The following is a 72,089-nucleotide window of genomic DNA, read 5'->3' as shown; positions in this document are numbered from 1 at the left end:
TGTGGTGGCATTCACATTAAATATTTTATTATCACTACTACTATCTACTGAACTCAAAAATAAAATTTAATATTACATGGATACTCCACCCCAAAATTAACTTTTTGTTATTAATCACTTACCCTCATGTCGTTCCAAACCCGTAACATCTTTGCTCTCTTCGGAACACAATTTAAGATATTTTGGAGGCTTGTGACTGTCCCATAGACTGCCAAGTAAAATACACTGTCAAGATCCAGAAAATATTAAAGGGTTAGTTCACCAGAGAATCTTCTTCTACTCACCCTTGAAGCATCTTACTTGTATGACTTTCTTCTTTCAGAATAATCCAGTCTGAGTAATATTAAATATTGTCCTTGCTCTTCCAAGCCTTTCAATGGGGTTGAGCTGTCAACAGGTTTGTTGTCAACAGTTCAGAAAATGTGAAATAAAGAAATAACTTCCCTCACACGGCTCCGGGGGGTGAATAAAGTCCCCCTGTAGCTAATCCATGCATTTTTGTAAGATATATCCAGATTTCAAATGTAATAAACACTTTTTTTCTCAATTCTGCTGACTGTGGGGAACCGGAAGACGTGCAGGCGGACATCGTAGCTCGTCAGTGCTGGGTGGTTAGTGATGAGCGCAGTGAGAGAACAAATCAAATGCAGGTCACAAATTAAAAGCACAAAATGAGGATTTGTAAAGAAAAATGTTGGAGGATTTCGAAATAAGCCAAGAGGCTTTCTTTTGCTCCTACATTTCCCAGAGGCACATGCATGATGCATACGTCTTCCATCTTATTCACCCCCTGGAGCCGTGTGATGGACGTTTCATTACAGATACACGCACTTTATTCCACGTCTTCTGAACTGTGTACAACGAACACCCCCTTACCCCATTGAAATGCTTGGAAGAGCAAGGAAATTTTTTATATAACTCCGATTGGATTATTCTGAAAGAAGAAAGTCACATGAATCAAGTACGCTTTGACGGTGAGTAGAAGATGGACGAATATTCATTCTCAAGTAAACTAACCCTTTAAAAGCATCGTCAGAATGGTGCATCTGCCATCAGTGGATCAACCTGTTTTCTTTCAAATCAAAGCTTATATACACAAAGAAAACATCCTTGTGGCATGGCTGACATAGAAGGGGGGTTCCCCTCATTAGAAATGTGATGAAAGATTTTCATCTGTTTTATACAGCAGTTCAGTTCAGTTTCAGTTTATTGTCCCCTAAGGGAAACTTAGAGCCAGGTAAACACACAGGTAGCACAACAGGTAAACACCACATACACATACGAATAACAATACAAACTACTAATTAAAAACACTGTTTCACTACTACTCATCTAAATCAAGAATTATGCAAGTTTAGCAACCGAATTGCACTTGGTATAAAAAAGTTCTTTGTCCTATTGGATTTAAAACGAGGGACTCTGAATCCCCTGGTCTAAGGAGAGGACCTCAAAAGAACAATGAAGGGGGTGATTTACACAGTCCAATATGGCATCTGCTTTCCTCATAACCTGCCTCTCATAAATATTTGTCAAGGAAACCTGTGGGCAGCCTATTGACTTACCAGCCACCTTTACAATATAGCTGGGGTTATTTTTCTCCCTCAGGCTGATGCCCCCATACCAGGCAATAAAAGCAAAAGTAAGGACAGATTCAATAAAAGGTTTATAAAATAAAGACTGGATAACCTTATCAACATTAAAAGAGTTAAGCTTCCTTAGGAAGTACAATCGTTGTTGTCCCTTTTTACAGATCATCTCTGCATTTATGTTAAATTTAAGTTTATTGTCTATCACAGTGCCCAGATATGTGTACTGCTCTACCACCTCTATGCTGATTCCTTTTATATAGGTGGGTGGAGGAGAACCAGATTGTTTTCTCCTCAAATCTATGAGCATATCCTTGGTTTTAGAGGTGTTAAGATGGAGAAAAGACCTGTCACACCAACTTACAAACTCATCGACCACTGGCCCATGCTGAGATTCATGTTTCTGCAGTAAACTGACAATAACTGTATCATCCGCATATTTCAGGATGTGTCTATTACTATACTGACTGCTACAATCGTTAGTGTAGAGGATGTATAGTAAAGGTGAAAGTACACAACCCTGCGGGGAGCCAGTGGAAGAGACACGCCTTCCAGAGAGACAACCATTCACCTTAACTTGCTGTGTTCTGTTAGTTAAAAAGTCCATAATTAAGCACACAAGATTACTCTCAATGTTAAATTCTGATAATAATTTACTGACTAAAGCATTTGGCTGGATAGTATTAAAAGCAGAAGAAAAATCCAAAAACAAGAGCCTGGCATGTATACCAGGACCCTCTAAATGTCTATACAGGAGATTTAAAAGTGTAATCTTGGCATCCTCTACCCCTCTGCTAGCCCTATATGCAAATTGCATGGGGTCCAGGGCCCCACCCACCCTGAACAGCAGAAGCCGCTTTACAATCCTTTCAAATGACTTCATGACCAGTGAGGTCAATGCCACTGGTCTGAAGTAATTTAGTGTGCTCACAGAGTTGCCCTTTGCCACTGGAACTATGATAGACTCCTTCCAAGCCATTGGGACCCTTCCCTGTTCCCAGGAAATCTCAAAGATGTCGGCAAACACCCCACAGAGCTGCTCTGAACAGCACTTCAACAATCTCCCAGTAATTCCATCCGGTCCTGGACTCTTATTTACCTTAATTCTCTTTAATACTGACCTAACCTCCTCTTTTGTAATTGAGAAAGGAATAGATTTTACCTGAGCCTGTTCCTCCATTAATTTCTTTAGTTTGTCTGAAAAGTCATGAATATCAAATATGAAAAACAGGTGATCAATGCTTCAGATAACTCACTATCATTTGTATACATTGGCAATTGGACTGATTTTTTTGTGTGTTTTTTGCAACCCTATCATTCTTTTCACCCCATCCCATGCTACCTTCAGGTTGTTACTGCCCAGTCTTTCCTCTATCTTATTTTTATATTGCAATTTAGCCTTCTTGATTTCTGCTCGGACCTCCTTCGTTGCCTCCCTAATTTCATGCTCATCCCCCTTATGAAAAGCACTATGTTTTTCATTAATACTTGTTTCAATGAGCTAGTGACCCATGGCTTATTATTTGCATACACTTTTACATATTTTTTGGGAATAATAGAATCCACACAAAGAAATATAGCAACATACAGCGTCAACAAGCTCATCAATATCTGAAGCAGAGTCAATGAAAACAGACCAATCGGTGTAGTCAAAACAACCTTGTAATTTCAGAACTTACTCTTCGTCCCAGATCTCAATCTCTCTAGTTTAAACTTCCCCCCTTTTGAGTATAGGTCTGTACATCGGGATGAGATTAATAGTACAGTGATCTGAAGATCCTATGGGAGCCAGAGGGGAGGCCTTATAAGCCTCCTTAATTGAACCATAGCATTTGTCCAAAGTCTTATTTTTTCTAGTTGGATATGTGACATATTGATAAAAATTGAGGGATTTACTCGGTTTGCAATTATTAAAATCCCCCATAAGCAGACATGGGGTATCCGGGGAAAGAGATTGAAGTCTTTTAGTCACTTTACGAATAATATCGGCAGCAGTTTGTATGTTTGCTTTGGGTTGAATATATATTACATCACAAATATCTGGGGAAATTCTCTCGGGAGATAGAACGGACGAACGGAGATGAAAAGCAGTTCGATGTTAGGAGTGCATATCTTTTCCCTGACGATGATGTTGCTACACCACCGCTGGTTTATATATACACACACTCCACCACCCTGAGATTTCCCCATGACTTCAGAGTCTCTATCCATCCTAACAGGCGCCCCAAAGCCGCTGATCGATAAGTTTGTGTCGATGTCTTTAGACGACAGCCACGTCTCACTGAAGGCCATAATACAGGCGTTCCTGTATTCCTGTAGATAGTTCGAATTTGCTTGTAGCTCATCAATCTTATTTCTGAGTGACTGAGCATTTACAAATATTATTGAAGGGAGCGGAATATGTCGTATTTTTTGTTGTTTTAACCGGAGTCGTACGCCACCTCTCCTTCCTCGCTTCCTCTCTTTACGAGAGTTTTTGCAACCATTTCCAGGAGACCTGCGCCTAGAGATCTCGGCTAGAATGTCTTCAGATACAAGCGGGTCCCAGTATATATTTCCCATACGCGGATTGTCCCATCGCATCAAACATTCCCGAGAGTATGTCCTTACCGGCTCACATTGCTGGCTGTGTTCGCCTTAGACATAATAAATCCATAAAGTCCATTAGATGACAACGTAGTATATCTCCATGGCGACTGCTTAAATGAACAATTGTGTCTAATCCATTTCCATCAAACAACGATTCAAAACAAGAAACTTATTTAGCACTTCTTGACAAACAAACGCAGACAACAACACACCTGCTGCTGGTCGCTACAACAAGAGTAACTGCTGTTTTACAATTTTGAGCATGCAATAGTTTATTGAAGTTGATTGTAAAGCCATGGCTCATGTTCAAAATGGTAAAACAGCAGACCTTGGAATAAGAATGAAAGATACTAATATTAGTGTAGATGCCATTTTTCTTACAATGTAAAGAGTACATTGGGTGTTATGGGAAGTGTTCCCAGTTCCAGTAGACCTAAATTATGCAGCCTAACAATTCTTTTACAGATTTGAATGATAGAAATGCCATAGTGTATTATGTGTATGCCAAGTTAAAGAGATGGGTGTGCCTCCTGAACAACACCAGGTATTTTTTTCAAGAGTTTAGATGCTAAATAGGAAAAGGATCTGCCGCCCTCAGTTGATTTTGATATTCTCTGTATTATTAAATGGCTAAAGTTTTGGACTATAATGCGATATGATCTTGCTCAAGTATTGAGGAGCTTAACCATTCAGGCTTTATAAATAAAAAGCAAGAGTTTATAACATATTCTTTGTTCGGTAAAGAGCCAGTGCAGAGTTGACAGAAACGGGCTAATATGGTTGTACTTCTTGGCTCTATTAAGAACTCTAGCTGCTGCGTTTTGGAGCAGCTGGAGTTTGTTTATCACGTGCACAGAATAACTAGCCTGACTACGTCAGACTTCGTACTTCCGCTCAATTTCATTTCACTTCTATAATCAGTCTGAGATAGCGACCTATCTCCCAGTTTTCCTCTGGCCTCAAAACATCCGGCAAATCAACAAACAGAGGGTGGGCTGAAAGCCATAACATAGATGCAAAGCGCCGAATGTAAGATCGCAGTTTAGATTAGGGAAATCAAAAATGACAATGGACATGGAGACACGGGATGCTATTCACAGAGTGTTTGTTTTACATTTTGAATGGAGGTGATGTCGTGGCCCTAATCTCGACGGGTTTTGGGAAAAGTTTAATTTATCAACTGTTACCGATCGTCAGCAAGAAACTGGGGAGGCCAAAGTCCAGCAAGGAGATAATTGTGATTGTGTCCACCTTGGTTGTTTTCATGGAGGATCAGGTTAAAGATGCATGCGAAACATGCTCTATGTTTTTTGTTTTTTCTCGCAGCATACCTGTGTTTACTACAGAAGTTCGAGGCGACTGAGCCGGCACATAACACACGTCATAATCAAACGTTATGTGATTGGCTTATGGGTAACCAATGATTTTAAACTTCAAACAAGCTAAATTGAGCAGTTAGTTTAATCAATCAAGTGAGATCACTTACCAGAGAGACTGTATTCAGTCCCAGTCAACATTTGTATGTCGGGCCCCTGTAGGTTTGACATGGGCTGAAAAGGTTGGCCCAAAATGTGATTCTCTGTGGGTTTCATAATGGCCCAATGCCAATTGCTCACATAGATTTCATATGGGATTGTACTTGCCAACAGGTGGGCCCCAACTGGGCAACATGTGCAATACCCATCTTGGCCCCAGCTTTATTTTTTGTGGGTACTACAAGGTTACTACATTGGCTGAAATATGGGTTGTAAGTGAGTTTGTCCACGGGTTCTATGTTGGCCACATGCAGCATAACCATGTGGGTTTCATGTAGGATTTCACTGAGTTTTAGGAGGGCCCAACTAGAGATCAGCAAAACCTATCTGGGTGTTAAGGTAGGCCCAACAAGACAATATGCTTTATGCTCACCTGGGAAAAAAATAATTATAATAAATGAAATGTTTTCACCATCACACAAACAAAAAAACAAAACATTTTGTTTAAAGCACACAGTGAGATTGAAATTTCTTAAAATTTACATTTTATTGAGATAAATCATATTATGCTATATTCTGATACCTAATTTTTAAAATGTATGTAACTGTTAAAATAAACACACATTTTGAACCTGTTTTTGAACCAGTGTTTAATGAAAGCTTTGAACATTTGCACAAGAAAAAAAAACGGGGACAGTTAGAAGCAGCAGCAACAATACATTTTTCAGTACTGCTTACACTGCAGACAGACATTTGTACATTCTTTTGTACCAATTTTGAGAGTTCTTGCCAGTTGATCTTTGACATCACTGCAGTCTTCTGAAGAGCTTCTGCAAAAAAAAAAAATATGTTTATTATTATTATAGATATAAAGCTATATAATATTTATATTTATATAAGACTTTTGTGCTCAGCTGAATCATGGTAATACTAAAAATGATAAAAAATAATGAATTAATTAATTAATTCATTTTTTTTTTACTTTGTCAGTAGCAGTGTTGGGAAGGTTACTTTGGAAATGTAATAGGTTACAGATTACAAGTTACCCTGTTTAAAATGTAATAGTAGTGTAACTTTTTCAATTACTTTATTAAAGTAATGTAACTAATTACTTTTGAGTACTTTTTGATTACTTTTCTAAATTTGTGAAAATTAAAGAATAATAAATAAAAGCATATACATCAACTTAAATACAGTTATCTAATAAGCATGTGACGTATTCTGTGTACTAAACTCCTGAAACATTGGTGTTTTTTTAAATTGCTAGTTTTCTCAAAATAAGTAAAATGCACATGAAGTGACACAGAGCAGTTCTAGAAATTATGTTTATGTGCTCGTGTACTCCTATACTGAGGCGGCAGAGGTTGAAAACACTGCGAGCTTCAGTAGGCCTATGTGTAGTAAATGAAACCATGTCTTTGCCATTCATTTACAGGAGGGGCGGACTGGGAAAAAAAATCAGACTGGAAAATTCAAACTCATACAAACAATTTCATGGACAAAACTATTTTTTGTATGGACCTGACATAAAAAAAGGTTTAAATCTTTAATTTGGGGACATGCAAAATAATTAAAAGTTCTCTACTGAACTGCACCTTCACTTCCATTTTTCTCTTCAGTCTCTTTATTTTGCCCTGTTATCCATCTCTCTCATGACTTTAATACTCAAGATTGAACAAAACTATACTTTACAATACAATACTCTACAATACTACAATATCTTTATAGAAAAATCCTAATACTGTACACGAGTCATGTTTTTCCCTTACAAAAATTAACCATGCTTTTTATTAGCCTATATACAATAAAATAATAAATTATTTTTAAATAAATACATTTGTAAAATAATTTAACATTTGTGGTTACCACAATTAAACAATAGTAACCATTTATAGTAATATATTAAAATGTTAATTTTCGTAAGGGTTGTGTTGTTGTCTGTCGTAGCTCCCCTAAACCTATAAAAAAAAAATCTGTTTTTTTTTTCAGCTAAATTACTACTGTAACATTACAACAGATAATAATGATGTCCTTTATATAGTATTTTGAGTGATGACTGATGAGCAACGTGCTGCTGCTTGATTAAATATATAAAAAAACAAAGACAAAAAAGCATCTTTACAGATGAAACTGACCTGAAACCCTGAACAGTAGTTCTGCTTCTCTGCTCCAGCTGTGCGCTTCCACAGTCCACTCTATTCTCTCTCGCGCGAGTCATGACTAACACTTCATGACTTATTAGAGATTTAATTATCAAATGGCGGATTCGCAAATGATCGCTTTAGTACATTCAGCGTGCAATTATATAATAACAATATTAAAATAGAGGGCCAAATCATCTGCCAGGCCACCGGGAATTGTCCCGGTTCTCCCGGTGTCCTGTCTGCAACTGATTTCCAACACGCAGAATGTGCAAGTCATATATTGCATTTTTGGGGCTTAATATTCACAGACACTAGTCCATGTCATGTTTTGATTCAAGTGTACTGACCTACTTTTGATTTAGTCATCCAAAATGTGGCATATTCCGTCCGCGTTAGGCATCCCGTTTTTATGACTGGATTCTACGAACCAGACTGTGTTTCCGCATACCGGAGATTAGGGCGGTATGTCTCAGAATAGTCAGTGCAGTTTGGGAAAGAAATCAGTTAAATCTGTATGTGGATGTGTGTAAATATTCAAACGTAATCGTTAAATATTTCATAAGTAACTGTAATTTAATTACTCATTTTTTCGTAGTAACTGTAACTAATTACAGTTACAATAATTTTGTAATTAAATTACGTAACGCCGTTACAAATAACTAGTTACTCCCCAACACTGGTCAGGAGGATGATGTAAGAGGATGCTGCCCTCCCTTACAGTAAGGAAAACAACAAAGTAAAAACCAAAGTGTTTACATGCCATTCTGATAGACAGCTTTTCTAGGATGTGTTTAGTAAACATGAAATATTATGTTACTTACACATTAAAATACCATATGAAATAACTTATGCTAAGAAAAAACAACAACAACAACAACTTCAATTGGAATGCGCAATGCATTGGAATATCACTGGAAGGGCTAATTAATTGAGAATTACTGTTTATTACTGTTAGACAATTCTTATTTCAATTTGTAATGAAAAAATCAGCTTATAATGCTGGCATATGCATTTGAGATATTTAGGGCCCGAGCACAGAGGTGCGAGGACCCTCTTGGATCTGCTTTGTTTATTATTATTATTAGGGCCCGAGCACCGATGGTGCGAGGACCCTCTTGGAATTGCTCCATTTATTATTATTATTATTATTATTAGGGCTCAAGCCCGATGGGGCGAAGAGCCCTATTGTTCCCCTAAGGATTATTATTGTTATTATTATTATTATTATTTTTATTTTTTATTAAAGCTTCCGGGGGTTTTTGGGGGCCTTAACATGCTCAAAAACACTTGAAAATAGGCACACACATTGGAATCTGCGGCCATCAGGACGACACAGAGACTGGGACCGGGGCGTGGCACAGGGACTCTACAGCGCCAACTGGAACACAGTCAGAAATCTTGAACCATAGCTCACACACACTTGCATGTATTTATATGTAACTCAGTACACGTATAGATCTCATTGAGCTGAACAACTTTGCACTCTATGTCATAGGCTCCGCCCAACAGGAAGTCAGCTATTCAGGGCTGTTTAAAAAAAGCATGCTCTGGAATTTGATATACTTGTCATAGGTTTTTTACTTGATTGCCACCAAACTCGGTCAACATGATCAAGACATTGGGGGTGTCCAAAAACACATATCAGCATTATTTATAGCTAGACAATGGAAAAAGCTTTTAAAAGGGCGTGGAAGAGGCACTCTATAGCGCCACCTTTTGTCAAAAGTTGGGGGGGGGGTTAGTTTTAGCTACAGACACCAAACTCGGTACGTATATTGTTCTTATCAAGACGGACAACTTTCTAATTCCCAGTCATCAGTTACGACCAACAGGAAATCGGCTATTTTGATTTGAATATGGATTTTTGAAAAAATTGAGCTGTGATTTAATGCATACTCCTCAGAGGAAAGTTCACTATACTCACCAAACTTTGTCTACATGTTGCAAAAACATTGAGGAACTTAAATTGCGAACGGATTTTGGTTAGCTTGAACGGTTTTGTCGTGGTGATTTTTTGAAATGACAGTAAAAAGGGAATCATTAATTGTCTTGTATTTTTAAATTGCAGCTTCCAAACACTTAAAAGCATTTTTTCATACAGAGATCAAATCATTCTGAGGAAATATGCATAGTTTCATGACTTTACAACACTGTATGATTAAAAGAAAATAAAAAAAAGCGTCAGACATATCAACTCACCCTGTCCCTCTGTTTGAGGAATGTGTGCTGACTGAGTGTGTGTGTGTGTGTGTGTGTGTGTGAGTGGGGGATGGGCATGAGCTGAGTGGCAGAGAGACAGAGAGACAGAAAGAGAGAGAGAGAGAGAGAGACTTAAACATCTCTTTAATCCCCAGAAAAAAAACTGTATTTTAATTGTTATTTTTTTAGTTGTTTTCATTACAGCTTAAGAAATCTCTTAGGCCTTTTTTTACATACATACATACAGACAATAAAAGTCTTGTATGTTTAAATTGCAGCTTCCAAACACTTCAAAGCATTTTTTCATACAGAGATCAAATCATTCTGAGGAAATATGCATAGTTTCACGACTTTACAACACTGTATGGCAGGCCCGGCGCCACAAGGGGGCAAAAGGGGGCAATGCCCCCTCAGCTCTGACTTGTGCCCCCTCTATTTAATTTTTGTATTCATGGTTAAAAATAAAATGTTCAACCTTTTGAGTTAAATAATAATTGAACCTTATCCCCATGGGATTTTGAATGTTCAGTGTTGTGATTCGTGACATTACTGCCTGATTCAAACGTCTTTCGCGTTGGTTGGCGCTGAGCCAGATAATGACGAGCTCAACGCTGTCATATATCACAGCTATGCAGTGTTTTCAACCTCATAATGTTTATTTTAGATTTCAAACATTTAAATACACATAAGCACTGCTAAAACAACAGCCTACATTTGGAGTTTGTAAAATACACACTGATATCTGTGGAAGCAAGTGGTAGTGTCGTGTTGGTTGGCGCTGAGCCAGAGACAGACGAGCTCAGCGCTGTCATATCACAACTATGCATGCAGTGTTTTCAACCTCATAATGTTAATTTTAGATTTCAGACATTTAAATAGGCTACACATAAGCACTGGTAAAACAATAGCCTACATTTGGAGTCTGTGGAAGCAGCAATAACAATCTATTCAAATATAATTTGTTGACGTGTGTTTTTCATATCAGACAAACACAGTGGAAGTAGGCTAACTATAAAGTTTACTCTATTGTTAGGGTTTTTAAACGACCAAACACACTCACTTAAACATATTTGAGAATCGGAATATCAGATAGTTGATGACATGGTAAGTAAGTTTGTGTATATTTCGAATAAAAAAGGAAAAACGAAATGAAGGATAGCCTACATCTGTTATACAGTGTTATTATTGTGGCTGCGGTGTTTCACGTGACAAATATGATGCGTTGCCATGGAAACATTAAGGGGGAACGTTCTAAAATAACTGTCGCCTTGAAAAATCTTACTCTCGGGAGTCAGTTATATAGAATATTTTAAACTTGTGTGAAAACAGTGTGAAAGTGTTAATTATTCATAATAAATGACGCTGGCTTATCTTTTGTCAACTGTGTGATTTCCTGAAAATACAGTTGTTACTAAGGAGATTCAGTGCCAAATCAAGGACACTGCAGCTCTTCTAAAAAGGTATAGGACATGATCTATCATCATTACGCTGTTTAAAATTTGCTAGTCTCTGGTTAACTTACCTGCAGTTGCATATGGAGTGTTTTAGGGAGCGCTGTATTTAAAAATCTGTCGTTGCAAGGCGAGATCTCAGTGTGTATTAATCATTGATGGTGTAATAAAGTTAAGCCCCCTTAACAATTTCACATGCCCCCTCAGTCATTTCCTGCAGCCGGGCCTGCTGTATGGATAACAGAAAATTTTAAAACTGTCAGACTTCTCAACTGACATGATCTCACTCTGGCCACTCTGTCTGTGTGAGGGAAGGGAGGGGGAGTGTGAGGGGGTTGGTGACTGTGAATTTTTGGTGACTGACAGTGTGTGTGGATTGTAGGGAGGGGCTGTCTGGCAGAGAGAGAGAGAGACCTAATCATCTCTTGAAATCATCAGAAAATAAAATCAGTATTTTACATTGTTATTGTTTTTGTTGTTGCTAATGGTGGTGTTTTTTTCCTTTCATTACAGGTTAAGAAATCTCTTAGGCCTTATCCTTGTCTGACAGTTTTAGGGATTTAAAAACATCCCAAGAATCCTTATTTGTGCTGCAAATAATAATTTCAAACTCATTTGATACTGACCTATGACATCCTGTGACGTGACATGACATTTATTAATCTCATGGATGTAACAGTAAAACTCTTCAACTGACAGATTAAGCTGCAATGCAAGCAAAACTAGTTCACAAATGCTTATAGGTCATTTAAATCATTACAAAACACTAATAAATTAATAAATGCATTGGTAACACTTTATAATAACTGCACTCATTAGCTAAGCATTAGTAAATAGTCAGTTCGCGGTTATAAAGCCTTTTCCCTTAATAATAGTCATTATTAAGCAGTAATACATCTATAAATAAATTGTTCTTGGTTTAAAAGCACATATATTACAAAGGAGATTAAAGTCTCAGTTGTCTTATAAAATAAATAAATAAACACAACACAGTTTGATGCAGAATTCAGAAATATTTATTTCAAGATGCAATAAAAGGAAACTGTACACTAGAATAGGTTTTGAGAGATTCTTGAAGGACTCGCATCACCTCCTCTTGTACGACGGTTGGAGGAATATATCTTCCAGATAGTACCACCGCTCTATATGCAGAGTATGCAGTCTTCATAGGTCACCAACTCCCAGAGGGGGCACCATCCCAGTTGCTCAAAAAAAAAAGAAACGTGTGCCATTCTCCCATCCGCGCTCGCGACCGCTCGCACCTCATGTTTGCGGCTGAATGTTCGCAATTGATGGATGGACATATATGCCTGGGTAAAGGACATCAGCAATCCAGCACAGATAAAAGAAAACTAAAGAAATTAAAAAAAAAACAGGCATAAAGTTGTCTTGACATTGGACATTTGAGAGTCTCAAATTTAGGGACCGTCTCTAAAGTTACATGTGATATTGTTATACACTTTTCTAACGTCAGTAGCATTTGAAGAGAATGACTAACAATCATAAAAACAACTGTAATTGTTCATCTAGGTGACAGCTATAATGCACAATTAATTTGAATGTTTGATATTTATTACAACAAACTGTAAGTCATATGTAAATTATGCTACTTTTTCACATGGGCTCAAACGCAAATTTGAAGCTCAATAGCATTTGAGAAGAAAGACTTGCAGTCACAAAACAATTGTAATGTGTTCATTTAGGTGTCAGCTACAATACACACCTTATACATGTTTTATATATATTAAAATAAAGTGTTAGTAAAGTTATATATATTGTTCTGTGTATGTGATTTCAAAGTCTAGATTGGTCGGATTAACCCTTTAACTGCCGTATCCCTTAAAACTTGATTGCCAGAGGGTTACTGTAAATGCTTATGCCCGCTGGGCACAGTTTTCCCGATGCCACCGGGGTGGCGTTTGCACTGATGGCTTGAGCCCGCCATCGCTGCTTGCAGCTATATTTATTAGGGGCCAAGCACCGAAGGTGCGTAGGACCCTGTTGTGTTTGTTCCCGTTCTTATTAGGGGCCAAGCACCGAAGGTGCGTAGGCACCTATTGTTTTCGTTGGCGTTATTATTAGGGGCCAAGCACCGAAGGTGCAAGGCACCTATTGTATCTGTTAGCGTCATTTTTTTCTTCCGCCGCAAGTCTATGGCAGCCCATAGAACCGATTGCGGGAAAGTTGTATAATTTGGCACACTGATAGAGGACAGTCCCATCATTAACTACAGCAAATTTGAAGTCCCTAACTCCAACTCTCTAGCGCCACCACTTGTCCACAATTTCAATATTTTTATGCTAATATATTTTGAATCGTGAGCCAGAAAATGGAAATTCTGAAAATGGAAATTTTCCTATGAATCCTTGGCTCATGACAAGTCGAATGAACCCCAAAATTCAAAAATCGCAAGGTTTAGTTTTTTCGCTATTTTCGATTGTTTGAAAAACCTACTTTTTCGAACTCGTCCTAGATGGTTAGTCCGAATTTGACGAAAATTGGCTCAGGCCATCTTCAGACAATGCTGGCTAAAAGTTATGGAATTCAAGTTGATTCGTCAAACAATTCTCAAATAACATGTGAACAAATTTGATGAAAAGAACGCTAATAAGCATTTGAGGCTATATCTCAGCAACGGTTTGGTGTATTGAGACCAAACTTGGTGTGTGTTTTAACAAGCATGTCCTGAGCCTACCTGCAGTGTTCCGACGCAGTGCCACCTAGTGGTCAGGAGATATGAAAAATTCATATTTTTGGTTATAACTTCCGAATGGTTTGGCCAAAAATCACAAAGCTGGTCTCTTTAGATTCGGTGGGTCATGTCGAGTCGAACGATATCCAATTTTCCCGTGTCAGCCATTTTGGGCGTCGGCCATTTTGAATTACGCTTTAAAATGGTGTATTTTTTGAACGCATTACCGTATTGTTACGAAAATAATTACAAAAATGTTCGGCTCCATGCCCTGAAGGTCCTCAAAAAGTTTGGTGGCGGCACCACCTTGTGGTCAAAAGTTATAATGAAATATCACAAAAATGCTAATAACTTTTAAGTAAATTAGACAATTGAAATGAAAATAGTCTCGCCGTATTCTTTGGGTCATGCCAAGAACATAGATACCAATTATGCCAAAATTGGCCATACTTCGTGTCCGCCATTTTGATTAATGTTGAAAACATACTTTTTCGAACTCCTCCTAGACCGTTTTTTCCTCTGAATCCTTGGCTCATGCCAAGTCGAATGAACCCCAAAATTCAAAATCGCAAGGTTTAGTTTTTTCGCTATTTTAATTTTTTTGAAAAACCTACTTTTTCAAAATCGTCCTAGACGGTTAGTTCGATCTTCACGAAAATTGGCTCATATCATCTTCAGACCATGCTGGCAAAAATTTATGGAATTCAAGTTGATTCGTCCAACTGTTGTCGAATGACACGTAAACATATTTGACAAAAGCACGAAAAAATGCATGTGAGGCTATATCTCGGCAACGGTTTGGCATATTGAGACCAAACTTGGTGTGTGTTATAACAAGCATGTCCTGAGCCGACCTGCAGTGTTTCGATGCAGTGCCACCTAGTGGTTAGGAGATATGAAAAATGCATATTTTTGCTTATAACTTCCGAATGGTTTGGCCAAAAATCACAAAACTGGTCTCTTTAGATTCGGTGGGTCATGTCGAGTCGAATGATATCCAATTTTCCCGTGTCAGCCAATTTTAGGCGTCGGCCATTTTGAATTACGCTTTAAAATGCTGTATTTTTTTAACGCATTACCGTATCGTTACGCAAATAATTACAAAAATGTTCGGCTCCATGCCCTGAAGGTACGCAAAAAGTTTGGTGGCGGCGCCACCTTGTGGTCAAAAGTTATAATGAAATATCTAAAAAATGCTAATAACTTGAGTAAATTACACTATTTAAATGAAAATCATCTCTCTATATTCTCTGGGTCATGCCGAGAGCATCGATACCAATTATGCGAAAATTGGCCATACTTCCTGTCCGCCATTTTGATAAATGTTAAAAACCTACTTTTTCGAACTCCTCCTAGACCGCTAGTCCGATCTTCACCAAATTTGACGTGGATCATCTTCAGACCATGCTAGCAAAAAGTTATGGATTTCGTGTCGATATACGAAACGGTTCTTATTTAGCGCATCAACGAATTTACTGGAAGGGTGCCAAAATGCATTTGAGGCTGTATCTCTGCAATGCTTTGATATATTTGCACCAAACTTTGTATCTGTCATTGTCACCTCACACTGACCATGCCACATCAATTTGGTAACAGCGCCATCTATTGGTCAAGAGTAATAAATATTCATTAACCATGAATAATTACACTTTTAAAAATGCTAATAACTTTTTATTGCATTAGCCTATTTGAATGAAACTGGGCTCAAAATATTCCCTGGCTTATGCCGATAACATAGATACCAAATATTCCAGGGCAAGCTGAACTTCCTGCAAAGTTTATGGATTTTGTGTCAATAGACAAAACCGTTTTTGCATACCACAGCGACGAATTTGAAAGACAATGCCAAAATGACACTTGAGGCTGTATCTGTGGAATGCTTTGGCATATTGATATCAAACTTTTTGTGTGTTATTGTCATCTCACACAGAACATTCCAAACTAATTTGGTAACAGCGCCACCTATTGGTTACACGTGATAAGCCAATAAATCCTATTACTAGTTGTTTTGTTTATTGTTTTCAAGCCATTTTGCCTAAAATAATCTTAAAACGGTTTTAATTTCTCATTCCTGCTGTTCGTCTGAAGCTTGCTTCTGTAGTGCTTGGCCCCGTTATTGCTGCTTGCAGCTATATTTATTCTTCTTCTTCTTCTTCTTCTTCCGCCGCAAGTCTATGGCAGCCCATAGAACCGATTGCGGGAAAGTTGTATCATTTGGCACACTGATAGAGGACAGTCCCAACATTAACTATAGCAAATTTGAAGTCCCTAACTCCTACTCTCCAGCGCCACCACTTGTCCAAACTTTCAATGTTTGTATGCTAATAACTTTTGAACCGTAAGCCAGAAAATGGAAATTATTTTTTCCCTCTGAATCCTTGGCTCATGCCAAGTTGAATGAACCCCAAAATTCAAAAATCGCAAGGTTTAGTTTTTTCGCTATTTTCAATTATTTGAAAAACCTACTTTTTCAAACTCGTCCTAGACGGTTAATTCGATCTTCACGAAAATTGGCTCATATCATCTTCAGACCATGCTGGCAAAAAGTTATGGAATTCAAGTTGATTCGTCCAACCGTTGTCGAATGACACATAAACAAATTTGACGAAAAGCACGCAAAAATGCACGTGAGGCTATATCTCGGCAATGGTTTGGCATATTGAGACCAAACTTGGTGTGTATTATAACAAGCATGTCATGAGACTACCTGCAGGGTTTTGATGCAGCGCCACCTAGTGGTCAGGAGATATGAAAAATGCATATTTTGGCTTATAACTTCTGAATGGTTTGACCAAAAATAACACAACTGGTCTCTTTAGATTTGGTGGGTCATGTCGAGTCGAACGATATCCAATTTTCCCATGTCAGCCATTTTGGGCGTCGGCCATTTTGAATTACGCTTTAAAATGGTGTATTTTTTGAACGCATTACCGTATCGTTACGAAAATAATTACAAAAATGTTCGGCTCCATGCCCTGAAGGTCCTCAAAAAGTTTGGTGGTAAAAAGTTATAATGAAATATCACAAAAATGCTAATAACTTTTAAGTAAATTAGACAATTGAAATGAAAATAGTCTCCCCGTATTTTTTGGGTCATGCCAAGAACATAGATACCAATTATGCCAAAATTGGCCATACTTCCTGTCCGCCATTTTGATTAATGTTGAAAACATACTTTTTCGAACTCCTCTTAGACCGTTAGTCCGATTTTCACCAAATTTGACTCGAATCATCTTCAGACCATGCTGGCAAAAAGTTATGGATTTCGTGTCGATATACGAAACGGTTCTCATTTAGCGCATCAACGAATTTGCTGGAAGGGTGCCAAAATGCATTTGAGGCTGTATCTCTGCAAAGCTTTGACATATTTGCACCAAACTTTGTACGTGTCATCGTCACCTCACACTGACCATGCCACATAAATTTGGTACCCAGCCAACATTTCCATGTGGGCCCCATGTAGGTTTTTGGTGGGCTCTCAGTTGGGCCCTGGATGGGCAACCCAAATGGGACCCGTACATTTTTGTCCATCGGCTCCACGTGGGCCCCGTGTGTGTTCACCCATAGGGGCCCATGATGGTTCCATAGTGGGCTCCTAGTGGGGCCCATGTGGGTGTTCATTAGAGGGGCCCACATGGGTCCCAAAGGGGTTCTAATAACTGGGGCCAAGGTGGGCCACATACAAAACCCTTATGGGGCCCAGATGGGTGATTACACTAGACCCACAAATGGCCCTTAAATGGAGTTTTAGTGGGACCACAGTGGGTCAGAACTGGGCCCCATTTATATTTCTTTATTAATTCCTCTGGATAAAGTTAATGTGCTAATATGCAATAAAATTCTAAATTAAAATGTTTTATTTACCTCAAAAATTGGTGCTTAATACATTTTAAATTACATGTTAAAATATTTCAAATGTGAAGAAAATGACTTCAACTCAGAATCTCTAAATCACATTTTTTATTGGGTAAAACAAAATAAAACAAAACAGGATAAAAACGGGATAAAAATACGGTAACACTTTCTATGAAGCCCATATTTATAATACATTACAAGGGTACTCTTAAGCCATTATAATGAATGCATAATTCATTATATAAAAACGTATATGTTATATCAACTCGTGAATAATCATAACAATTATAATACATCATAATAGAATACATAATATAATTCATCATGGTTATAAGTTTAAGAGTATGATTATTCATAACACAATGAACACCATATTAAATCTACTTAATTTACAGTATAATGGAGTGTATCATATCTTGACATTGTTTATTTAAGATCTGCACAGTATCTTATTACAGCTTGTGAGTGGTTAGATGTTGAGTGTTACTTGAGTGTTTCCTTTGGAGCTAATGTTAATTGATGTGAGCTTAATACTCTTAACTGAAAAAAAGCAATATTTTATATGGTTACATTTTATTTTGATGGTCACCTTAGTCAATTATAAGCAGCTTTGCCACTACATCCCAACTAACTCTAATTAGGGTATTAATATGCTCAAGATTTGTAGAAACTAGTATGGTAGAATAAATTGACGTACTTGCAAAGACACCTATGTCAGTTTATCTGTTGGTTGACCATCAAAATAAAGTGTTAGCATATATTTACAGTAGCAGACGTAGTAATACTCTAATGACCGCTAGTTGATATAGTTGCAGAGTTACCCAACAGCTGTCTAAGGGGTACCATCAAAATAATCAAACTGATATTACAATAAAAATTGTTCAAAAGCAAATGTGTCATATTAAAAATTCATCTGATCTGATATCTGATCTTATGGCTGTTTGAGTGAAAACATTTTTTTTATTATAATTATTATTATTACTACTACTACTTATAAGTGGTCTTTGACCGCTTTAAGTAAAGTAGCATCAGAAAAATGGCAAGATATGACATTTATAATACATTATAACTATGAGAAATATAATCCATTGTAAAAGTGGATGCAACGTGTTCATTGTGTTATAAATAATCATACTCTTAAAAGCTATAACCACAAATAAGTAAATATATTAAACCTGTTCTTATGAATATTCATGAGATGATCCAACATATTATAAGTTGTATTATAATGCATTCCTTATAATGCTTTAAGAATACCCTTATTATGTATAATATGGGCTTCATAGAAAGTTTTAATACAAAAATACTTGAACAGAACAGGATGAAATGGCATTATTCCTGGGCCTGTGCAGACTTCTCAGCTTCATACCTAAAAAAACAGTAAAGAAAGAAAAACAGAAAAGGCAATTATTTTAAAATACTACTAAAACATTTACAAAAGCATTAAAAAGCATCCATGGTTATAATTAAGTTGTAACCAGTACTTCATATTTTTGCCCAAGTTATACTACTAAAGGTAATGTGAACAAGTTAAAAGTGACACTATTCAGTTTAGAAATGTAATTTTAAAAGTACTATTATTTTATTATATATTCAGTAACACAAGTAATTGCATCACACCAACAGCTTTATTCATTATTCATCTTTTATTTTTCAGAGCTGAACTTTAACAACACAGAATTACCAGAATATTAACCATATTTCAACAATGAACATACATATAGCCTACAAGTAAAATCATAGATAACACATTTTGCCAGTGGAAAATAAATTGTGTAAATATAAAAGTAAAAGTTTGAAGAGTTAATGTACTTAATTAGTAAGACTATACAACAATATTCAGAGAACACATATCATCACAAAACATATAAAATGGTCTTCTTTATGGAGACGACTCTTCCCGTCTGCCTCTCGATGGTCCAGCTGGTCAGTCAGCAGCACCACTGCAGGAGAGAAATGATAGTTAGTACGGCTTAATTGATAAAACAAACAAGACGACTTAAAGTGTTTTAAAGTTCCCCTACCTGTACCTATTTAACGTACTTGTACGACTTTTAGGTCTTCACAAGTCTCCCTATTGGTCTGCTGGTGTCACTGTGGGAGGAAAATACTAGTTTACTGGGAAAGTAAACAAGTAAAAGGACTATTCGACGAGTCTCCCTTCTGGTCTGACAGCTGCACTGCGGGAGGAAAAGACCAGTTAGCACAGCTTGACAGAGTTCACTCACACTATATTTTATAAAAATAATGTAGCTTTATATCTAGCAAACATCATCAGAATAAAAGGTATAAAGTTAACTTATCACACTCTTGTGGGCTTTCATCTTCACAATAAATCTGTCATGGTGCCATGCCATCGCACGAGGAGATGTTTGTGAAGTCCTAAAAATTACTAACACCTAAAATGCAACTCATTACACTATCTGTGCTGTCTGTTTTGGGGGGATAGACATGAATAAATCAGACATTATTTTAGTTTATCCCAATTTGATACTTTACTACATGTTAGGTGTGGATAAATTTATTATTCATGCAACAATGCTTATTACTGTAATATAGTTCATTAAAAAGCATTGCTATATGGATGATAAGAACTTGCTCTCATTAATGTTTTTATCAGGATTTTTGTAAAAGGTTTATGTGGCGAGTGGGGCGGGGCCGAGGGACGTGGGAACACGAGTGAGGCCGGCAGTGATTGGGCAAATCAGTGGCACCTGCGGCCCACCGCCGGTCTCGAGTCCCACGTAGGAGATGGAAGGATATAAAACTGGAGCGACGACAGTGAAGGACGAGAGAGGACCAGGCCTGGGCGTTATTTTAGGTTTTGGTTTTTATTTGTGCGCACCAGTCGTCCGTGAGGGGCTGGTGCGCTGTTTTGTGTTTATTTTGTAATTAAAGTCTTTGTTTGATTGTCCGCCGGTTCCTGCCTCCTTCTTCCCGATGACTAGGATGTTTTAATTCATTACAATTTACTACCAAACTGAATGAAATAGCATAGCATTCTTCGTGACCAGAGTTGGCATATTTCATTCTGTAACCTATACATTTTATGCTCTCCAAAAAGACATGTATAATATCTGGATCTGGCAAAACGACGGAGATGCACCCGTTTGGTGACCAAATAAAGTAACTGTCGTTAAAACACCTGGAGTCGTCTCGTTTGTTTTATCAATTAAGCCTTGCTAACCAGCATTTCCCTCCCACAGTGGAGCTGACTGACCGGCTGGACCATCATGAGGCAGGCGGGAAATGTTTTGACCTCTGGAGCACGCATCCTTATAAATGAGACACAGCTGATAATGTGTTCTCTAATTAAGCACATCAACTCTTCAAACTTTTATATTTACACCATTTATTTTCAGCTGGCACATCCGACACGTTTGCCCACAAAGATAGCATTTTTAATCTATTATGAAGCAGACGTGCCTGTATGCGCTCACATTAAAAGCGTTTTTATGGAAGTGAAAACGCTTATGGTCGTTTGCGTTACACGCAGAAACATTCAGAAGCATTGCAACTTGTTTTAACCTCTGCCAAATGAATGTATAAATAAAACATCCTACGTTTGTAAGTAAGTAAGTGGTAAGTAAACTGCCAACATTTTATTTTTTTATACAACGTTAACGTTAACCCTTCAGCTACGACAGTAATCCCGACTGGCTTCGTCAAGTTTCATTAGTGACTCTGCCATTACTGTATTTTCAAATATTTTTTAAAAATATTTACATCCAATTATATAAAAGCAGCAGTAATTCGGCTAATATAAAGTTAAATATAATTATCTTACCTTGATAGTTTAGAGAGTTTGTCCATTGACACGCAGACGCAGACCGTGTTGAAGTGGAGAGTAGCAACCGTTTTTTTTTTTGAATGAGAAGGGGCGGGAAGACAGCCACGCCAATCATCGCATGACTCAATGACCGCATAACACAAGTGCTTTTAGATTATAAGAAGAAAAACCCTTTGAGATACTTATAATTATAAATAATAAAATAGGATTATTCATAAAATAAATAATCTTGCATTGTTATATTATGATATAACCCTAAATTATATAAAACATGAAATGCATACAATTAAATCTATTTAATTGTTATGATTATGTATAGATCATGTATAATGCTATAGCTACCCATAACTGCATAGAAATAAATAATCTGCAAAAAAAAAAAAAAAAAGGAATTTAAATGTATATAACTATAAATATATCCTAATATAGCCCAAATGTGGCCCATCTGGGACCCACAAATAAACAATAATGGGCAGCCTAACTGGGGCCCATAACTGTATCCAAGCTGGGGCCCACATTCAGCCCATCAAAGTGCCCACTCTGAGCCCATGCCCAGTTGACACCCACATAGCCCAGATAAATCCCATGTGGGCCCACATGGACATGTTGGCTGGGTAACAGCGCCACCTATTGGTCAAGAGTAATAAACCATTCATTAACCATGAATAATTACACTTATAAAAATGCTAATAACTTTTTAATGCTTTAGCCTATTGCAACAAAACTGGTCTCAAAATATTCCCTGGCTTATGCCGACAACATAGATACCAAATATGCCAGATTAAGCTGAACTTCCGGTCCGCCATTTTGATTTATGTTGAAAACCTACTTTTTCGAACTCCTCATCAACCGTCATTCCGATTTTCACCAAAATTGAATCAGATGATTTTCAGACCGTGCTGACACAAAGTTATGGATTTTGTGTCGATAGACAAAACCGTTTTTGCATACCACAGCGACGAATTTGAAAGACAATGCCAAAATGACACTTGAGGCTGTATCTGTGGAATGCTTTGGCATATTGACATCAAACTTTTTGTGTGTTATTGTCATCTCACACAGAACACACCAAAATGATTTGATTACAGCACCACCTGTTGGTCAAAAGTGATAGGCCTTTTAATCTTATTACTAGTGGTTGTCTTTATGATTTTTTAGCCATTTCAATTACAATCATCCTAAAATTGTTGTAGTTGCTCATTGTTGAATTTTGTGTGATGCTCCATGCTATGCTTAGCTCTTCAATTTGCCGGTGGAGTGCTTGGCCCCGTAATTGCTGCTTGCAGCTATATTTATGGGCCAAGCACCGAAGGTGCGTAGAAACCTATTGTTTTCGTTGGCGTTATTATTAGGGGCCAAGCACCGAAGGTGCGTAGGCACCTATTGTAATCGTTGGCGTTATTATTCTTCTTCTTCCGCCGCAAGTCTATGGCAGCCCATAGAACCGATTGCGGGAAAGTTGTATAATTTGGCACATTGATAGAGGAAAGTCCCAACATTAACTATAGCAAATTTGAAGTCTCTAACTCCTACTCTCTAGCGCCACCACTTGTCCAAACTTTCAATGTTTGTATGCTAATAACTTTTGAACCGTAAGCCAGAAAATGGAAATTCTTTTTTCCTCTGAATCCTTGGCTCATGCCAAGTCGAATGAACCCCAAAATTCAAGGTTTAGTTTTTTCGCTATTTTCAATTATTTGAAAAACCTACTTTTTCGAACTCGTCCTAGACGATTAGTCCGATTGCCACGAAAATTGGCTCAGATCATCTTTAGACCATGCAGGCAAAAAGTTATGGAATTCAAGTTGATTCATCCAACCGTTCTCGAATGACGCGTGTACAAATTTGACGAAAAGCACGCAAAAATACACGTGAGGCTATATCTCGGCAACGGTTTGGCATATTGAGACCAAACTTGGTGTGTGTTATAGTAACCATGACCTGAGACTACCTGCAGTGCCACCTAGTGGTCAGGAGATATGAAAAAATGCATATTTTTGCTTATAACTTACGAATGGTTTGGCCAAAAATCACAAAACTGATCTCTTTAGATTCAGTGGGTCATGTCGAGTCGAATGATATCCAATTTTCCCGTGTCAGCCATTTTAGGCGTCGGCCATTTTGAATTAAGTTTTAAAATGCTGTATTTTTTTTACGCATTACCGTATCGTTACGAAAATAATTACAAAAATGTTCGGCTCCATGCCCTGAAGGTATGCAAAAAGTTTGGTGGTGGCGCCACCTTGTGGTCAAAAGTTATAATGAAATATCACAAAAATGCTAATAGCTTTTGAGTAAATTAGACAATTGAAATGAAAATGGTCTCCCCGTATTCTTTGGGTCAGGCTGAGAACATAGATACCAATTATGCCAAAATTGGCCATACTTCCTGTCCGCCATTTTGATTAATGTTGAAAACTTACTTTTTCGAACTCATCCTAGACCGTTAGTTCGATCTTCACGAAAATTGGCTCATATCATCTTCAGACAATGCTGGCAAAAAGTTATGGAATTCAAGTTGATTCGTCCAACCGTTGTCAAATGACACGTAAACAAATTTGACAAAAAGCACGCAAAAGTGCAAGTGAGGCTATATCTCGGCAACGGTTTTGCATATTGAGACCAAACTTGGTTGGTGTTATAACAAGCATGACCTGAGACTACCTGCAGTGTTTCGACGCAGCGCCACCTAGTGGTCAGGAGATATGAAAAATGCATATTTTGGCTTATAACTTCTGAATGGTTTGGCCAAAAATAACACAACTGGTCTCTTTACATTCAGTGAGTCATGTCGAGTCGAATGATATAACATTTTCCCATGTTGGCCATTTTAGGCGTTGGCCATTTTGAATTATGTTTTAAAATGCTGTATTTTTTTAACACAGCATCGTATCTTTAAAAAAATAATTACAAAAATATTTGGCTCCATGCCCTGAAGGTACTCAAAAAGTTTGGTGCCAGCGCCACCTTGTGGTCAAGAGTTATAATGAAATATCACAAAAATGCTAATAACTTTTGAATAAATTAGACTATTGAAATGAAAAGTGTCTCACTATATCTTGTGGGTCATGCTGAGAGCATCGATACCAATTATGCAAAAATTGGCCATACTTCCTGTCCGTCATTTTGATAAATGTTAAAAACCTACTTTTTCGAACTCCTCCTAAACCGCTAGTCCGATTTTTACCAAATTTGACTCGGATCATCTTCAGACCAAGCTGGCAAAAAGTTATGGATTTCTTGTCGATATACGAAACGGTTCTCATTTAGCGCATCAACGAATTTGCTGGAAGGGTGCCAAAATGCATTTGAGGCTGTATCTCTGCAATGCTTTGACATATTTGCACCAAACTTTGTATGTCATTGTCACCTCACACTGACCATGCCACATACATTTGGTAACAGCGCCACCTATTGGTCAAGAGTAATAAACCATTCATTAACCATGAATAATTACACTTTTAAAAATGCTAATAACTTTTTATTGCATTAGCCTATTTGAATGAAACTGGTCTCAAAATATTCCCAGGCTTATGCCGATAACATAGATACCAAATATGCCAGAGTAAGCTGAACTTCCGGTCCGCCATTATGATTTATGTTGAAAACCTACTTTTTCAAACTCCTCATAAACCGTAGGTCCGATTTTCACCAAATTTGAATCAAATGATCTTCAGACTGTGCTGACAACATCTTATGGATTTTCTGTCGATAGACGAAACCGTTTTTGCATACCACAGCGACGAAATTGAGGCATCATGCCAAAATGACACTTGAGGCTGTATATCTGCAATGCTTTGGCATATTGATACCAAACTTTGTGTGTGTCATTGACAAGTCACACAGAGTGCACCAAATTGATTTGATAAACAGCGCCACCTATTGGTCAAACTTGATAAGCCAAGAAATCATACTACTAGAGATTGTATTTATGTTTTTTTAGCCATTTCAATTACAATCATCCTAAAATTGGTTTAATTGCTCTTTGTTGCACTTCATGTGATGCTCCTTGCCATGCTTAGCTACTCAACTTTCCGCTGGAGTGCTTGGCCCCGTAATTGCTGCTTGCAGCTATATTTATTATTATTATTCTTCCTTTTTCCGACAGGAGTCTATGGCAGCCCATAGAACCGATTGCGGGAAAGTTGTTTTGGTTTGACATTCTGATAGAGGACAGTGCCAACATTAATTACACCAATTTTGGTGTGTCTAAGACATTCCCTCTAGCGCCACCAACTGTACAAAATTTCACTTTAATTTTGTTAATAACTTTTTAACCGTAAGACCAATCAACAAAATTCTTTTTTCCTCTGATTTCTGAGCTCATGCCAATTCGATTGCACCCTATGAAGTCCCTTTTCGTCATAGAAAGATGGCCGCCATTTTGAATTTTTTGAAAAACCTACTTTTTCGAACTCGTCCTAGACGGTTTGTCCGATTCACACGAAAATTGAACCAGATCATCTTCAGTCAGTGCTGACCAAAAGTTATGCAAATCAAATTTATCGTCAAACCGTTTTCGATAAACTCTCAAACAAATTTTACGTAACGCTTACAAAAACGGTTGTAAGGCTGTATCTCTGCAACGATTTATTCAGACCAAAACTTCAGATTCAGACCAAACTTGGTACATGTCATGACAAGCATGACCTGAGGCTACTTGCTGCGTTTCAGCGCAGCGCCACCTACTGGTCCGGAGATATGAAAAATGGCTATTTTTGCTTATAACTTCTAAACTGTTTGTCCAAAAATCATAACAATCATCTTGTTAGATTCAGGGTAACATGCCGAGTCGACTGATATCCAATTTTACCATTTCGGCCATTTTGACATTCGGCCATTTTGAATTTTGTGCTAAAATGCTGTATTTTATGAACGCATCAACGGATTGTTACGAAACATGGTATGGGTCATCAGCATAATGTCCTGAAGGAGCATGAGAAGTTTCGAAACAGCGCCACCTAGTGGTGATCTTCTTTTTAAAAATGCTTATAACTTTGGGTGTGGTCGAATTATTTTCACCAGACTCATGTAATTAGACTCCTGAAACCTTAACGAGTCCTACGATACCAAACATGCTAGGTTTCGCCTTACGGTTTGTGTAGCGTTGGGATTTAGCGCTTAAAAAACATTTGGCTATATCTTCTAAACCGCTTGTCTGATTGAGACGAAACCACCGTCAGAAGTTCGAAAACATAGGTCGATAGCTATAAACCAATGCCCAAATGCAAAAATATTCATAGTAGGGGGTAGTAAAATTCAATCAAAGTCAAGAGTCAGTCATTTTTTCGTGTTTTTTCATATAAATGTCTATAACTCTCAAGTGATTTGAGATATTTTCACCAAAATTGACACGCATATGTATGGGCTCGCTCTGATCACACATTTAAAAAATGGTGGGACTGAGCCTCTTGGTGGCGCTATAATAGAACAAAACATGAAATTCCCATTGACTTCAATATAGTTTTGTGAAATAAAATGTCATACTAAACAAATGCATTGCTGTAATATTACGAAACTCAGAATGTGCCAACAACACCATCCCCTGAAGGTACTCAACATTTTTCGAAACAGCGCCACCCTGTGGTCAAAAGTTATAACAAAATTTCCAAAAAGGCCAATAACTTTTGAATATATCTGGCTATTGAAATGGCGCTGGTTTTAATAGATTTCTTGAGTCAAGCCGAGAACATAGATACCAAGTTTTCCTTATTTGGCCAAACTTCCTGTCCGCCATCTTGATTTTCAGTCAAAACCTACTTTTTCGAACTCCTCATCAACCGTTGGTCCGATTTTCACCAAAATTGAATCATATCATCTTCAGACTGAGCCACCAAAAAGATATGTATTTCGTGTCGATATACGAAACGGTTCTCATTTAGGGCATCAACGAATTTGCTGGAAGGATGCCAACATGCATTTGAGGCTGTATCTGAGACATTTTTGCACCAAACATTGTATGTGTCATTGTCACCTCACACTGACCATTCCAAACTAATTTGGTAACAGCGCCACCTATTGGTTACACGTGATAAGCCAATAAATCCTATTACTAGTTGTTGTGTTTATTGTTTTCAAGCCATTTTGCCTAAAATAAACTTAAAACGGTTTTAATTACTCATTCCTGCCATTCGTCTGAAGCTTGCTTCTGTGGTGCTTTGCCCCGTTATTGCTGCTTGCAGCTATATTTATTATTGGGTCCAAGCACCGATGGTGCGAGGACCCTCTTGGAATTGCTCCATTTATTATTATTATTAGGGCCCGAGCACCGATGGTGTGAGGACCCTCTTGGAATTGCTCCGTTTATTATTATCATTATTATCTTTATTATTATTATTATTATTATTATTATTATTATTATTATTATTATTATTATTATTATTATTATTATTATTATTATTATTATTCTCTAAGATGAATCACATTTTTGAGAGCCAAAACATGCTCGAAAGGTCATGAAACTTTGCACACACCTCAGAACTGGCGAAAATTTACGTCTGATATGGGTTTCAGAAGTGGGTGTGGCAAAATGGCTCGACAGCGCCACCTATACACGTTCAACGGTATGCGCCTCGAGCTACGTTTCACGTACATGTATGAAAATTGGTATACACATGTATCTCTCCAATACCTACAAAAAAGTCTCTTGGAGCAAAATCCGAAACCCAACAGGAAGTCGGTTATTTTTAATTTTATGAGCAAATTTTGTGTCATTTTTGTCATTTCCATGTGTTGTATTTTAACGAACTCCTCCTAGAGATTAATTCAGATCAACACCAAAGTTGGTATGCCTAATCTAAAGGCCTTTGCGATGTTAAATTGCGAAGATTTTGAGTTTTCGTTAAAGGGCGTGTCCGTGGCGGCCTGGCGAATTTTGATGATTCGCCATGAAAAACGAAGTTGCTATAACTCAGACATACAATGTCCAATCTGCCCCAAACTTCACATGTTTGATGAGACTCCGAGCCTGAACAGATTGACATGCCCATATTCAGTTATAGTCATAGCGCCACCTATTGGCAACAGGAAGTGACATATTTTACACTGCGACTAACTACTCCTAGAAATTTTATGACGTCAATGTCTTTTTTGTGGTCAGTCTAATCTAAAGGCCTGTGCGATGTTAAGTTGTGAAGATCTGGAGTTTTCGTTAAGGGGCGTGTCCATGGCGCCGTGACAAAATTCAAAGTCCCGCCATGGGAATAAAAGATGTTATAACTCAGGCATAAAATGTCCGATCTTCCCCAAACTTCACATGTTTGATAAAAGTCCTGGCCTGAACAGATCTGAAGGCCAATATTCCATCGGGTGTGGCAAAATGGCTCGATAGCGCCACCTATACACTTCGATCTATGTTTCACGTACATGTACAAAAATTGGTACACACATGTAACACACCAATACCTACAAAAAAGTCTCTTGGTACGAAATCCTAATCCCAACAGGAAGTCGATTATTTTGAATTTTCCCTGCAAAATTGGTGTTGTTTTTGCCATTTTCAGGGGTTGTACTTTAACGAACTCCTCCTAGAGATTTATTCAGATGAACACCAAACTTGGTCAGTGTAATCTAAAGCCCTTTGCGATGTTAAATTGCGAAGGACTTGAGGTTTCGTTAAAGGGCGTGTCCATGGCGGCCTGACAAATTTCGATGTTTCGCCATGAAAAAGGAAGTTGCTGTAACTCAGACATACAATGTCCAATCTGCCCCAAACTTCACATGTTGGATAAGACTCTTGACCTGAACAGATCTACATGCCAATATTCAGTTATAGTCATAGCGCCACCTATTGGCAACAGGAAGTGAAATATTTTACACTGCGACAAACTACTCCTAGAAATTTTATGACATTGATGTTATTTTTGTGGTCAGTCTAATCTAAAGACCTGTGTGATGTTTAGTTGTGAAGATCTTGAGTTTTCGTTAAAAGGCGTGTCCATGGCGCCGTGACGAAGTTTGATGTGTCGCCATGGGAATAAAAGATGTTATAACTCAGGCATAAAATGTCCGATCTTGCCCAAACTTCACATGTGTGATAAGGGTCCTGGCCTGAACAGATCTGAAGGCCAATATTCCATTGGGTGTGGCAAAATGGCTCGATAGCGCCACCTATACACTTTCAACTGAGTGCATATACACTTTCAACAGAGTGCGCCTCAAGCTATGTTTCACGTACATGTACAAAAATCGGTACACACATGTAACACACCAATATCTACGAAAAAGTCTCTTGGTACGAAATCCGAATCCAAACAGGAAGTCAGTTATTTAGAATGTTCTCTGCAAAATTGGTGTTGTTTTTGGCATTTTCAGGGGTTGTACTTTAACGAACTCCTCCTAGAGATTTATTCAGATCAACATCAAACTTGGTCAGTTAAATCTAAAGGCCTTTGCGAAGTTAAATTGGGAAGATCTTGAGATTTCGTTAAAGGGAGTGTCCATTGCAGCCTGACAAATTTTGATGTTTCTCCATGAAAAAGGAAGTTGCTGTAACTCAGACATACAATGTCCAATCTGCCCCAAACTTCGCATGTTAGATAAGACTTCTGCCCTTAACAGATCTACATGCCCATATTCAATTATAGTCATAGTGCCACCTGCTGGCAACAGGAAGTGACATATTTTACGCTGAGACAAACTACTCCTAGAGATATTTTGACATTAATGTATTTTTGTGGTCAGTCTAATCTAAAGGCCTGTGTAATGTTAAATTGTGGCAATCTTGAGTTTTTGTTAAAGAGCGTGTCCATGGCAAAAATGACAAAATTTGATGTCTCGCCACAGCAAGAGAAGTTGTTGTGACTCAGGCATAAGATGTTTGATCTTCCCCAAACTTCACATGTTCGATAAGAGTGCAGCCCTGAACACATCTGAAGGCCAATATTCCATTATAATGATAGCGCCACCTGCTGGCAACAGAAAGATTGGCACATATATGGAATAAACTTTGATATATTCCACTTATATTTATGAGTTTAAATGCATATTTCTCACCGTTCACCTATTTACTAAAGCCACTCGCTGCCGGTGAGCCCGGGTGCGAGGGCCCGTTAATCGCTGCTTGCAGCTTTAATTATTATTATTATTATTATTATTATTATCATTAGGGCCCGAGCACCGATGGTGCGAAGACCCTCTTGGAATTGCTCCGTTTATTATTATTATTATTATTATTATTAGGGCCCGAGCACCGATGGTGTGAGGACCCTCTTGGAATTGCTCCGTTTATTATTATTATTATTATTATTATTATTATTCTCTAAGATGAATCGCATTTTTGAGAGCCTAAACATGCTCGAAAAATCATGAAACTTTGCACACACCTCAGAACTGGCGAAAATTTACGTCTGATATGGGTTTCAGAAGTGGGTGTGGCAAAATGGCTCGACAGCGCCACCTATACACGTTCAACGGTGTGCGCCTCGAGCTACGTTTCACGTACATGTATGAAAATTGGTATACACATGTATCTCTCCAATACCTACAAAAAAGTCTCTTGGAGCAAAATCCGAAACCCAACAGGAAGTCGGTTATTTTTAATTTTATGAGCAAATTTTGTGTATTATATAATGTGTATTATATAATTTCCATGCATTGTATTTTAACGAACTCCTCCTAGAGATTAATTCAGATCAACACCAAAGTTGGTATGCCTAATCTAAAGGCCTTTGAGATGTTAAATTGCGAAGATTTTGAGTTTTCGTTAAAGGGCGTGCCCGTGGCGGCCTGGCGAATTTCGATGTTTCGCCATGAAAAATGAAGTTGCTATAACTCAGACATACAATGTCCAATGTGTCCAAAACTTCACATGTTTAATAAGACTCCTGACCTGAACAGATTGACATGCCCATATTCAGTTATAGTCATAGCGCCACCTATAGGCAACAGGAAGTGACATATTTTACACTGCGACTAACTACTCCTAGAAATTTTATGACATCAATGTCTTTTTTGTGGTCAGTCTAATCTAAAGGCCTGTGCGATGTTAAATTGTGAAGATCTTGAGTTTTCGTTAAAAGGCGTGTCCATGGCGCCATGACGAAGTTCGATGTCTCGCCAAGGGAATAAAATATGTTATAACTCAGGCATAAAATGTCCGATCTTCCCCAAACTTCACATGTGTGATAATAGTCCTGGCTTGAACACATCTGTAGGCCAATATTCCATCGGGTGTGGCAAAATTGCTCGATAGCGCCACCTATACACTTTCAACATAGCGCGCCTCGAGCTCCGTTTTAAGTACATGTACAAAAATCGGTACACACATGTAACACACCAGTACCTACAAAAAAGTGTCTTGGTATGAAATCCTAATCCCAACAGGAAATCGGTTATTTTGAAATTTCCCTGCAAAATTGGCGTTGTTTTTGCCATTTTCAGGGGTTGTACTTTAACGAACTCCTCCTAGAGATTTATTCGGATGAACACCAAACTTGGTCAGTGTAATCTAAAGCCATCTGCGATGTTAAATTGCGAAGGACTTGAGGTTTCGTTAAAGGGCGTGTCCATGGCGGCCTGACAAATTTCGATGTTTCGCCATGAAAAAGGAAGTTGCTGTAACTCAGACATACAATGTCCAATCTGCCCCAAACTTTGAATGTTAGATAAGACTTCTGCCCTTAACAGATCTACATGCCCATATTCAATTATAGTCATAGCGCCACCTGCTTGCAACAGGAAGTGACATATTTTACGCTGAGACAAACTAGTCCTAGAGATTTTTTGACATTAATGTATTTTTGTGGTCAGTCTAATCTAAAGGCCTGTGTACTGTTAAATTGTGGCAATCTTGAGTTTTTGTTAAAGAGCGTGTCCATGGCAAAAATGACAAAATTTGATGTCTCGCCACAGCAAGAGAAGTTGTTGTAACTCGGGCATAAAATGTTTGATCTTCCCCAAACTTCACATGTTCGATAAGAGTGCAGCCCTGAACACATCTGAAGGCCAATATTCCATTATAGTGATAGCGCCACCTGCTGGCAACAGGAAGATTTGCACATATATGGAATAAACTTTGATATATTCCACTTATATTTATGAGTTTAAATGCATATTTCTCACCGTTCACCTATTTACTAAAGCCACTCGCTGCCGGTAAACCCGGGTGCGAGGGCCCATTCATCGCTGCTTGCAGCTTTAATTATTATTATTATTATTAGTGGTGCTTGCCGGAGGCAAGGCATCACTATTATTATCTCACATACTTATTATTAGTGGTGCTTGCCGGAGGCAAGGCATCACTATTATTATCTCACATACTTATTAGTGGTGCTTGCCGGAGGCAAGGCATCACTATTACTATCTCACATACTTATTATTATTATTAGTGGTGCTTGCCGGAGGCAAAGCATCACTATTACTATCTCACATACTTATTATTAGTGGTGCTTGCCGGAGGCAAAGCATCACTATTACTATCTCACATACTTATTATTAGTGGTGCTTGCCGGAGGCAAGGCATCACTATTACTATGCTCCGTGCTTATTATTATTATTATTATTCTTCTTCTTCTTCCGCCGAAAGTTTGGCATCACTATTACTATGCTCCGTGCTTATTATTAGTGGTGCTTGCCGGAGGCAAGGCATCACTATTATTATCTCACATACTTATTAGTGGTGCTTGCCGGAGGCAAGGCATCACTATTACTATTCTCCATACTTATTATTATTAGTGGTGCTTGCCGGAGGCAAGGCATCATTATTATTATCTCACATACTTATTATTAGTGGTGCTTGCCGGAGGCAATGCATCACGATTATTATCTCACATACTTCTTCTTCTTCTTCTTCTTCTTCTTCTTCTTCTAGATCCGTACAAATTTCGGCGCGTAACTAGTCCCGCAGTTTTTGTCACAGACCATCGAAACAGGCGTCAAATCGTGCGGCCTATACGGGAATGGTGTGCTATGACTTTTATAAGCGATCGGGCGTACGATGTTCGTCCGGCGGGCGAAAAATCGGGCGACAAATCCCATAGACAATGCATTGCGGCCAACTTTGACATATCGTAGCTCCGAGAGAGAATTTCGCACAAACACATGAATCACCACATTTGGAGAGGCTATCAGGCTGTGCGAGAACATACCCCGCATTGGGGTATAAGTTGTACCCCTGGGGTGCAAGAGCCCCCCAAATTTGCCCCTAATACAAAGTATAGGGAGGGCTACTATGGGAAATTGCATTGGGATTTTGTATTGAACATAACTCAGGATCACAGTGTCATAGAGACAAGGGGGTGGGCTCATTTGAATCAGGCAACCAATCAGTCTCTCAGGATCACTGTGAATCTATCAAGCCACGCCCTAGCAACCATATAGAGCCCCATAGTAACAAGCTCCATAGACTTCCATTGAAAAAGATAAAATGAATAACTTTGGATAGAAGTGTCATAGAAACATGAGGGTGTGCTCGTTTGACTCGGGGCAGCAAACGGCCAATCACAAATTACCTTCAAGGCTTCATAGCCACGCCCTAGCAACCATTAACAACTACTTAGCAACCTAAATCCAAAGAGGGATATATTAACATCTGAAAGACATAGAAGCATGGGGGTTGGTTCATATTGTCAAGCAGCCTTTGGAGTATCATTATTGGCAGCTACAAGGCCACTCCCTAGCAACCAACCAGAGTACCCTAGCAACCATTTTTCTAGACCTATATCTCTGCATCAGAACATTGTACAGACATGGGGGTTGGTTTATATTGGCAAGCAGCCTTTGGAGTATCATCATTGGCAGCTGCCAAGCCACTCCCTAGCAACCAAATGGAGTACCCTAGCAACCGTTTTGCATGACCTATATCTCTGCATCAGAACACCGTACAGACTTGGCGGTTGGTTTTTTTGACTCATGCTAGCACACTGGACTTCCAACATGCTAGTCATGCTAGCAGTGATTAGCTACATGCTAATAGTGATTAGCTAAGTGGTCAAATGGGCTAAGAACTCTATAAAAACTACATAGTGATCATCTGTGACAACTACCAACCACCTAGTAACATCATAGCAACCACCCAGGATACCATAGCAACTGCCTAGCAACCAGCTAAAACACCCTAGCAAAACCTTAGCAACCATCACAAGTACCTTAGCAACTGCTTAGCAACCACCCAGTTTACCATAGCAACCATCCTAGCAACCATCATTGGGACCCTAGCAACCACCCTAGCAACCACCCCGATTACCCTAGCAACCACCTTGGGTACCCTAGCAACGACCCTAGCAACCATAATGGGGACCCTAGCAACCGACCTAGCAACCACCCCGGGTACCCTAGCAACCACATAGCAACACCCTAGCAACCACCCCTATTACCTTAGCAACCACACTGGGACCCTAGCAACCGACCTAGCAACCACCCCAGGTACCCTAGCAACCACATAGCAACACCCTAGCAACCACCCTGATTACCCTAGCAACCACCCTGGGTACCCTAGCAACGGCCCTAGCAACCACCCAGAGTACCTTAGCAACCACACTGGGTACCCTAGCAATGGCCCTAGCAACCACACTAGGTACCCTAGCAACCACCCTGGGTACCCTAGCAAATGGCCCCAGCAACCTCACCTTAGCAACAGAGGGGCGAGTTTTGCCACTGCAAGCACCACTCACATTTTCTTCAGGAAATGTACATTCTAGTTATTAGTGGTGCAGTGGTGCTTGCCGGAGGCAAGGCATCACTATTATTATCTCACATACTTATTATTAGTGGTGCTTGCCGGAGGCAAGGCATCACTATTACTATTCGCCTTGACAAAACTTTGGCGCGCTACTCCTCCCGCATTTTTTGTCACAGACCCATGAATGAGATGTCAAAACGTGCGGCTTATTGAGGAGAGGTGTGCTATGACTTTTCTAAGCAATCTGACATACGATATTCGTACAGCGGACGAAGAAAATGTGTAAAAATATCCCATAGACTTAACATTGGAAAAATTATCTGACCTTATTTCTTTGGATCAGAAAGACATAGAGGCTTGGGGGTGGGCTCATTTGACTCGGCCTATCAAGCAGTCCATATGTAGTGACCTAACAACTTAATATCCATGCCCTAGCAACCACTTTTAGCACCCTAGCAACTGTTTAGCTACATTTAAAAGCTATATATCAGCAAAATAACAATACAGAAACACTGACTCTGGCTTTTTGGATTCAGGCTGGCCAATAGTCTTTAAATAACACCCCATAAACTATATAGCCACACCATAGCAACCATATAGAGCACCCTAGCAACCATATAGCAATATAAAGTACTTATATCATGGCTCCACATCATCACACAGGCATCATGGGTGGCTACAGGGCGCCGAGTTTTGCCACTGCAAGCACCACTCACATTTTCTTCAGGAAATGTACATTCTAGTTAGTGGTGCTTGCCGGAGGCAAGGCATCACTATTACTATTCGCCTTGACAAAACTTTGGCGCGCTACTCCTCCCGCATTTTTTGTCACAGACCCATGAATGAGATGTCAAAACGTGCGGCTTATTGAGGAGAGGTGTGCTATGACTTTTCTAAGCAATCTGACATACGATATTCGTACAGCGGACGAAGAAAATGTGTAAAAATATCCCATAGACTTAACATTGGAAAAATTATCTTACCTTATTTCTTTGGATCAGAAAGACATAGAGGCTTGGGAGTGGGCTCATTTGACTCGGCCTATCAAGCAGTCCATATGTAGTGACCTAACAACTTAGTATCCATGCCCTAGCAACCACTTTTAGCACCCTAGCAACTGTTTAGCTACATTTAAAAGCTATATATCAGCAAAATAACAATACAGAAACACTGACTCTGGCTTTTTGGGTTCAGGCTGGCCAATAGTCTTTAATAAATAACACCCCATAAACTATATAGCCACACCATAGCAACCACATAGAGCACCCTAGCAACAATATAGCAATATAAAGTACTTATATCACGGCTCCACAACATCACACAGGCATCATGGGTGGCTACAGGGCGCCGAGTTTTGCCACTGCAAGCACCACTCACATTTTCTTCAGGAAATGTACATTCTAGTTAGTGGTGCTTGCCGGAGGCAAGGCATCACTATTACTATTCGCCTTGACAAAACTTTGGCGCGCTACTCCTCCCGCATTTTTTGTCACAGACCCATGAATGAGATATCAAAACGTGCGGCTTATTGAGGAGAGGTGTGCTATGACTTTTCTAAGCAATCGGAAGTACAATATTCGTACAGCGGACGAAGAAAATGTGTAAAAATATCCCATAGACTTAACATTGGAAAAACTATCTGACATAATATCTTTGGCTCAGGAAGGCATAAATACTTAAGAGTGGGCTCTTTTGACTTGGCCTATCAAGCAGTCCATATGTAGTGACAAAACAACTTCAATGCCACGCTCTAGCAACCACTTTTAGCAACCTAGCAACTGTTTCACTACATTTAAAGCTGTATCTCAGCAATATAACAATATAGAAACACTGGCTCTGGCTTTTTGGATTTAGGCTGGCAAATAGTCTTTAAATATCACCCCATAAACTATATAGCCACATCATACCAACCATATAGAGTACCCTAGCAACCATATAGGAATATAAAGAGCATACAGTGGGGCTCGAATGTTTGGACACCCCTTGCAGAATCTGTTAAAATGTGAGTAATTTTCAAAAAATAAGAGAGATCATACTAAATGCATGTTATATTTTATTTAGTACTGTCCTGAGTAAGATATTGTACATAAAAGATGTTAACATTTAGTCCTTAAGACAAAAAAAATGCTGAAATTATTAAAATAACCCCACTCAAAAGTTTGGGAACCCTTGATTCTTAATACTGTGTGCTGTTACCTGATGATCCACGACTGTCTTTCTGGTTTGTGATGGTTGTGCATGAGTACCTTGTTTGCTCTGAACAGTTAAACTGAGCATCGTTCTTCAGAAAAATCTTTAAGGTCGTGCAGATTCTTCAGTTTTCCAGCATCTTTGCATATTTGAACCCTTTCCAGCAGTGACTTTATGATTTTGAGATACATCTTTTCACACTAAGGACAATTGAGGCACTCAAACACAACTATTAAAAAAGTTTCAAACATTCACTGATGCTCCAGAAGGAAACAAGATGCATTAAGATTTGGGGGGTGAAAACCCCCTTTTAACCCCCTTTTGAGTGGGGTTATTTTAATAATTTCTGCAATTGTTTTGTATGGTGGACTAAATGTTAACATCTTTTATGTACAATATCTTACTCAGGACAGTACGAAATAAAAAATAACATGCATTTAGTATGATCTCTCTTATTTTTTGAAAATTACTCACATTTTCACAGATTCTGCAAGGGGTGCCCAAACTTTCAAGCCCCACTGTATATCTTGGATCCACAACATCACACAGGCGTCATGGGTGGCTACAGGGCGCAGAGTTTTGCCACTGCAAGCACCACTCACATTTTCTTCAGGAAATGTACATTCTAGTTAGTGGTGCTTGCCGGAGGCAAGGCATCACTATTATTATCTCACATACTTATTATTAGTGGTGCTTGCCGGAGGCAAGGCATCACTATTATTATCTCACATACTTATTATTGGCAAGGCATCACTATTATTATCTCACATACTTATTATTAGTGGTGCTTGCCGGAGGCAAGGCATCACTATTATTATCTCACATACTTATTATTCTTATTATTATTCTTCCGTACAAATTTCGGCGCGTAACTTGTCCCGCAGTTTTCGTCACAGACCAACGAAACAGGCGTCAAATCGTGCGGCCTATTCGGGAATGGTGTGCTATGACTTTTATAAGCGTTCGGGCGTACGATGTTCGTACACCGGGCGAAATATCGGGCGAAAAATCGCATAGACAACGCATTACGGCCAACTTTGACGGATCGTAGCTCCGAGAGAGAATTTCGCAGAAACATGTGAATCACCACATTTGGAGAGGCTATCAAGCTGTGCGAGAGCATACCTCGCAGAGGGGTACAAGTTGTACCCCTGGGGCGCTAGAGACCCCCAAAGTTGCCCCATAGACATACTATGGTGAGGGATCGCCCATGAAACACTGTGTTTTTCCTACTATGGGAAATTACATAGGGATTTTGTATTGAACATAACTCAGGGTCACAGTGTCATAGAGACAAGGGGGTGGGCTCATTTGAATCAGGCAACCAATCAGTCTCTCAGGATCACTGTGAATCTATCAAGCCACGCCCTAGCAACCATGGAAAAGCGCCATAGCAACAAGCTCCATAGACTTCCATTGAAAAAGATCAAAAGAATAACTTTGGATAGAAGTGTCATAGAAACATGAGGGTGGGCTCGTTTGACTCGGGGCAGCAAATGGCCAATCACGAATCACCTTCAACACTTCATAGCCAAGCCCTAGCAACCATTTGGAGCACCCTAGCGACCCAAAGTATAGAGAGATATCTTCAAATCTGAATATCATAAAGGCATGGGGGTTGGTTTATATCATTCATATAGGCTAGTACACTTTGGAGTATAATCATTGGCAGCTGTTAGGCCACTACCTAGCAACCAACCAGAGTACCCTAGCAACCATTTTTCAAGACCTATATCTCTGCATCAGAACATTGTACAGACATGGGAGTTGGTTTATATTGGCAAGCAGCCTTTGGAGTATCATCACTGGCAGCTGCCAAGCCACTCCCTAGCAACCAAACGGATTACCCTAGCAACCGTTTTGCATGACCTATATCTCTGCATCAGAACATCGTACAGACATGGCGGTTGGATTTTTTCACTCATGGTACCAAACTGGACTTCCAACATGCTAGTCATGCTAGCAGTGATTAGCTACATGCTAATAGTGATTAGCTAAGTGCTCAAATGGGCTAAGGACTCTATAACAACTACATAGTGACCATCTGTGACAACTACCATCAACCTAGTAACATCATAGCAACCACCCAGGATACCATAGCAACTGCCTAGCAACCAGCCAAAACTCCCTAGCAACTGCCTAGCAACACCTTAGCAACCAACCCAAGTACCTTAGCAACTGCCTAGCAACCACCCAGGTTACCATAGCAACCACCCGAGTTACCATAGCAACCGCCCTAGCAACCATCATTTGGACCCTAGCAACCACCCGGGGTACCCTAGCAACCACATAGCAACACCTTAGCAACCGCCCCAATTACCCTAGCAACCACCCTGGGTACCTTAGCAACGGCCCTAGCAACCATCATGGGGACCCTAGCAACCGCCCTAGCAACCACCTCGGGTACCCTAGCAACCACATAGCAACACCCTAGCAACCACCCCGATTACCATAGCAACCACCCAGGGTACCCTAGCAACGGCCCTAGCAACCATCATGCCGACCCTAGCAACCGCCTTAGCAACCACCCCGGGTACCCTAGCAACCACATAGCAACACCCTAGCAACCGCCCCGATTACCCTAGCAACCACCCTGGGTACCCTAGCAACGGCCCTAGCAACCATCATGGGGACCCTAGCAACCGCCCTAGCAACCACCCCGAGTACCCTAGCAACCACATAGCAACACCCTAGCAACCGCCCCAATTACCCTAGCAACCACCCTGGGTACCCTAGCAACGGCCCTAGCAACCATCATGGGGACCATAGCAACTTCCCTAGCAACCACCCCGGGTACCCTAGCAACCACATAGCAACACCCTAGCAACCATACCGATTACCCTAGCAACCAACCTGGGTAACCTAGCAACGGCCCTAGCAACCATCATGGGGACCCTAGCAACCGCCCTAGCAACCACCCAGGGTACCCTGGCAACCACATAACAACACCCTAGCAACCTCCGTGATTACCATATAAACCACCCTGAGAACCCTAGCAATGGCCTTAGCAACCGTCCTGAGTACACTAGCAACCACCATAGCAACCACCCAGATTACCCTAGCAACCACACTGGGTACCCTAGCAACCACCCTAGCAACCTCATTGCAACACCCTAGCAACAGAGGGGTGAGTTTTGCCACTGCAAGCACCACTCACATTTTCTTCAGGAAATGTACATTCTAGTTAGTGGTGCTTGCCGGAGGCAAGGCATCACTATTACTATTCGCCTTGACAAAACTTTGGCACGCTACTCCTCCCGCATTTTTTGTCGCAGACCCATGAATGAGGTGTCAAAACATGCGGCTTATTGAGGAGAGGTGTGCTATGACTTTTCTAAGCAATCGGAAGTACAATATTCGTACAGCGGACGAAGAAATTGTGTAAAAATATCACATAGACTTAACATTGGAAAAATTATCTGACCTTATTTCTTTGGATCAGAAAGACATAGAGGCTTGGGAGTGGGCTCATTTGACTCGGCCTATCAAGCAGTCCATATGTAGTGACCTAACAAGTTAATATCCATGCCCTAGCAACCACTTTTAGCACCCTAGCAACTGTTTAGCTACATTTAAAAGCTATATATCAGCAAAATAACAATACAGAAACACTGACTCTGGCTTTTTGGATTCAGGCTGGCCAATAGTCTTTAAATAACACCCCATAAACTATATAGCCACACCATAGCAACCATATAGAGCACCCTAGCAACCATATAGCAATATAAAGTACTTATATCACGGCTCCACAACATCACACAGGCATCATGGGTGGCTACAGGGCGCCGAGTTTTGCCACTGCAAGCACCACTCACATTTTCTTCAGGAAATGTACATTCTAGTTAGTGGTGCTTGCCGGAGGCAAGGCATCACTATTATTATCTCACATACTTATTATTCTTATTATTATTCTTCCGTACAAATTTCGGCGCGTAACTAGTCCCGCAGTTTTCGTCACAGACCAACGAAACAGGCGTCAAATCGTGCGGCCTATTCGGGAATGGTGTGCTATGACTTTTATAAGCGTTCGGGCGTACGATGTTCGTACACCGGGCGAAATATCGGCCGAAAAATCGCATAGACAACGCATTACGGCCAACTTTGACGGATCGTAGCTCCGAGAGAGAATTTCGCAGAAACATGTGAATCACCACATTTGGAGAGGCTATCAAGCTGTGCGAGAGCATACCTCGCAGAGGGGTACAAGTTGTACCCCTGGGGCGCTAGAGACCCCCAAAGTTGCCCCATAGACATACTATGGTGAGGGATCGCCCATGAAACACTGTGTTTTTCCTACTATGGGAAATTACATAGGGATTTTGTATTGAACATAACTCAGGGTCACAGTGTCATAGAGACAAGGGGGTGGGCTCATTTGAATCAGGCAACCAATCAGTCTCTCAGGATCACTATGAATCTATCAAGCCACGCCCTAGCAACCATATAGAGCGCCATAGCAACAAGCTCCATAGACTTCCATTGAAAAAGATCAAATGAATAACTTTGGATAGAAGTGTCATAGAAACATGAGGGTGGGCTCGTTTGAGTTGGGGCAGCAAACGGCCAATCACGAATCACCTTCAACACTTCATAGCCACGCCCTAGCAACCATTTGGAGCACCCTAGCGACCCAAATTATACAGAGATATCTTCAAATGTGAATATCATAAAGGCATGGGGTTGGTTTATATCATTCATATAGGCTAGCAGACTTTGGAGTATAATCATTGGCAGCTGTTAGGCCACTACCTAGCAACCAACCAGAGTACCCTAGCAACCATTTTTCAAGACCTATATCTCTGCATCAGAACATTGTACAGACATGGGAGTTGGTTTATATTGGCAAGCAGCCTTTGGAGTATCATCATTGGCAGCTGCCAAGCCACTCCCTAGCAACCAAATGGATTACCCTAGCAACCGAATTGCATGACCTATATCTCTGCATCAGAACATCGTACAGTCATGGCGGTTGGATTTTTTCACTCATGGTACCAAACTGGACTTCCAACATGCTAGTCATGCTAGCAGTGATTAGCTACATGCTAATAGTGATTAGCTAAGTGCTCAAATGGGCTAAGGACTCCATAACAACTACATAGTGACCATCTGTGACAACTACCAACCACATAGTAACATCATAGCAACCACCCAGGATACCATAGCAACTGCCTAGCAACCAGCCAAAACTCCCTAGCAACTGCCTAGCAACACCTTAGCAACCAACACAAGTACCTTACCAACTGCCTAGCAACCACCCAGGTTACCATAGCAACCACCCGAGTTACCATAGCAACCGCCCTAGCAACCATCATTTGGACCCTAGCAACCACCCGGGGTACCCTAGCAACCACATAGCAACACCTTAGCAACCGCCCCAATTACCCTAGCAACCACCCTGGGTACCTTAGCAACGGCCCTAGCAACCATCATGGGGACCCTAGCAACCGCCCTAGCAACCACCCCGGGTACCCTAGCAACCACATAGCAACACCCTAGCAACCGCCCGATTACCCTAGCAACCACCCTGGGTACCCTAGCAACGGCCCTAGCAACCATCATGGGGACCCTTGCAACCGCCCTAGCAACCAACCCGAGTACCCTAGCAACCACATAGCAACACCCTAGCAACCGCCCCAATTACCCTAGCAACCACCCTGGGTACCCTAGCAACGGCCCTAGCAACCATCATGGGGTCCATAGCAACTGCCCTAGCAACCACCCCGGGTACCCTAGCAACCACATAGCAACACCCTAGCAACCATACCGATTACCCTAGCAACCACCCTGGGTACCCTAGCAACGGCCCTAGCAACCATCATGGGGACCCTAGCAACCGCCCTAGCAACCACCCAGGGTACCCTAGCAACCACATAACAACACCCTAGCAACCTCCCTGATTACCATATAAACCACCCTGAGAACCCTAGCAATGGCCTTAGCAACCGTCCTGAGTACACTAGCAACCACCATAGCAACCACCCAGATTACCCTAGCAACCACACTGGGTACCCTAGCAACCACCCTAGCAACCTCATTGCAACACCCTAGCAACAGAGGGGTGAGTTTTGCCACTGCAAGCACCACTCACATTTTCTTCAGGAAATGTACATTCTAGTTAGTGGTGCTTGCCGGAGGCAAGGCATCACTATTATTATCTCACATACTTATTATTAGTGGTGCTTGCCGGAGGCAAGGCATCACTATTACTATTCGCCTTGACAAAACTTTGGCGCGCTACTCCTCCCGCATTTTTTGTCACAGACCCATGAATGAGATGTCAAAACGTGCGGCTTATTGAGGAGAGGTGTGCTATGACTTTTCTAAGCAATCTGACATACGATATTCGTACAGCGGACGAAGAAAATGTGTAAAAATATCCCATAGACTTAACATTGGAAAAATTATCTGACCTTATTTCTTTGGATCAGAAAGACATAGAGGCTTGGGAGTGGGCTCATTTGACTCGGCCTTTCAAGCAGTCCATATGTAGTGACCTAACAACTTAATATCCATGCCCTAGCAACCACTTTTAGCACCCTAGCAACTGTTTAGCTACATTTAAAAGCTATATATCAGCAAAATAACAATACAGAAACACTGACTCTGGCTTTTTGGATTCAGGCTGGCCAATAGTCTTTAAATAACACCCCATAAACTATATAGCCACACCATAGCAACCATATAGAGCACCCTAGCAACCATATAGCAATATAAAGTACTTATATCATGGCTCCACATCATCACACAGGCATCATGGGTGGCTACAGGGCGCCGAGTTTTGCCACTGCAAGCACCACTCACATTTTCTTCAGGAAATGTACATTCTAGTGTTACTATTACTATTCACCTTGACAAAACTTCGGCACGCTACTCCTCCAGCACTTTTTGTCGCAGACCCATGAATGAGATGTCAAATCGTGCGGCATACTGAGAAGAGGTGTGCTATGACTTTTCTAAGCAATCGGACTTACAATAATCGTACAGCGGGCGAAGAAAATGTGTGATAATATCCCATAGACTTAACATTGGAAAAACTATGTGACATCATATCTTTGGATCAGAAAGTCATAGAGGCTTGGGAGAGGGCTCTTTTGACTTGGCCTATCAAGCAGTCCATAAGTAGTGACATAACAACTTCATATCCATGCCCTAGCAACCACTTTTAGCACCCTAGCAACTGTTTAACAACATATAAAATCTATATGTCAGCAAAATAACTATATAGAAACACTGGTTCTGGCTTTTTGGATTCAGGCTGGCCAATAGTCTTAAAAAATCACCCCATAAACTATATAGCCACACCAAAGCAACCATATAGAGCCCCCTAGCAACCATTTAGCAATATAAAGTACTTATATCTCGGCTCTACGACATCACACTGGCATCATGGGTGGCTACAGGGAGCAGAGTTTTGCCACTGCAAGCACCACTCACATTTTCTTCAGGAAATGTACATTCTAGTTCTTATTATTATTCTTCCGTACAAATTTCGGCGCGTAACTAGTCCCGCAGTTTTCGTCACAGACCAACGAAACTGGCGTCAAATCGTGCGGCCTATTCGGGAATGGTGTGCTATGACTTTTATAAGCGTTCGGGCGTACGATGTTCGTACACCGGGCGAAATATCGGCCGAAAAATCGCATAGACAACACATTACGGCCAACTTTGACGGATCGTAGCTCCGAGAGAGAATTTCGCAGAAACATGTGAATCACCACATTTGGAGAGGCTATCAAGCTGTGCGAGAGCATACCTCGCAGAGGGGTACAAGTTGTACCCCTGGGGCGCTAGAGACCCCCAAAGTTGCCCCATAGACATACTATGGTGAGGGATCGCCCATGAAACACTGTGTTTTTCCTACTATGGGAAATTACATAGGGATTTTGTATTGAACATAACTCAGGGTCACAGTGTCATAGAGACAAGGGGGTGGGCTCATTTGAATCAGGCAACCAATCAGTCTCTCAGGATCACTGTGAATCTATCAAGCCACGCCCTAGCAACCATATAGAGCGCCATAGCAACAAGCTCCATAGACTTCCATTGAAAAAGATAAAATGAATAACTTTGGACAGAAGTGTCATAGAAACATGAGGGTGGGCTCGTTTGAGTCGGGGCAGCAAACGGCCAATCACGAATCACCTTCAACACTTCATAGCCACGCCCTAACAACCATTTGGAGCACCCTAGCGACCCAAATTATAGAGAGATATCTTCAAATCTGAATATCATAAAGGCATGGGGGTTGGTTTATATCATTTATATAGGCTAGCAGACTTTGGAGTATAATCATTGGCAGCTGTTAGGCCATTACCTAGCAACCAACCAGAGTACCCTAGCAACCATTTTTCAAGACCTATATCTCTGCATCAGAACATAGTACAGACATGGGAGTTGGTTTATATTGGCAAGCAGCCTTTGGAGTATCATCATTGGCAGCTGCCAAGCCACTCCCTAGCAACCAAATGGATTACCCTAGCAACCGAATTGCATGACCTATATCTCTGCATCAGAACATCGTACAGTCATGGCGGTTGGATTTTTTCACTCATGGTACCAAACTGGACTTCCAACATGCTAGTCATGCTAGCAGTGATTAGCTACATGCTAATAGTGATTAGCTAAGTGCTCAAATGGGCTAAGGACTCTATAACAACTACATAGTGACCATCTGTGACAACTACCAACAACCTAGTAACATCATAGCAACCACCCAGGATACCATAGCAACTGCCTAGCAACCAGCCAAAACTCCCTAGCAACTGCCTAGCAACACCTTAGCAACCAACCCAAGTACCTTAGCAACTGCCTAGCAACCACCCAGGTTACCATAGCAACCACCCGAGTTACCATAGCAACCGCCCTAGCAACCATCATTTGGACCCTAGCAACCACCCGGGGTACCCTAGCAACCACATAGCAACACCTTAGCAACCGCCCCAATTACCCTAGCAACCACCCATGGTACCCTAGCAACGGCCCTAGCAACCATCATGGGGACCCTAGCAACCGCCCTAGCAACCACCCCGGGTACTCTAGCAACCACATAGCAACACCCTAGCAACCGCCCCGATTACCCTAGCAACCACCCTGGGAACCCTAGCAACGGCCCTAGCAACCATCATGGGGACCCTAGCAACCGCCCTAGCAACCAACCCGAGCACCCTAGCAACCACATAGCAACACCCTAGCAACCGCCCTAATTACCCTAGCAACCACCCTTGGCACCCTAGCAACGGCCCTAGCAACCATCATGGGGTCCATAGCAACTGCCCTAGCAACCACCCCGGGTACCCTAGCAACCACATAGCAACACCCTAGCAACCATACCGATTACCCTAGCAACCACCCTGGGTACCCTAGCAACGGCCCTAGCAACCATCATGGGGACCCCAGCAACCGCCCTAGCAACCACCCAGGGTACCCTAGCAACCACATAGCAACACGCTAGCAACCACCCCGATTACCTTAGCAACCACACTGGGACCCTAGCAACTGACCTAGCAACCACCCCAGGTACCCTAGCAACCACATAGCAACACCCTAGCAACCACCCCGATTACCCTAGCAACCACCCTGGATACCCTAGCAACGGCCCTAGCAACCACCTAGAGTACCTTAGCAACCACACTGGGTACCCTAGCAATGGCCCTAGCAACCACACCAGGTACCCTAGCAACCACCCTGGGTGCCCTAGCAATGGCCCCAGCAACCACACCTTAGCAACAGAGGGGCGAGTTTTGCCACTGCAAGCACCACTCACATTTTCTTCAGGAAATGTACATTCTAGTTAGTGGTGCTTGCCGGAGGCAAGGCATCACTATTACTATTCGCCTTGACAAAACTTTGGCGCGCTACTCCTCCCGCATTTTTTGTCACAGACCCATGAATGAGATGTCAAAACGTGCGGCTTATTGAGGAGAGGTGTGCTATGACTTTTCTAAGCAATCGGAAGTACAATATTCGTACAGCGGATGAAGAAAATGTGTAAAAATATCCCATAGACTTAACATTGGAAAAACTATCTGACATAATATCTTTGGCTCAGGAAGGCATAAATGCTTAAGAGTGGGCTCTTTTGACTCGGCCTATCAAGCAGTCCATATGTAGTGACAAAACAACTTCAATGCCACGCCCTAGCAACCACTTTTAGCAACCTAGCAACTGTTTCACTACATTTAAAGCTGTATCTCAGCAATATAACAATATAGAAACACTGGCTCTGGCTTTTTGGATTTAGGCTGGCAAATAGTCTTTAAATATCACCCCATAAACTATATAGCCACATCATACCAACCATATAGAGTACCCTAGCAACCATATAGGAATATAAAGAGCATACAGTGGGGCTCGAAAGTTTGGGCACCCCTTGCAGAATCTGTGAAAATGTGAGTAATTTTCAAAAAATAAGAGAGATCATACTAAATGCATGTTATATTTTATTTAGTACTGTCCTGAGTAAGATATTGTACATAAAAAAATGTTAACATTTAGTCCTTAAGACAAAAAAAATGCTGAAATTATTAAAATAACCCCACTCAAAAGTTTGGGAACCCTTGGTTCTTAATACTGTGTGCTGTTACCTGATGATCCACGACTGTCTTTCTGGTTTGTGATGGTTGTGCATGAGTCCCTTGTTTGCTCTGAACAGTTAAACTGAGCAGCGTTCTTCAGAAAAATCTTTAAGGTCGTGCAGATTCTTCAGTTTTCCAGCATCTTTGCATATTTGAACCCTTTCCAGCAGTGACTTTATGATTTTGAGATACATCTTTTCACACTAAGGACAATTGAGGCACTCAAACACAACTATTAAAAAAGTTTCAAACATTCACTGATGCTCCAGAAGGATACAGGATGCATTAAGATTTGGGGGGTGAAAACTTTTGAACATGATGAAGATGGCCAAATTTGTCTTATTTTGTTGAATATGATTTTTTTCCCATTTAGTTCTGCCCTTCGTAAGCAGCAGAAGATACTTGTACGTTTCCCGGTACGCAAATTAAGTACAATTTACCTTGATCTTCAAATTGCAAATGTTTTCACCCCCAGCTCTTAATGCATCGTGTTTCCTTCTGGAGCATCAGTAAATGTTTGACCCTTTTTTAATAGTTGTGTTTGAGTGCCTCAAATGTCCTCAGTGTGAAAAGATGTATCTCAAAATCATACAGTCACTGCTGGAAAGAGTTCAAATATGCAAAGATGCTGGAAAACTGAAGAATCTGCACGACCTTAAAGAGTTTTCTGAAGAACGCTGCTCAGTTTAACTGTTCAGAGCAAACAAGGGACTCATGCACAACCATCACAAACCAGAAAGACAGTCGTGGATCATCAGGTAACAGCACACAGTATTGAGAACCAAGGGTTCCCAAACTTTTGAGTGGGGTTATTTTAATAATTTCTGCAATTGTTTTGTATGGTGGACTAAATGTTAACATCTTTTATGTACAATATCTTACTCAGGACAGTACTAAATAAAAAATAAAATGCATTTAGTATGATCTCTCTTATTTTTTGAAAATTACTCACATTTTCACAGATTCTGCAAGGGGTGCCCAAACTTTCGAGCCCCACTGTATATCTTGGATCCACAACATCACACAGGCGTCATGGGTGGCTACAGGGCGCAGAGTTTTGCCACTGCAAGCACCACTCACATTTTCTTCAGGAAATGTACATTCTAGTTAGTGGTGCTTGCCGGAGGCAAGGCATCACTATTACTATTCTCCATACTTATTATTATTATTCTTATTATTCTTTTTCTTCCGTACAAAACTTCGGCGCGTAACTCGTCCCGCAGTTTTTGTCACAGACCTACAAAAGTGGCGTCAAATCGTGCGGCCTAATCGGGAATGGTGTGCTATGACTTTTATAAGCGATCGGGTGTACGATGTTCGTACAGCGGGCGAAAAATCAGCCGAAAAAAACGCATAGACAATGCATTACGGAAAATTTTGACGGATCGTAGCTTCGAGAGAGAATTTCGCAGAAACACGTGAATCACCACATTTGAAGAGGCTATCAGGCTGTGCGAGATCATACCTCGCAGTGGGGTATAAGTTGTACCCCTGGGGCGCTAGAGCCCCCCAAAGTTGCCCCATAGACATACTACGGTGAGGGATCGCCCATGAAACACTGTGTTTTTCCTACTATGGGAAATTACATAGGGATTTTGTATTGAACATAACTCATGATCACAGTGTCATAGAGACAAGGGGGTGGGCTCATTTGAATCAGGCAACCAATCAGTCTCTCAGGATCACTTTGAATCTATCAAGCCACGCCCTAGCAACCATAGAGAGCGCCATAGCAACAAGCTCCATAGACTTCCATTGAAAAAGATAAAATGAATAACTTTGGATAGAAGTGTCATAGAAACATGAGGGTGGGCTCGTTTGACTTGGGGCAGCAAATGGCCAATCACGAATCACCTTCAACACTTCATAGCCACGCCCTAGCAACCATTTGGAGCACCCTAGCGACCCAAATTATAGAGAGATATCTTCAAATCTGAATATCATAAAGGCATGGGGGTTGGTTTATATCATTCATATAGGCTAGCAGACTTTGGAGTATAATCATTGGCAGCTGTTAGGCCACTACCTAGCAACCAACCAGAGTACCCTAGCAACCATTTTTCAAGACCTATATCTCTGCATCAGAACATTGTACAGACATGGGAGTTGGTTTATATTGGCAAGCAGCCTTTGGAGTATCATCATTGGCAGCTGCCAAGCCACTCCCTAGCAACCAAATGGATTACCCTAGCAACCGAATTGCATGACCTATATCTCTGCATCAGAACATCGTACAGACATGGCGGTTGGATTTTTTGACTCATGGTACCAAACTGGACTTTCAACATGCTAGTCATGCTAGCAGTGATTAGCTACATGCTAATAGTGATTAGCTAAGTGCTCAAATGGGCTAAGGACTCTATAACAACTACATAGTGACCATCTGTGACAACTACCATCAACCTAGTAACATCATAGCAACCACCCAGGATACCATAGCAACTGCCTAGCAACCAGCCAAAACTCCCTAGCAACTGCCTAGCAACACCTTAGCAACCAACCCAAGTACCTTAGCAACTGCCTAGCAACCACCCAGGTTACCATAGCAACCACCCGAGTTACCATAGCAACCGCCCTAGCAACCATCATTTGGACCCTAGCAACCACCCGGGGTACCCTAGCAACCACATAGCAACACCTTAGCAACCGCCCCAATTACCCTAGCAACCACCCTGGGTACCTTAGCAACGGCCCTAGCAACCATCATGGGTACCCTAGCAACCGCCCTAGCAACCACCCCGGGTACCCTAGCAACCACATAGCAACACCCTAGCAACCACCCCGATTACCATAGCAACCACCCAGGGTACCCTAGCAACGGCCCTAGCAACCATCATGGGGACCCTAGCAACCGCCCTAGCAACCACCCCGGGTACCCTAGCAACCACATAGCAACACCCTAGCAACCGCCCAGATTACCCTAGCAACCACCCTGGGTACCCTAACAACGGCCCTAGCAACCATCATGGGGACCCTAGCAACCGCCCTAGCAACCACCCCGAGTACCCTAGCAACCACATAGCAACACCCTAGCAACCGCCTCAATTACCCTAGCAACCACCCTGGGTACCCTAGCAACGGCCCTAGCAACCATCATGGGGACCATAGCAACTGCCCTAGCAACCACCCCGGGTACCCTAGCAACCACATAGCAACACCCTAGCAACCATACCGATTACCCTAGCAACCAACCTGGGTAACCTAGCAACGGCCCTAGCAACCGCCCTAGCAACCACCCAGGGTACCCTAGCAACCACATAACAACACCCTAGCAACCTTCCTGATTACCATATAAACCACCCTGAGAACCCTAGCAATGGCCTTAGCAACCGTCCTGAGTACACTAGCAACCACCATAGCAACCACCCAGATTACCCTAGCAACCACACTGGGTACCCTAGCAACCACCCTAGCAACCTCATTGCAACACCCTAGCAACAGAGGGGCGAGTTTTGCCACTGCAAGCACCACTCACATTTTCTTCAGGAAATGTACATTCTAGTTCTTATTATTATTCTTCCGTACAAATTTCGGCGCGTAACTTGTCCCGCAGTTTTCGTCACAGACCAACGAAACAGGCGTCAAATCGTGCGGCCTATTCGGGAATGGTGTGCTATGACTTTTATAAGCGTTCGGGCGTACGATTTTCGTACACCGGGCGAAATATCGGCCGAAAAATCGCATAGACAACGCATTACGGCCAACTTTGACGGATCGTAGCTCCGAGAGAGAATTTCGCAGAAACATGTGAATCACCACATTTGGAGAGGCTATCAATCTGTGCGAGAGCATACCTCGCAGAGGGGTACAAGTTGTACCCCTGGGGCGCTAGAGACCCCCAAAGTTGCCCCATAGACATACTATGGTGAGGGATCGCCCATGAAACAGTGTGTTTTTCCTACTATGGGAAATTACATAGGGATTTTGTATTGAACATAACTCAGGGTCACAGTGTCATAGAGACAAGGGGGTGGGCTCATTTGAATCAGGCAACCAATCAGTCTCTCAGGATCACTGTGAATCTATCAAGCCACGCCCTAGCAACCATATAGAGCGCCATAGCAACAAGCTCCATAGACTTCCATTGAAAAAGATCAAATGAATAACTTTGGATAGAAGTGTCATAGAAACATGAGGGTGGGCTCGTTTGAGTCGGGGCAGCAAACGGCCAATAACGAATCACCTTCAACACTTCATAGCCACGCCCTAGCAACCATTTGGAGCACCCTAGCGACCCAAATTATAGAGAGATATCTTCAAATCTGAATATCATAAAGGCATGGGGGTTGGTTTATATCATTCATATAGGCTAGCAGACTTTGGAGTATAATCATTGGCAGCTGTTAGGCCACTACCTAGCAACCAACCAGAGTACCCTAGCAACCATTTTTCAAGACCTATATCTCTGCATCAGAACATTGTACAGACATGGGAGTTGGTTTATATTGGCAAGCAGCCTTTGGAGTATCATCATTGGCAGCTGCCAAGCCACTCCCTAGCAACCAAATGGATTACCCTAGCAACCGAATTGCATGACCTATATCTCTGCATCAGAACATCGTACAGACATGGCGGTTGGATTTTTTCACTCATGGTACCAAACTGGACTTCCAACATGCTAGTCATGCTAGCAGTGATTAGCTACATGCTAATAGTGATTAGCTAAGTTCTCAAATGGGCTAAGGACTCTATAACAACTACATAATGACCATCTGTGACAACTACCATCAACCCAGTAACATCATAGCAACCACCCAGGATACCATAGCAACTGCCTAGCAACCAGCCAAAACTCCCTAGCAACTGCCTAGCAACACCTTAGCAACCAACCCAAGTACCTTAGCAACTGCCTAGCAACCACCCAGGTTACCATAGCAACCACCGAGTTACCATAGCAACCGCCCTAGCAACCATCATTTGGACCCTAGCAACCACCCGGGGTACCCTAGCAACCACATAGCAACACCTTACTAACCGCCCCAATTACCCTAGCAACCACCCTGGGTACCTTAGCAACGGCCCTAGCAACCATCATGGGGACCCTAGCAACCGCCCTAGCAACCACCCCGGGTACCCTAGCAACCACATAGCAACACCCTAGCAACCACCCTGATTACCATAGCAACCACCCAGGGTACCCTAGCAACGGCCCTAGCAACCATCATGGGGACCCTAGCAACCGCCCTAGCAACCACCCCGGGTACCCTAGCAACCACATAGCAACACCCTAGCAACCGCCCCGATTACCCTAGCAACCATCCTGGGTACCCTAGCAACGGCCCTAGCAACCATCATGGGGACCCTAGCAACCGCCCTAGCAACCACCCCGAGTACCCTAGCAACCACATAGCAACACCCTAGCAACCGCCCCAATTACCCTAGCAACCACCCTGGGTACCCTAGCAACGGCCCTAGCAACCATTATGGGGACCATAGCAACTGCCCTAGCAACCACCCAGATTACCATAGCAACCACCCTGGGTACCCTAGCAACGGCCCTAGCAACCATCATGGAGACCATAGCAACCACCCTAGCAATCACCCTGGGTACCCTAGCAACCACATAGCAACACCTTAGCAACCACCCCGATTACCATAGCAACCACCCTGGGTACCCTAGCAACGGCCCTAGCAACTATCCTGGGGACCATAGCAACCACATAGCAATGCCCTAGCAACCACCCTAAATACCCTAGCAACTTCATAGCAGCACCCTAGCAATGGCCTTGGGTACCCTAGCCACACCCTAGCAACCATTCTGTATACCCTAGCAACAATCCCAAATTACTCTAGGAACCGCATAGCAGCACCCTAGCAATGACATTGAGTACCAACAGCACAAGCAGCACAACAGCAACCACCAATAATGGCCTGGTAACTGTATAGCAACCACCAGAATACAGTCACAACTACCTGTCAGCACCATAGTAACCATCTAGCAAACATCTAGCAACCACTCAGAATTACTGATCATCAGCACAGCAACCACCAAGCAACCATTGAGAACACACTAGCAACTGCCTAACAATCACACAGAGTCCCCTAGCAACAACATGGCAACTGTTCAGCAACTACCCAGATTACGCTAGCAACTAAGTAACAATACGCTAGCATAAAGCTACTAAAACACTTAGCAGCAACGATACAACATATTCTCCAGCATCACTGAGCAGTGTGTGTGGCAGTGGGGAGAAGGATGGAAGCTTAACAAGAAAGTTTAAAGTTTATCAGAAGCATTATTGAATTACATTTGTTTACTGGTTATGATAAGGACATGATGTGGTTCATTTATTGGACAAGGGAAATTATGTATTTAATATATATAATGTGCCATGTTATTAGTACAACCCGAATTCCGGAAAAGTTGGGACGTTTTTTTTAATTTTAATAAAATGAAAACTAAAGGAATTTCAAATCACATGAGCCAATATTTTATTCACAATAGAACATAGATAACGTAGCAAATGTTTAAACTGAGAAATTTTACACTTTTATCCACTTAATTAGCTCATTTAAAATTTAATGCCTGCTACAGGTCTCAAAAAAGTTGGCACGGGGGCAACAAATGGCTAAAAAAGCAAGCAGTTTTGAAAAGATTCAGCTGGGAGAACATCTAGTGATTAATTAAGTTAATTGATATCAGGTCTGTAACATGATTAGCTATAAAAGCTTTGTCTTAGAGAAGCAGAGTCTCTTAGAAGTAAAGATGGGCAGAGGCTCTCCAATCTGTGAAAGACTGCGTAAAAAAATTGTGGAAAACTTTAAAAACAATGTTCCTCAACGTCAAATTGCAAAGGCTTTGCAAATCTCATCATCTACAGTGCATAACATCATCAAAAGATTCAGAGAAACTGGAGAAATCTCTGTGCGTAAGGGACAAGGCCGGAGACCTTTATTGGATGCCCGTGGTCTTCGGGCTCTCAGACGACACTGCATCACTCATCGGCATGATTGTGTCAATGACATTACTAAATGGGCCCAGAAATACTTTCAGAAACCACTGTCGGTAAACACAATCCGCCGTGCCATCAGCAGATGCCAACTAAATCTCTATCATGCAAAAAGGAAGCCATATGTGAACATGGTCCAGAAGCGCCGTCGTGTCCTGTGGGCCAAGGCTCATTTAAAATGGACTATTTCAAAGTGGAATAGTGTTTTATGGTCAGACGAGTCCAAATTTGACATTCTTGTTGGAAATCACAGACGCCGTGTCCTCCGGGCTAAAGAGGAGGGAGACCTTCCAGCATGTTATCAGCGTTCAGTTCAAAAGCCAGCATCTCTGATGGTATGGGGGTGCATAAGTGCATACGGTATGGGCAGCTTGCATGTTTTGGAAGGCTCTGTGAATGCTGAAAGGTATATTAAGGTTTTAGAGCAACATATGCTTCCCTCCAAACAACGTCTATTTCAGGGAAGGCCTTGTTTATTTCAGCAGGACAATGCAAAACCACATACTGCAGCTATAACAACAGCATGGCTTCGTCGTAGAAGAGTCCGGGTGCTAACCTGGCCTGCCTGCAGTCCAGATCTTTCACCTATAGAGAACATTTGGCGCATCATTAAACGAAAAATACGTCAAAGACGACCACGAACTCTTCAGCAGCTGGAAATCTATATAAGGCAAGAATGGGACCAAATTCCAACAGCAAAACTCCAGCAACTCATAGCCTCAATGCCCAGACGTCTTCAAACTGTTTTGAAAAGAAAAGGAGATGCTACACCATGGTAAACATGCCCCGTCCCAACTATTTTGAGACCTGTAGCAGAAATCAAAATTGAAATGAGCTCATTTTGTGCATAAAATTGTAAACTTTCTCAGTTTAAACATTTGCTATGTTATCTATGTTCTATTGTGAATAAAATATTGGCTCATGTGATTTGAAAGTCTTTTAGTTTTCATTTTATTAAAATTTAAAAAACGTCCCAACTTTTCTGGAATTCGGGTTGTATATAAAATCTTAAAGAAATCTACAAAAACCTAAAAAAACCTTCCTTCCTGTTAATGTGTATATATTATATTTTATGTGTGTGTCGTTGATTTCATTGCATATGTATGTCATTATATCACATCAAGGTATATTCATCAAACCATATTTTAAAGTTCCTTTATTTTATGTCAATATAAAATCAATGAAATATGTAACATTTAAAGAATTTAATATTACTGGTTATAATGATTATTGTTCCTTGAAATTATTAAATAATAAGATAAAGTTAATCACTAAATTAATAAAATCATATCTCTTTCTCTGTATTTTAATGGCTAACTATTTGAAAGTATTGATTTTTAAAGTGCTCATTATTGAAGAATTCTGTTATATGACTCATGGTGATCTTAAAAACAAAGACAGAAATATTTTAATTTAACTGTGTTTGACTTTTTAATATGTGGAACCTTTAATTGATCTTCAATTTTTAATAAGGCTTCGTGCGCACTTTGAAAAAAAAAAAAAAAAATCCACCGCTCTCTCTTACATGGATAGAAGAGTAACGCTGCATGACTATTGGCTGCACATCTGAAGTTCGTGCTGATTGGCTGAGTAATACTTTGATAGAGGGAGCCTGACCACAGATGTTCCAGAATTCTCCAGAGGTGAGTACAGATGGTTTATTTTTGTAATGTCTGCCTTTAATAAAGAATTTTAAGAAATAAAATATGTTGCCCAAGTGGTTTATACTATTGTTGCTTGAGGTTTGTGTGTATGTTAGCTAATTCTGAATATTAGCGCAATATTGCATGAACAATAGTGCATTTTCTTAAGGTATTTTAGCAGAGTTTAGTGATTGACGTTAGGCCGCTGCAGATCGATGGTATATTTTCCTGTTTAAATGTACTTTTAGAACAGTATTTCCTTATATTAACCATCTGTTTCATTAAATGCATTTGTTTGAGGTGACTGTGAGGCATTAGAAATCCGTGAGGCCTGATTAATGTGTTGGTCGTGATTAATGCACGTATTTTCTGCTGTTCCATAAACGTCTATATAACGTAGTGGTTTTCACTGATCCATAAGGTAAAAATAGACCAAGCTCTGATACTACACACAGACCGCCGTGTCTGACACGCTAGTGATGGCGAATCGGCTCAGATTCACACACGGAGTCCGTGTGAGGTACATATTAACGGGACTTATCCGTTTGTCTCGGTCGTGGGGTGCGGCCGGCCTCCCGCTTTGATCTCAAATGAGCGCGAAATCTGATTTTTTTTTTTTTTTTTTTTTTTTTGCCGCTCTTTTCCTGGTGGAATGTACCTTTTACGACAGTATTTCATATATAACCGCCTATTTAAGAATTACTTTTGTTTGAGGGGACTGAGACATTAGAAATCCGTGAGGCCTGATTAATGTGTTGGTCGTGATTAATGCACGTATTTTCTGCTGTTCCATAAACGTCTATAGTGGTTTTCACTGATCCATAAGGTAAAAATAGACCGAGCTCTGATACTACACACAGACCGCCGTGTCTGACACGCTAGTGATGGCGAATCGGCTCAGATTCACACACGGAATCCGTGTGAGGTATATATTAACGGGATTTATCCGTTTGTCTCGGTCGTGGAGTGCGGCCGGCCTCCCGCTTAAATGAGCGCAAAAGCGTTTTTTTTTTTTTTTTGGCCACAGATAATGTTGTTTAGTTACAATTTAGATGCGGTGTTCAGCTACACTTTATGTACGTTTTTCGTAATTTATTACTTGAACATAACGTTAAAGTTATTTTATAATGGTAATCTTTAATGGGTTTAAGTCAGCAGGTTGAAGCGAGAACTTGTTAGAATCTTGGACGATTGTGCTAACAGTTTATTTATACATTCATTTATTTTGAGTAATGAATGCATCAGGGAGGAGAGACGGTGTTTAAAGCTTAACTAAGATCTGTTCATGTGCACCAAATATAGAGGAAGCGCAAGCTACTGCATTCAATTGATGAGAATCAGTTGAAACAGTGCTATTGTAAGATATCTTTGCCTTTTTATGTAACCGGCGATGGTTACATAAATAGCGATTATATTGCCAAGGTGTGCATAGGGGGTTGTAAAAGTTAAAACAATTATTGAACCCAAACTTAATAGTTATAGTTCAGTTTGCCACAAAAATATGAAGCAGCACAACTGTTTTCAACATTGATAACATGACACTGACAAATGGAGTTAACTATTATAATTCAGTTTGCCATCACATTACAAATTTAAGCTGTAATGATAATTGATAATATTACTGTTTTACTGAATTTATCAGCTAATGGAGGGTATAAAAGTATTTTTTGAAAATAAATAAATAAATGGAATAGCAGAATATTTTTAGCCTCCAGCATGTAATTTATTTTTGTAGTTGCCTTATGGTTGGTTTCCTCTGTTTTGTGTAGATATGGTTGACATCTACATGTTATATCTCTGATGTGTTTTCTGTGTCCTCTTATATTTGTCATATGCCTATTAATATGTGTGATTGTAAATGTAATTTACTATAAATTGTAAAAAATGTACTATAAACATGGTTTTGGGCATAGACCGAATATTCATTTTTTAAATTAAGAATACAATCTTTTTTTTCTGATTTAAGTCATAAGAGGTATATTGAAAGTCGTAGACCTGTATTTTGTTGTTATCAGCTGTCCCTGTTGTGTGCTTTCAAGTATTAATTTATTAATTTTTTGTTCATTCTTTCTTTGTTTAGATTGATCATTGAGGTTTATCTCCTGAGCAATTCTTGAGGTTTGTTTACATTTAAAGGTGCACTATGCAGGAATAAGAAAATGGGAAATCTTGTAAATTAGAGATGTTGTAGTTTATGGGGTTGACAGATTTTAACAAGATATTATGTCTGACAATTTATTTTTATTTTCAAATTACAGCATTACGAGCACTACAGACTCTCCACTGCACAATATCCAGTAAGTATTTGTATTTATTTATTTATTTGTTAGGTTTTTTTTTATATGGATAAAATATGAACAGGTGACAAAGCAATCTTAATTAGATACTACTGAGTCATTGATGCACTATAGCACTTCAGAACCTGTGACTAGCATGTGGAGGATTGTGAAATTCACTGGGGAATGTTGTAGGCCCCAATGATTTTCCTTGCTTGTAATTTTTCTCATAAAGTCAACGAGAGACTGATGAAATTATATTCATTTGGTGGGGGAACCATTCCTTTTAAGTTGCTCTAAGTTATAAACAGGTTTTCCTTCCTTAACGATAGCACCAGTTTATGTTATAGCCATGGGCTGCATTCGAAGTTGCATACTCTCAGAGTAGATACTTCTTATGAATGAGTAATAAGTTTATCTAATATGTGTGGCATGTATGCAGATGTACTACATTTGTCATGTTATCATGTATATGGGGTGGTGTTAGCGCAGTGGATAAGACGCATGCCTGTGGTGTGGGAGACCCGGGTTCGAATCCACTGTGAACCGCCAGTGTGTCCCTGAGCAAGACACTTAACCCCTAGTTGCTCCAGAGGCGTGCGACCTCTGACATATATAGCAATTGTAAGTCGCTTTGGATAAAAGCGTCAGCTAAAATGAATAAATGTAAAATGAATAAATGTTATCACTGTCGTGAGCTACAGCATAAGTTACAATGCAATTCACAATTTTGCTACTGTGGGCTCATGGGATAGACTAAACTAAAGAATCTCAATAGAAGTGGTAGGTCATCCAGGTACTTTTCATCTACTGCTTTTCACCCTACTATATAGTAGAGAAGTATGCAAGTTTGGATAATGCCATAGACCTTTATAACCAGGTAAAACATAATTTGTTGAATAACCAATCAGAAAAAAATGCTTTCTGCCTATCAATCATTTAGATTTTGTCATATTGTTTGGCAGTCAGTATATTATATTTTGCTACTTTTGTGTTTTACAAGACTGAGGAATCTTTGACCAATCACTTACATTAGCTTTAGGTTTGGAATATAATTAATTTATATTGAAGATCTGACTGTACTGAAAAACATTTATGGATGCCTTTACATGTTACGTTTTTTATGTTATTGATCTTATTTCACATACATTTACATTTAGTAATTTAGCAGATGCTTTTATCCAAAGTGACTTACATATGAAGGACAATGGAAGCAATCAAAATCAATAAAAGAGCAATGATATACAATTGCTATAACAAGTCTCCGTTAGCTTAACGCAGTACACATAGCAAGGGCTTTTAAATTATATAAATAAAAAGAAAACAGAGAATAGAAAAGGAATAGAGGAAGCTTGTGTTAGTTCTTTTTTATAATTTTATAATAAATGAAAATAAAATGGAAAGAATACAAAAAGATTAGAAAGGTAGTTATTTTTTTATTTATTTTTTAGAATAGAATAGTGTAGAATAGTGAGTGCTAAAGTTAGAGGGTCAAATAAAGATGGAAGAGATGTTTTAAGCCAATTCTTGGCTAAGGGACATACATAGGCTATCTTTAATTGTGTGTTTGTTTGTTGTTTTGCAGACGATCTATTCAGGGCAAGACCTGCATTTTTCTCTGCAGCTGAACACCTGGTTAGTGTGTCAGTGTTGTTTTCTTTTTCAATATTATTATAATTATAGTTGGCTAATGTGTGTTTCTTTTACAGGTTTTGGATTTTCTCCAAGTAGAAGTTCTTCTGATTGTTCTTGATTGTTCCATCAATCCCAACCCACCCTTCCCCAACCCTCTCCACCCATACACCCCACACCCCCCACCCACTACCCAAAAAAAAAAAAAAAAAAAAAAAGTTAACTCAATTTAATACTAAGTTAGTAATTTGTCTTCAAATACTACTGTTCATTTAAGTTCAGTCCTTTTAATACTAGGTTAATAATTTGTGTGTAATCTTCTATTGTTTTTTTCTTTGGAAAAAAAGTTTGTTTCCATTAATATTAGATTCATAATTTTTTTTATCTGCTACTGTTCTTTTTATTGAAAAAACTTTCTTAGCTGTATTCGCAAGTAGTTATTTTTCTTGTCAATTAACTTGTTTTTTTTCTTGAGAATACTTTGCAGGTTGTATCGCTGCAGCATTTAGTGAAGTAAGTGACTGAAAATTGTAAAATGCTTATTGAATACAGTACTATTTGACTGTTGCATTAAAACCATTTTACAGTCATTTTTAATCGGAGATCTGTTCAAACGCATAATGAAGAAAATGTTTGTTCACTAAACATTTGTTTAAGAGATTATATGAAATCATCTGCTTATTATTGTTATTATTATTATTATTAATAATAAAACACAATCAGAACAGATGATCAGGATGTTGAACTTGGATTATATAATGCCATTTACCCCCCCCCCCCCCCCCCCAAAAAAAGAAGGTTGAGTAATATGATCATAAAATTGCAAAAGGCTGTAATTTAACTAAATTAACTTATTCTAATTTGAAATATGTTTGAAAATTAAGCACTTCTTTGTTTGCATAAATGCAGCATGTGATGGTATTTTCAGGCCATCTCTACAGAGAAAGCATCACATTTACAAAATTTCTGTGTCTGTATATGCATGTGGAGTTGTAGAATTCCCAACTCTTTGACCAAGTTATTTCTTTCTAATCAACGGGCTAGGTAGATAGGTCATGGATTATTTTATATCATGTCTTAGGTCTGTTTTCTCATATTTTGTCTTTTGATCTTTTGAAGGATGCCTAGGAAAGGTAGGAGATCCCGGGCTCAGAAAGTTCGTTGGAGAAAGTTAGACCTGACAGGACAGACGAGCGTCAGTAAAGATGTTGCTCAGGTTTCTGATGGACAGCAGTATGAAGATGGTGACAGCACATCTAGAATTCTGTCCGTGCAGGCGTCTCACTGCCAGAGTGATGCAAGGTATGATGTTTTCTCACGAAACAGTCAGTGCACATGTGTAGCTCTGACATTCCTTGCGTACCACAGTGAGGGAACTTCGTTCGAACAGCCTGATCTTGACAGGGTGCTAGAGGAAGGGGATGCTCTGTATGTCGGCATTAAAATGCAGCTTATGGCTGAAGGAAGATTCCGACAGGATCTTCTAAGCATGGCTGAAGTACCTCTGAGCATCTCAACTTCTAACCACAACTACAGCGTCCAAAAGTCAGAAGTGGTGATGGGGTATCTGAGAGACAGAGGAACTCAGGAAATGGATGCATGGTGGATTCCTCTTGATGAAAGACTTCAGTGTCTCTCAACAGATGTCAGCCATGCACTGCTTATTGTTTCTCCAGAGTGCTTTGCTGTGTTCAGAGACAGATCTGGAAGATATGGATATTTTGATTCCCATTCCAGAACTGCTGGAGGTTGGCCACATCCTACTGGTGATGGAACAGCAGTTATGCTAACTTTCACCAATCTGCATGACATGATCAACAGATTACTTGAGCTTTTTTGGAATCGTGGTCCTCAAGCTTGCTATGAATTCATGGCTGTTTCATTTGAAATGGAGCAACAGTCTGAGGAACCATGCTCATCATCAGCATGTGTGACACCATCACCAGTAACTTCACCTCTGCCAAAAAAACCAACAACTGCTGACATCAGAATCCCTGAAAATCTTGTTCCAACAGATGACAAAAACCAAAGTGTCATGAAGGTTTTAAAAACAAACAAGCAGCGAAGAAGAAAAGAAATGCGTAAAATTGTTTATGAAAAGCAAGATGCAGGACTTGTGGGTACATCTTCACATTTTGAAGTACGAAAACAAAAAAGAAGAGAATATGAGAGAGAGAAATATGCCACCAACATGCAGTTTCGGCTGAAGAAAAGGGAGATTACCAAAAAGAAGTATGATGAAGATCCTTTTGCCAGATACAAAAAGATGGAATACATTACCAAGAGGTACAAGACAGATGTTCTCTTCCAAAAGAAGCAGAAGGGGTACATAATTAAGCGGTACCACACTGATGCTCTTTTCCAGAAGAAAATGAAGAACTACATGGTCACCAGGTACAAGACAGATGTTCTTTTCCAGAAGAAAATTAAGAACTACATGTTCAGAAGGTACAAGACTGATTATCTTTTCCAGAAGAAGAAGAAGGACTGCATGGTCAGGAGGTACCACACTGACGCCCTTTTCCAGAAGAAAATTAAAGACTACATGGCCAGAAGATATGCAAGTGATTCAGAGTTTAGGTCACATCACATTCTTCGTTGTACTCTCCAGAAGAAACAGAAGTGTTTCACTGACGCTGGATTCCACATTCTTCACAAGTTGAGATGTGCATTAAGGATCAAGAGAAAATACAAGCCATACATTCGTTTCAGCCAGAAAACACCCATTTCTGATGCGACAAACCAGCCTGTGTCCAACAGCTTGATTCAGAAGGCCATATCTGCATTTCGGTGTCAAATTCTGCATGGTCCAACTTACATCTGCACAGTCTGTCACAGGGCTCTTTTTCCAAATCAAGTCAAGATGTGTATTAGAACACGATACCGCAAAAATGTTCATATTACAGCCTTTTGCTTAACCAGGAAATATGTTCATGCTTGTGACAGTGCCTGCTCAGTTCCTTGTGCAGTTCCAGAAGAGCAAAGACAGGAGTGGATCTGCCACACCTGTGACAGCCATCTGAAGAGAGGATCCATGCCTTCTATTGCGGCGGCAAACAGACTTGAATTGCCACCCATCCCTGCAGAACTGCTTGAGCTGAACGTACTTGAACGACAGCTTATCGCCAAAATTGTTCCTTTCGCAAAAATAGTTGCATTGCCCAAAGGACAGCAGCGGTCAGTGTATGGTGCTGTTGTGTGTGTGCCCTCTGAGGTGGAGAAAACAGTTAACTGTCTCCCAAGGCCTAACAGTGAGTCCCAGCTCCTACAGGTGAAGCTGAAAAGACACATTAAGTTCAGAGGATACCAACACTTCCATACAGTGAATATGCACAATGTGCTAGCAGCGTTAGCAAAACTGAAAGCGATGCATTCAGAATACAGGGACGTTGTGATTAGTGACGCTGCCACATTTGAATTTCTCCCTGATGATAAGCTGGATGACACAGAGGAGAAACAGGAAGTTGTTGTCTCTGAACAGGATGACCAGAATGTCAGCACAGAAGAAAAGGATGAGCTCAGGCCTGGCCTCACTCTGGACACATGCATGCAGCCACTTGACATTGGGCAGGACTTGCTGTCGTACGGTGAGGGAATCTTCAGCATTGCGCCTGCTCAAGGGAAAAAGCCAGTCGGATTTTTTAAGGTTCCCAAATTGGAAGCCATGGCCTTCCCCGTACAGTTTCCCACTGGACAGAACACAATTGATGAGGCACGACAAGTTGCATTATCACCAAGCATGTATTTCAATGCTAGACTGTTCTGCGTGGATACTCGTTTTGCCAAAGACCAGAGTTATCTCTTCTTTGCGCAGTTTGTCACTGAAACGCACATGGCTAGAAACAGCATGTCTATCCAGTTGCGAAAGGGCAAACCTGTCACAAAAGATGGACGTAGAATCTCCAACAAGCTTCTTCAGAATGATCTTGAGGTCGAAAGACTGGTCCACAGCCGTGACGCCACAAGGTTTATGCAACCCTTGAGAGGCACTCCATCTTATTGGGAGAAAACGTTGAGAGATCTACAGGCCATGGTCAGGCAGTTAGGGAATCCTACTTTTTTTTGCACATTCAGTGCAGCCGAAATGCGATGGCCAGAAGTGATAACGGCGATCAAGGCTCAGCAAGGTGAAGAGGTCGTCTTTTCAGAGCTTGACTGGATGACGAAATGTGAAATCCTCCGAAGTAACCCCGTCACCGTCATGCGGATGTTTGAGAAACGAGTGGATGCGTTAATGAATCATCTGCTTTTGTCACCTGCTCAACCCATCGGCGAAGTCGAGGATTACTTTTATCGTGTAGAGTTTCAAGCCAGAGGAAGCCCACACATTCATCTGCTGGCCTGGGTAAAAGGGGCACCCGAATTCGAAAATCAGTCTGACCAAGTAGTGTGTGACTTTATTGACCGTTACATAACCTGCCAGTTGCCGGACCCTACCACCGATCCCGAGCTTCATAAAATTGTCACCGAAGTTCAGCTTCACAGCAGGAAGCACTCCAAATCTTGCAAGAAAGGAAATGTGTTGTGTAGATATGGGTTCCCTAAACTTCCCATGTCAAGCACCACCATCACCCGTCCACGACCACAACGTCCTGAGGAAGATGAAAACGAAGACCAACACCACCAAGAGAGAAAAAAGAGAAGACGGGACGTTCCACAACGTCCTGAGGAAGATGAAAATGAAGACCAACACCACCAAGAGAGAAAGAAGAGGAGACAGGACGCTGCTCGAAAAGCAATGAAAGAAGCCAGGACTAAACTCAAGCCAGTGTGGGACTTGTTAAACGATCCCCAGGCCTCCTTTGACAACTTGTCAGACTTGCTGACCAAATGTAATCTGTCCATGGATGATTACTGTAAATACGCTGAGGCACTGTCCACTTCAAACGTGATTTTGCTGAAGCGTGATCCAAAGGAGGCTTGGGTGAATGGATACAACCCAGATTTGCTGAGGGCATGGAACGCCAACATGGACATACAGTTCGTCCTTGACTCTTTCAGCTGCATCATGTATATGTTGTCCTACATTTCCAAGCCAGAACACGAAATGAATGATTACCTGAAGACCGTGATCAAGGGTGTTCGTGAAACCAACGTAAACGAAGAGGACGAAATGAAGCAGATAATGCAGGCCTACTCCAAACACAGACAAGTGAGTGCTCAGGAGTCTGTGGCACGAACATGCAGCTTACCAATGAAGAAGTGTTCACGAAATGTTGTGTTTATCCCGACGGATGATGATGCCCTGAGGATGAGTTTGCCCCGTAGTGTCCTACACAGCAAAGATCCTGATTCAGAGGATGTCTGGATGTCAGGTATTATAGAGAAATACAGAGCAAGGCCTCAAACACTGGAGTTTGAAAAGATGTGCCTTGCAGACTTTGTGTCGAATTACCGTGTTGTGTATGGTCGGCAAACTAAAGGAAAGAATGTCCTCCCCCTCCTCAACGATATGGGATTCATTCAGAAGAGAACTGTTGGTAAGGCTGCAATTATCAGGTATGCTCGCTTTTCGGAGGAGAAGCAACCGGAGAAGTTTTGCGGAACAATGGTAAAACTTTACGTGCCACATCGTGTCAACGAACAGCTGAAACCTCAACGGTTTCCAACGTATCAAGAGTTTTACAAAAGGGGACTTGTGGAACTCCCGTCACACCCCAATCTCCGATTCCCTGTCCGTGGCTTAGTTAAAGCACAACAGAAGAAGTTTGAAAAGCACGGCAAAAAAGTGGACGAAGCATATGAACAGCTGCAGCGGGAAGGACCATCTGAGAATGCTTGGTGTGCTTTTGCACCTGAAATCGACGTTGATCGGATGGAGTGTATTGCAGAACAACAAGACGTCCATCAAGAAGAAGATGAACAGGATGATGTTCCGGAATATCAGATTCGTCGTGAAGATGGAGACGGAGTGGTACCACAGATTGAGGCACCACAGATGACTAATGAATATCTGAAGAAGATGTTTAGGAGTCTAAATGAGACGCAGGCAGCAATTTTTTACACTGTCCGCCAGTGGTGTCAGAAGCGTGTGTGGGGTCACAATCCAGAGCAGTTTTTTTACTTTTTGTCAGGCGGTGCAGGTTGTGGGAAATCACACGTCATCAAGTGCATACACTCGGAAGCAACTAAGATTCTGCGACAACTCCCTCGACTCCGGGAAGAAGGGGATCTCTCCGTGCCCACGGTGCTGTTGTCTGCGTTTACTGGAACTGCAGCATTCAACATCTCGGGTAAAACGCTGCATTCCCTTTTAAAACTGCCAAGGAGTCTGAAGCCACCTTATCAAGGACTTGGGAACGCCCTTGATGAAGTGAGAGCAGGATTACGCGACGTGGAGATTCTTATCATCGACGAAATATCCATGGTTTCTAAGGACCTGTTTACTTATGTAAACTGGAGATTTCAACAGATCAAAGGCAACAAGAAACCTTTTGGAGGAATATCTTGCCTTGTTGTAGGGGATTATTATCAACTGCCACCGCTTGGTAAAGCCAAACCGCTCTGTGTGTATGAAGAGGATATGCTGGACTTCTGGAAGGACCATTTTCAAATCATCATACTCACAGAGATCATGCGGCAAAAAGAAGACCTCGCTTTCGCTGAACTGTTGAACAGACTACGAGTGAGGCAGAAGACAGAAGCTCTCAGGGAAGATGATAGAGCTTTGTTATTCCAGGCTGTGAAGAAGCCAGAAGACTGTCCACGTGATGCTCTGCACATATTCGCCACTAACAAACAAGTTGACAAGTACAATACCGAGATTGTACAGGCCCTTTTCACTGACATCATAACGATTGATGCCGAAGACTACAGGAAAGACCCAAAAACAGGAAGGATAAAGAGATTAAACAAACCTGTCACTGGAAAAAAGGATGACTTGCTGGACACAATGCAAGTTGCAGTGGGAGTTCGTGTGATGGTAACCAGGAACCTGGATGTAGAAGATGGAATTGTCAATGGATGTTTTGGCACGATTGCAAACATCGTCACCAAAACAAAAGATGGAATCGCCACAGTACAAATGTTAGGACTTCAACTTGACAATCCGAACGCCGGTCAGAAACACCGCAAAAAGGTACGAGGTGAAGAAGACGTCTTGGTTTACATTGAGAGATCTGAAGAAAGTCTGCGGAAAGGAGCCGTTCGTCGACAGTTTCCCATTAAGCTAGCTTACGCCTGCACAGCCCACAAAGTTCAAGGCATGACAATGCACTCTGCAGTAGTGTCATTGAAGAAGATTTTTGAGCCGGGAATGGCCTACGTTGCCCTCAGCAGAACGACATCTCTACAAGGATTACACATTACGGATTTCGACGACAAGAAGATATATGCTGATCCTGAAATCACGACCTCTTTGCAAAGCATGAGAAGAGCAAGAGTTGAAGAAATCATGCCACTTCTGCAGCACGTGAGGGAAAATAGGCAGGAACAGACACTCACCATCATTCATCACAACACGGAAGGACTGGCATCTCACATGGAGGATATCAGATGCCATCATGAGCTACAACTCGCCGATGTTCTGTGTTTAACAGAAACCCACCTGACTGGATTGTCTACTTCAGATCTCCAATTGGAAGGATACAACTTGTTCACACGCAACAGGCATGTCTCCTACTCCACACATCAAGAACTTGGAAGGAAAAATGGAGGTGGAGTCGCAATATATTGCAAGGAGCACATTCCAACTCAGCCCAGGCAATATATACAAAATGTGACTGATCTGGAGTTTGCTGTGATCAAATTGGATTCCCCAATAAAAGCAGCAGTGGTAGCTGTGTATAGGCCACCACAATATAGTATTGGAGATTTCTTGACCAACCTGAACAGTATGCTGGATTACCTGGACCTCACACACAACGATCTTGTCATCATCTGTGGAGACTTCAACGAGGACCTCCTACACCCTGGAAAAAAACCTATTCTGGAGTTGTTTCAATCTCGAGGATACACGCAACTGATTACATCAGCGACAACGGAAAAGCACACACTACTTGACCACATCTACATTTCAAATCCGGACTTCTGCCATCAATCGGACGTGTTACAGACCTACCACAGTTACCACAATCCTGTGTACTGTGTATTGCGTTTTTTTCCATAGGTAAATTGCCCGCTATACCAGGTCACTGGGGCCACTGAATCAGCATTAACGACAACAGTGGGGCTACACCAGCCTTAGTTCCCCAGTGGCTTTTGTATCAGTGGTGTCTTGGCCTTAAGCCATACGGAACTGGGGTTCCACTTATCCTCCTCCATCGACGACAGTGACGTTGCGGTTATATTGTGTTGTCTGTTGTAATATGAAGGTGTTGTGTCACTGAGTTATCTAGAGTTCAGCAGCAGGAAGGACGAAGGAGTAGTGTGGCAGCTCCAGGCAGGACAGGAAGTGAAGGCAGCAGAATACAGGACACAGTCAGGATTAGTGTAATAACTCCAGGGAAGACACAGACAGTGAGAGTAACAGCAGCAGTAAGTCATAAAAGACAGTAAGGTTAAGTGAGAAGTAGTAAGACACTGTTGTGATGTATTTGATTTTTACCTTAACGTAACATTTGTTTCAATTGATTTTGTGTTCAGTCTGTAGAATGTGTACTGGATATATAATTTGCAGTCCTCTGCTATTCTAATATTGATATGTGCTCTTCTGTAAAGTTGCAGGAAGATTTTGGAGACCATAGCAGTCCTGCAACACTGGATATGAGTGTGCAATATACCATCTAAAGGTAAGTGTTAAAAGATGTCACTTCAGTCACTGTGCTACTGCACACAATAACCACATTTAAAGGAACATTTTAATCTAATTTTGATTTTGATGTTTTTCAGGAACTGGTGAGTCAGAATGTCTGAGAAGATCAAGTGTGCTTCACCACTGATGATGATGAGCTGGATACCAGCTTATGTGCTAATTTCTTTCAGTAAGTTTTAGTTTACTTTATTATTATTTTTTTTTTTTTTAGTTTATAAGTAAATGTGTATGCAGTGATCCTGTTATTCATTTATTAATTTCATTGCCAGAGGACGCGACCAGATGTGTTTGGAGTTGAAGACAATGCTGAAGACCAAAGAAGCAATGGAAGAAGCACATTAAAGCACTGAGGTAAAGTTTGTCAATAATACTGGTAAGATCTAGTGTTTCAGTGCATTTTATCATGCAGTGTGTTTGTTCAGAGACATGTGCTTTGATGTGAACGCTTAGATTTTAAAGTGTATGATGGTTCTCAGAAGTGAGAGAGCAGAAATGTCTCTTGCAAGACATACATCTGACATGAAAGTTTATTCTCTGTAAGTCTTGCAGAATGAAAAAATTAAATTCAGTTCACTAACATGATCATCATATCTGTTTTACCTCCTCTACCTCAGGGTGTCCAGCCTGTTTGCCATGTCAGATCCAGCGGCTAGATGGCAGGAGATGCTTCATTATACCCCTGATTGCCTTTAGATGATCGATTAATTAATTTTAATATAGATTTTAAATTATCTTATTATATTAAATAATTGGTCTCAATTTAATATTTCATATATTAGCTTGAGTAAGAATGTTTTTATAATGTGTACGCCATGCCCGAAGAGGATGGGTTCCCCCTGATGAGTCTGGTTCCTCTCAAGGTTTTTTATCTCCTTAAGAGTTTTTTCCTTGCCACCGTCGCCACTGGCTTGCTCACTGGGGGTGTTGTGTCAAATCCTGTGTCCCTCTTGCGTCCCTGCCGACCAGGGTTTCCAAAACAACAGTTTGTGACTCAATTCATAATTTTTTTATTAAATCATAGAAATTTTAACAAATAAAAGTGAAATCATGTTATGGCTTAGTCACTTACAGTAAAGCAGTAAGCCCTGTGATGCTTTGATTAACAGTGCTTTCAGAAATGCTAAGGGGTGTTATTGTTTTCTGAAATCACAGGGCTTATGTATGGGCTTATGCCCCTTATAAACACTTGTGCAGTAATAGACGCAATCATGGACGGTAATTGAGTAGTTTTTAATGGCTTTAAATGCAACACGCACAAGGTTCACTTTATTAAAACAATAATTCAAACACTTTCATCACTATTATGCCAAAATAGAAACTTGATTAAAAAATCTTTATTATTGCAACAGTAAGATATTTGTTTTTTATTTTCATAATTCGATAATTTTAATATGAAGTTAAAATAATATTTATATGTGAGCTAGTGCAACATTATAGGGTGGGATTTGGCACAACAGGTGTTTTCTAAAACTTTTAATAAACATTTTGGTTGAATTGGCACATCAAGTGTTTTTGTCTTTATTGAATCTTCTTCAGTGGCACATTTAATGTGTTCTTGTGAACTTCACAGAAGGTCCAGGAGGTTTTCCAGAAAGCAAGGTTAACTTACTGTCACATATACTCTCAGTCAGTTGACCCAAACCTTGCTTACTCGAGGTATGCTGGTTCCAGAAACGATTTTATACATTTTTTTAAATCAAGGAGACGATATGTTTCTGCATATTTTCACTGTTAACATATTTTATTTTTCATTAAAATATTTAATTGTCAGGACTAAGGATTGCAAAACAATTAATTAACCTTATTGTGTCCAGAAATCATTGATTTTAATTTGACAAAGAATATTTCATTGTGGTGAATTAAAAGCTACAGGATTTAGCTGTGGCTGGGCTCGGGCGAGATTCTTCTTAATAAACATTTTAGGTGAATTGGCTAATCCTTTATGTTTGTCTTTATTGAAGGGTATATTCACAGATGGTACAATAAGATGGTTAAACTTTTAAATAAGGTTTGTATTCTTCTATACATGAAGAAAACTGTGTGTAAATATGTGTTGTTTTCATCATAATTCTGCAAATCCAATAAGCAAACTTTGTTTTACCACTAAACCTGCTAAGATCACATGCTTGATCTGGATGAGTATCATTAGAAAGACTTAAAATGTCAGCCTAAATATTTGAATATTGTTGATAAAACTTGGTTGCCGTGACAGTACATTCCTTAATATGTTATGAGTGCAAAATCAACAGTTAATGCACATTTAACTAACTATATATGCACCTGACAGAAGAAATTACAAACACATTTTGTAGATAGACATACATAGTTTAGTAACAGCATAAAGGTTTTTTTTTATTATTTTTTTTATTAATTTCTCTGGTCTGACAAATGAACCCGTCCCAACTGTTTATTGTAAATAAACAGTCCACCACTGTGGTGTTGGTAAGTGTCTGGAGTACAGAAAGGTCCTCCGTCATGAAGCACCCCCAGGTGACCTCAACTCTCAGTACACTTCACAAAGCTGTGGCTGGCAATCAATACTACTTTCTCCAAAAAAAATAAAAACTTTATGGTAAATGAAAATCAGTAATGAAGCAGAAATGTATGACCGTATGTTACTGTGTGGCAAAGCTTTACAATTCACTGAAAATATAAGCAGTTTAGCTAAAAGTT

At 40.6% G+C, this 72,089-nt stretch overlaps 1 protein-coding gene and 1 long non-coding RNA gene across 2 annotated transcripts; both read left to right on the top strand.

Annotated features, from left to right (window-relative positions):
• The first annotated feature begins 56,634 nt into the window (after positions 1 to 56,634).
• Positions 56,635 to 60,859, top strand: LOC132121351 (uncharacterized). The gene is made up of 5 exons (XR_009426261.1): positions 56,635 to 56,756; positions 58,837 to 58,874; positions 59,015 to 59,053; positions 60,618 to 60,667; positions 60,742 to 60,859. It is a non-coding gene; the product is annotated as an uncharacterized LOC132121351 (long non-coding RNA).
• A 925-nt stretch (positions 60,860 to 61,784) lies between these two features.
• LOC132120905 (uncharacterized) lies at positions 61,785 to 70,916 on the top strand. Its single transcript, XM_059530127.1, has 5 exons — positions 61,785 to 69,139; positions 69,323 to 69,393; positions 69,494 to 69,585; positions 69,686 to 69,767; positions 70,031 to 70,916. Exon 1 carries the CDS (start codon positions 61,785 to 61,787, stop codon positions 68,769 to 68,771), a length of 6,987 nt encoding a protein of 2,328 aa, XP_059386110.1. The 3' UTR covers positions 68,772 to 69,139; positions 69,323 to 69,393; positions 69,494 to 69,585; positions 69,686 to 69,767; positions 70,031 to 70,916.
• Positions 70,917 to 72,089: the final 1,173 nt, after the last annotated feature.

Source organism: Carassius carassius, chromosome 39 (genome assembly GCF_963082965.1).
Source record: "Carassius carassius chromosome 39, fCarCar2.1, whole genome shotgun sequence".
In the NCBI taxonomy this organism is placed as follows: Eukaryota; Metazoa; Chordata; class Actinopteri; order Cypriniformes; family Cyprinidae; genus Carassius; species Carassius carassius.
This window is presented reverse-complemented; position numbering and strand designations above follow the sequence as displayed.

Excerpts from the sequence above, each read along its gene's own strand:
- LOC132120905 (XM_059530127.1), top strand. The coding sequence starts at position 61,785 with ATGCCTAGGAAAGGTAGGAGATCCCGGGCTCAGAAAGTTCGTTGGAGA.